This window comes from Zingiber officinale, chromosome 4A (assembly GCF_018446385.1).
Source record: "Zingiber officinale cultivar Zhangliang chromosome 4A, Zo_v1.1, whole genome shotgun sequence".
In the NCBI taxonomy this organism is placed as follows: Eukaryota; Viridiplantae; Streptophyta; class Magnoliopsida; order Zingiberales; family Zingiberaceae; genus Zingiber; species Zingiber officinale.
In genome coordinates this window covers 147,822,972-147,895,060 of record NC_055992.1, presented here as the reverse complement: position 1 = coordinate 147,895,060, position 72,089 = coordinate 147,822,972, and the positions used below count along the sequence as shown (strand labels likewise).

Genomic DNA, 72,089 nt, shown 5'->3' with positions numbered 1-72,089 from the left:
CTCCTCTATTTAAACCCTTCTTCATGAATTGAAAGGGGATCTCTCCCCCTTTGGGAGAAGGCAAGATTTGGTGGTTTCCTCCCATTCTTGGGAGGATTTCTGGGCGATTCTAAGGGAGATCTCGACGATTTCGACTCCGGAGCGAGGATTGGATCCGAAGACGAGGCTTCTTCGTAGATAAGTTTTCTCTTTCCCCCTCTTCTTGATTTCTTGGATTGGGGATTTAAGAAATGCTTGTATTCTCTATTCTTCGGGTTTTCTTCCTCGATTCATGGAGTAGATCTTCTATTCTAGGATTAAGGGAGTATTTGTATGATGGATTGATGTAATCTCTTATGGATTTGCCATTTTCTTGTTTCAATGACATTGACTTGTTTGTATCAATTAGATCTTGAATGATTAATGGTGATTTGTGCTTAATTCTCATTCTTGATTGATTGTTTGGATTTCTTGTGGACTTTGTAAAGATAAACTCTCACTCGATCATCCGAGGGATCCACGTGACAGGTGCAAGCCCGTGTAAGGACGTTTGAGAGATAATCTTGAAGAGGAAATGGGAATATTCAAGAGAGTAGGATGGATCTTGTGATTAGTTTCTTGTATCTTGATAGATTAATGAGTTGTGGGCTTCTATGTTGATATCCGAGGAAGGCATAGTAATAGGTGCGCTTCTGTGTAAGGACAATGTAGGTTCATGTCTAATTAATCCTACTTAGATACATTTCTCAGTCCTTAGCCGGTTGTCTATTGCAAGAGAGAACCGGCAACTTTCTACATGTTTGGCAATTGAGGGATAAGAATTGGTGAACCATTTACATTCAAGAAATCTTACAAAGAAACCGAAACTCCTAGAATCTCCCTTTATCATAACCCAAAACACTAGACTCTTGTTTGTTGATCTTTAAGATTAGATTTGTTTACCTTTACTTTGCTTTTGAAACGATTGGATAGTTGTTTAGCTAATTCGCATTGAGATATTTCTAGTGCTTATTCCAGTCCTTGTGGATACGATAATCTTTTATATTACTTGCGACATTTCCGTACACTTGCGGAGCGTAACATGTGTCCTGGCGACCGACTGCGATGGCAGCCACTGGATGGTGCGGCGGACGCCGGCTGGGAGAGGAAGAGAGGGGAGGGGAGAGAAAAGAAAGGGTTGCCTCGCTAGTCGATGCCGGATACGCTGAGTAGGAGTGACGTCGAGGGTGGCGGAAACAATAGCTCAAAACCTCTGTGCTCGACGGCAGCAGAAAATCCAAGCATCTAGCCCCCTCTACTCGTGGTAGCCGCCGTGTGTCCAGAGAAGAAGGAAGAAGAGAGATGGCGGGAGGAGTCGACCGACTGCCGGCATCGGCGCCGGCGACGAGGGAGGAAGAGGGTCCTCTTTGTGGCGGACCCAAAAATGCAAGACAAGTCCCCCCCTCTCCTGCTACGTGAACAGTGTCATCCACTAAAAACTAAACCCTCCCTCTCTCAATAGACCAAAATGACCCTCCCTTCTTCCCTAATTACTCTCATGCCCCCAGTTTCATCCGTATCACTGCATTTGGGCATTAAATAGTTTATTTAAAAATAAATCTCTCTTTGTTACCTTGGCGTCGTGGTTTCCTCGTGAGGTTCTATTAGCTTGTCCTTGAGTTCCTTTGTGTTTTCATGTGGGCCGACATGGTTCAGCTCTTCTTTTATTATCCCACACTGAATTGTGTTGAGAGCTCTGAAGTCGATTTGCACCTTTTTCTTCATTTTCGAATTCTAATGTTCCGGGTCCATTGGGATTTCGGTGTTATCGACCGGAGCCTTGTAACATCTGGTAATGCTGAACCACTAGACGAAGTCAATCTTCAGATATACTTCCATCCGCTTCTTCTAGTACGGGAAGTTGTCATTGTTGAATAGCGGAGGATGGACGGTGTTGTACCCTTCAAGTTGTGTCATTTGACAGCTGAAAAAGAAAAACTAAAATGGGGTACCAAGACTTAGTATTGGATTAGTAGTGTTTGAGATATATTTAAAACGATTCAAACGGAATGCGAAAAAAAATAATTCCCACGGCTTAATTGGTGGTTGCAGCAATTTAGAGCATAACCTACTCTAATACCACTTGTTGGATCAATTACGCACGTGAGAGGGGGGTAAATCACATGGTTTTAAAAACTTACTTTAACGTTATTTTAAAACATGAGTACGCGCAGCGGAAATTAAAAAGGAAGCAACACAAGAAAACATAGGCGGTTTCACTTGGTTTGGAGCCTTCGGCGACTCCTACTCCAAGATCTGGGTCCCGCGGATCTATCATCGGGTAATCCACTAAAAACCTCTTCCGATACCTTCGAAAGAGGGAATCGAATACAAAGAAGTTTAGAACAAGTGCAACACCCTGCACTTGTCCTTTTGCAGTAATTAAATACACAAAAATAAAATTTTACTAACACTTAAAGATTGATGTTGAAGTGCTCGTGTCGATGTCAGTCTGCTGACCACGATTGAAACTCCTCTGAGCAGTTGTCGGGTGTAGTAGCTTCGCAACAAAGTCGTAGCAGGAGCCTGAAGCAGTCGGAATCTCAAAAGAATGCACAGTAGCTTGTATAGTCGTTGTGTCTCAATCCCTCCTCGAGATAGCCTTACAAAAGGCATGGAAGGCGCCTTCCATAGCCATGGAAGGTGCCTCCAATGAGGCAAGATCAATACTGATCAGTTTGATGCTTATCCATGACTTCGGCCAACATTTATCCTACGGAAGGCGCCTTCACTACTTTGAAGGCACCTTCGGGCATTGTTCATCTAAAGGTAATTTTCTTCATTTCGCCCTACAAAATAATGTTAGTCCAGAATACCCTGCAAAATAAGTATTAGGACAATTTAATAATAATAAAGAGTAGTATTAATTAGTTCATGTTCTCCCAAGACCAGGAACTAGTCAAGGTCTCAGCTTAGGGATCCTAAATGAACCTAAACTGGACCGACGCCTACTGTCACTTCAACCGGGGCGCGTCTTCAGTTGGTCACTCTCCACCAGTGACTTACCTTAACTTACCAGTTTGCCAAACATCCGATCAGCCCTTGATCTGTCTGGGCTCCAACTATCCGGTCGACCCGTCGACCTAGCTGGACTTCGTACCAACTATCTAGTCGGCCCGTCGATCTAGCTGGATTTCGTACCAACTATCCGATCGGTCCATCGATCTAGTTGAATTTCATACCAGCTATCCGGTCGATCCATCGACCTAGCTGGATTTCATACCAGCTATCCGGTCGGTCCGTCGACTTAGCTAGATTTCGTACCATCTATCTGGCCGGCCCGTCGACCTAGCTGGATTTCGTAACAATAATTCAGTCGACCCATTGACGTAGCGGGATTTTGTTAGCTGAATTGCTGGATTTCGTACCAACTATTCGGTCGGTTTGTCGATCTAGTTGAATTTCGTACCAGCTATCCGGTCGGTCCATCGACCTAGCTGGATTTCGTACCAGCTATCCGGTCGGTCCGTCGACTTAGCTAGATTTCGTACCAGCTATCTGGCCAACCCGTCGACCTAGCTGGATTTCGTACCAACTATTTAGTCGGCCCGTTGACGTAGCTAGATTTCGTTAGCTGGATTTCTTGCACACTTAATTAAGTGGTTAGATCACATCACAACCTAACTTAACTTATTTGTCATTAATCAAAACCTGGGTTAGACCGTTAGTGCAAACCTCACCAATAGAAAGTTTGGCCAAATGTTCATAGGTTGAGGTAAAAGAGGCCCCATTAAATTATATGAACTCACCTAAATATTTTGACATTGAAAGTTAATGTTTGATGTTATTTTATTAAAGTTTGAAGGTCTAGGGAACTAAATGTCAGTAAGGTTTAACTTTTAAATATTCAAGGCACATTCTTAAAAATTTTTATATATTGAAAAACATGTGAATGTATGTTTATTTCTTGCTTAAAATCCTTGAATTTGCTGAGTATTTAGCCTCCCTAGATCCCTAGATCCCTATGGTGTAGGTGATGAGAAGATAGAGGGACTTGATTGATGAGCTCGCTTGTACTTGCTAGTGCACAACCGACGACACTCTTCTAGAAGACTAGGTTCACTATGCATTAGGACATTGGTTTGCTTTATTCTGAGTTTATTTTTTTTGGTTGAGGAAGATAGTTTAGGTTCTTTTTATTGTCCAAAGTCCAGGGACTGACTTGTTTTATATTTGGGTTGTTTCCTTTATATTGGAGTGCCTTTTTCCTTGTTCTACTACTATGATGTATGTTTAGATTGGTTGGAGTCAAAGCTAAACTCGATTTAGATGCATGTTTTTACTAGATTCTTATGAATGGTATAAGTTCTAGGTGTTTCATGAAATGTATAAGGCTCGTCTTGTTGCTAAGGGATTTACTCAGAAAGAAGACATTAATTACATGGAGACTTTCTCAAATATATCAATAAAAGACTCCCTTAGGGTAATCATGATACTTGTAGCTTATTATGATTTGGAGATACATCAAATGGACGTAAAGACTGCATTCTTCAATGGAGACATAGAATAGTCTATATATATGGTGTAACTAGGGAACTTTGAATCTAAGGACTCAAAACACTTAATATGTAGATTAAAGAAGTCCATTTATGGTTTAAAACATGTGTCCCGCCAATGATATCAAAAATTTGATCAAGTAGTTACCTCATTTGGATTTAAAGAGAACTTCGTTGATCAGTGCATATATGTCAAGTTTAGTGAGAGTTAGTTTGTTATACTTGTTCTGTACGTGGATGATATATTGCCTGTGAGTAATAATAACGGTCTGCTATATGAAACCAAATCATTTCTATCTGGTAATTTTGAAATGAAGGATCTTGGTAAAATATCTTTTGTTTTAGGCATACCGATTTGTCGTAATTGTTCCAGAGACATTTTTAGACTTTTACAGCATGCCTACATTGAAAAGATGCTTATAAGGTATAGTATGCAAAATTTTACACCTAGTGACACACCTATGTCAAGAGGTGATAAATTCAGCCTGCAATAGTATCCACGACTTGAACTTGAAAGAAAGGAGATAGAATAATTCCTATATGCGTCAGTAGTGGAAAGTTTCACGTATGCATAAGTTTGTACTCAACCAGATTTAACATTTATAGTAGGGATATTAGGCAGATATGTTAGTAACCTAAGACCGTCGCACTAGAAAGCGGTTAAGATAGTGATGAGATATTTGCAAAGAATTAAAGGACATATGATCATGCATCAGAGGTCAGATCACTTGGAGGTGATTGATTACTCAGACTCCGATTTTTCTAGATGCTTGGATAGCAGGAGGTCCACTTTGTGTTATATTTTCATACTTGTTGGAGGGGCTATATCTTGGAAGAGTGTCAAACAGACACTAGTTGACACTTCTACTATGGAGGTAGAGTTGGTAAAATGCTACGAAGCATCCAATCATGGGATTTAGCTTTATCATAATATTACAAATCGTTGATGGTATTGACAGACCATTGAGAATCTACTGTGATAATAAAGTCGCAAAATTTTATTCTAAGAACATCGACATCAAATTTCTAGTGGTTAAAGAAAGAGTTCAAAGTCGTTAGGTCATGATAGAGCACATCAGTACATATTTCATGTTGGTCGATATATTCACGAAAGGCTTGGTGCCTAACGTGTTTCATGCGCATGTTGTAGATATGGGAGTCCTTATGGAAGAAGAACTCATCTAGTGAGAGTTAAAAGATAAATATTTGTTGGACAAGTAGCGTGTTTCATGCGCATGTTTTAGTGCTCTATATTTGATAATAATTAAGACAAATATTTTATTTTGATATTGTACATACTTAAAATTTAAAATATTCATAGTATTTTATTTGTTTGTTGGACCCTCTGAAATATAATATCATGATTTACTACTGATGTTTAGTATTTGGTGTTTGTAAATGTGATATAGATTCCTTTTGAAATCATAAGTTTGGATCATAATTTACTCTTATAATTTAACATAAAGTATTTGCAAATATAATCTGACCTCATTTTAAGGTCATCTTAGAACTAGTTGGAAATTGATATGTATTGATCATATTTCATGTAATTTCTATACTATGCATTGATCTATGTCGTTATTGACATTGGTATTGTGATTACTATTAGGGTTTGTTACGATCATATACAGTAGCTATGACCTCTTTAGTCTTATACCAATGAAGTTAATGGACCAAATTGTTTACAGGGGTATTTTATACACATAAAGTTTGATATCAACTAAAGTTTAACTTGTATTTTACATACAACTCACATGTAGCCCAAGTAAGAGATTGTTGTATTTATTATTCCTATTAGGTGAGCTTATATGTGAGTTGAAAATGTGAGTACAATCTAAACCCTTTAAAGTGATCTAACTTATGTTTATTAGATTTCGAATTATTTGATGCGAGTTCAATGTGTAAAATCCTTTAGCCCAATATACTATTTATGGGCTAATAACAGATTAAATTCCTAAATAAAGGGGAGGTTCCCAAGGGTTTAGGGGAATTTTGACAGAGCTCTTGGTTGTCCATTGACTTGGAACTTTTCGGTGTCGTCAACCCTAAACCCCTTAGAAGACTTTCCTTCTACTTTTTGATGCATCTTCTTCTACAGGGATCAAACCGATGATTATAGAACAAAGATGACTTGCAATCAGGTTCTGTATTATTTTGTTATATCATGCTTTTGATAAAACTAGATCTTTTTGTTCTTATTTTTCTATAAAATTCTTATTTCAGTTGTCTAAAATTCATACGACTTAGATTTTAGGAAGGTGTACCTTGGTGATATAGATAGTATCATCTAACCTTTTAAGCCATACTTAACCAGAATCTTAGAACCGGGGCATTACAATCACCCCCACTTAAACACACAACGTCCTCGTTGTGTAACCACGAATCACACCACAAACAAATCCCAGAATCTCCCTAAGGGGTCACCCATCCTAGTACTGCTCTCGCCCAAGCACGCTTAATTTCGGAGTTTTGATGGGATCCAGTGCATTAGTGCTGGTATGATCGCACCCCAACGCCCTCGCCAACCGTCCCAGAGCCAACACGAAGGAGGTAAATCACGGGCAGCTACTAGCCTTTAAAATAGTGATTAACACATAAGGGATACATTTACCTCAGCTTTGCCGAGATTCGAACCCTAGACTTCATGGTTGCAACACCTCATACGCTAGCCACTAGGTCCATCCGAGGAGACGGGCCCCACCCGAACAAAACCGAGCATGCCACTTGAATTGCCCATCGGGTTGACGACTAGCTCCACATACCACCGGAGGTCCTTTCAGCGTGCTTTGTCCTCACTCGCATGCACCCTGGAAAACTTCCCAAGAGGTCACCCATCCTCAGATTTCTCTAAGTTAAGCACGCTTAACTTTGGAGTTATTAAATTTGAGCTTCCAAAAAGGAAGGCGCACCTTGGTGATATGAATAGTATCATCTAAACTTTTAAGTCATACTTAACCAGGAGTAACTTCTAGCATTAGTTTCATGAACCTCAAAATTTTTCCGTATATTTACCTTCAATATTTAACCTTCGTTGTCTTTTATTTTATTTGTAAGACTTGTAAATTACAAGAATACAGATCATCAAACGTATTTACTTTATACCTTAACCTTTGATCATTTGGCCAAATATTTACCTAGTAATAGGTTGGTAAGGTTCATTGGACTCTTCTTAAGTCGGATCCCCTAACCTCTCTACTTCGGTAAGGTTCATGGAACCTTTTTAAGCTGAATCCCCTAACCCCTCTGTCTCAGTAACGTTCATCGGACCCTTCTTAAGTCAGATCCCCTGATCCCTCTATTTTAGTAAGATTCACCGGACCCTTCTTAAACTGGATTCCTCTATCGATCACATAATTTCATACTGATTACATTATTAAATTAAACATGTTTAGAAAGCTATAAAAAAAACTAATTTATTGTATTGACCTTTTAACAATTTCAACCACTCGGAAACATATTAAGATTCATCGAGCCAGGACCTCAGCATATTGAGAAAAAAAAAGTTAATACTATTTTGAATAAAATGGCCAAGCCGAAACCTAGCAGTATATCTAGCTAAACCAACTAGTAACGACATAACTTTTAGATAACATATAATGCACCGAAATAACAAAAGATGTATGAAGCCGGTAATTTCAGTGTCGTTTCAAAGATTGATATTACATGACTATACTACTAGACCAATTATCAAAGTGCATGTGTATTCATAACCTTTTTGAACCACCAAATTTTTGCATACCTGCAATTAATATAAAACAATGCAATAACCTGCTGAGCTACAAAATTCTGCATGCAACAACTAATATAAAACAATGCGATCAAATTAATAATTCTTCCTATATGATCAAACAAGGCAAGTCAAGATGTACCACGTTCAAAAGAATTAAAGAGTAAAGCAATTGTACGTCAATTTAACTCCCTCATCCTTAATCTATCTCGTTATACTATGTACTATGCATGCTTCCGCATTTATAATCCATGTAGCGCGAGAGAAAAATAGAAACATAGCGAAAAGTGAATATAATCCATGTAGTGCAATAAAATCGGAATAGAAAATCTTACGACGTAAATCAAAATATTATGCTACGATCTATATGGTGCAGTAAATATCAAAAACCATCAAAAGAGAACTTGCCTTGATGTTTTTGTGTATGGGAGATGACTAGCGAGACGTAGGGAAAGACGATCTTAATCGTTTCGACGGGGTTCTTCCTCTATCTACTCCGAAGTTGCTAGGATTTGGATGGGGGTGGTCGGCGACTACCAAGGTGAGGGGAGGGGAAGTAAAACATGTATTTAAAAGGATAAGTCAGGTCGGATTGCTAGCCAATCAGGTCGAGTTTGTTAACTTATTTATACATTAATTACTTACACGTATTAATGCTTTAATTATCCCTTTTTTTCATGCACTACATTCTGGCTGAATAGAAGGCAATCGTCGGATAGATTGAGCCGTCAAAATCCATCTAAACTGTACTAGTTAGTACCGAGTGCCTTTTATCCGATCGGACTTGTTTGGGAGTGAGGTCCAATCGGATATCATCAAAGGTTAGGGCCACTGCAGGAACATCATCAAAGTCCATTAAGTCCTAAAAGCCCTAAAAGGACCACCATTACAGGATAACAACCCGTCAACCCATCGACCCGATAGGCCTTTTAACGCCATGCATAATGGTCGCCATCAGAGAATCACTGGGGTATTCTTTGTATAGCCACCAGTTGTACGCAAAAATTGCTTGGTAAAATTTGGACAGTATGACAGTATGGTAGGTCTTATTATAGAAATACGCCTTGTTATGTGAGCTAAGAGAAACAACACTATAAACATGGATCCTTTCCTCACGCAAGTAAGTTTTTCCAGTTGCTATTCATTATTCATCATCACTGTTCTTTGATTACCCTCACTCAACCCCCTCACTAACTGGATCGTTGAAGTAACTGCACCAGGGACCCCTCCCTGTGACATGGTAGGCTCCCTCACAGCTGGAGACTCATCTCATTCAAGGTCTTCTTGAGATTATCATACACTCCATCTCATCAGGTGTCTATCTTCACTGACTATAGATAGGAACAAATTTGGTGTCATCTATGGGAAGTACACCTGATTATGCAGTATGGACATTGAAGACGCTAGAAAGCTCACAATCGTCACCTTGTCGTAATTGGATTTTGACTACTAGTGGCGGCAAAAGTGCAAAGGTTGGCTCAACAACAAGCTGTTGGACACCCACTATCAAATACCCTAGCATTATCTATGACGGGGACACCCACTATCAAGTGTCCCATGACAACGCTTTGATCATTAGCCGTTATTGCTAGGAAGATTCTGGTGTACTGTGACGGGCAAGCATTCTACACAACTTCAATACGTGGCCTTTCGAGTTTTCGGCTGCTCTGACTTCATCCTCCCGCTGTACTGTGATGCTACTACGCCCTACTACTGTTGAGAAGTCGTCCGACACCGAACTCGATTCGATAATCTTCATGTGTTGGGTAACAAAAGATTTAATTAAGTGCTTAATTACTGCATAAAAGAAAGTGTAGATTGTTACACTTGTCCATAGTTTTCTATTGTACTTGATTCCCTCTTCTGGTGGTTTCAGAAGAGTTTTATAGTGGATTACTCATTGATATGATTCAAGGGATCATGGGTCTTAAATTAGGAGTCGGCAGAGACTTTGAACCAAGTAATCGATCGTGTACTTGTGTTTTCTGATTTTGTTTTTAATTCTGCTGTGTACTCATTTTCAAAACAATAAAAGATAAGTTTTTTAAAACCACATGATTTACTCCCATCTTATGTGCGTAATGATTCTACACATTCACCTGCTTTCACGGAGAGTAGACTTTAAGAATAAAAATCTAATTATCTCTCAACATTGAAAGAGGTGACTAAGTTTGATTTATTTATAAGTAATAACTTCACTTCTCATGAATATCTCTCGCATATTTTGTTACAAATGTTAAATGTATCATCAATTACAAACATGTTAGTTTTTCAAAAGATGCCTAAATATTACCTTAGCAGTGTTATACACTTCTTTCTCACAATTAGGAAGGGCACTGATAGACTTGGAAGGGACAAAATATGTCTTTCCATTGTATGGAAGGTTGGTATCACTTGATTCATTAGCATTTATCAAAAAAAAAAAAAAAAACAACCAACACTAATGCCATTTGCAATGTACTTGGTTGGACATAAGTGTCAAGATCTCAGCTCCAATCAACTCATCTTGGACTTGAATTCACCTAGTTTCTATTTATAGTTTCCTTATCTGATTCCTAACTAGGTTTTCTACCGCCTAATCTGCTAGTTCTTTACCTCTGCATGGGTCCAACCAGACCAATTCATTTGTCTAGTCCCACTAAGATTTAGTCATTGCCTAGTTCCTAATCAGGACTTCACCTCTTGTCAAGTAATCTGTACCTATACACTTGTCAACATTTATCAGTACAACACATACTTTAAACTTAGTCATACTTTAAAATATAAGTTTAATGTGGTGCCCCAACAATAACAAAAAGATAGTGATGCAGTGTAAATTTAAAGTAAATTAGATTTTTTTTGTTTTTATTTTTCTATACAAATTCTTATTTCAGTTGTCTAAAATTTATACGACTTAGATTTTAAAAGAACTAACATTCATGTCATTGTTGTTATTGTCATATGCATTTTTATTCAAGTATGTTATTTTACTATCTGCGACATTATTTTCACTGTTTTGTAGATTTATATGAATAACATTAAGACTAGTACTATTTTAGTGATTGAATGTTCGTTTTGTGTGTTATCTTGTGGTTGTGATGTAGCTATTGATATCCTAACAAGTTAGGAGCTTGTTCCTTATATAGGAACGAAGGCTATAGGATGTTGACGGATGTTGACAAATGGAAAAGGAGAAAAGTGTAGGATCTAATTTAACGCAGTAGTGGGGGACAACGTTTCGTAAATTTTAAAAGTGATAGACAAATTCTAAACTAACAAGCATCAAAGGACGTTTCATAAATTTTACAAGAGATAGACAAATTCTAAACTAACAAACATCTAAGTACCCAGCGGAATAAAAATACTAACGTAACCAAACACCATCAATTAAACACAATATACAATGTAATGAAGTTAGCACATAAGATTGCAATATCCAAAACTAAATTTAGCATACAATATTCGACTGCTAATAGCAAGTAAAGACTTAGCACATCAAGCATGCAAATCTAACAAAATGTTGAACATGCATGCAACGTCTAATAGAATGTTAAGCAAAGCATGCAAGAACTTGAAGCAATCGTGAGCACATATCGACTCACACAATTAAAATAAAAAACTGATTCCTATTTAAAATTAAATCTCCTTTTCAAGAAATTTCTTGTGGTGGAGAAACCTAAAAGAAAATCTAAAATTGAAGTGCAAAAGCTAAAAAAGATATGACAACAAATAATAAAGCTTATAGGGTTTCCGATCGAAGTTGAAGCGCACGGTTGCAGCAAGTTGTCATAGAAGAACACGAAGAGCACAATGACGATAGACAGAAAAGTCAGAGAATTTTTTTGATGCCCTAAACAAGTTCCTCAAGCCTCCTTTTTAGAGATCATGTCGATGCAGAAATAACACTACTTTGGTTGACTAAAAACCTCTCCGATCGACTGATAATGCTGATGTGGACACAACGTTTATCCAATAGATAAACTTTATCTGTGAGTATAGGTTCAATCACTACAAGAAAATTAATTTATTGTGACATTATCTTGACGATATTTATTTATAAGTATCATAATAAACACCTTATAGTGACATTTATCAAAAACCAAAAAAAAAATTAAATAACATATTAAACCCTTTCTTATGACAGTTTTAATAAATGTCATTATTGATATTGGAACAATTAGTTTAATTTATAAGTATATGTTGGGTTAACGTAACTTAATTAAAACACTTAACTCCATCATTTTCCCTGTGCCGATCTTTTTCCTCACGCCGCTAGGTTTCTTTTCGCACAACACCTCTGTTACGCACACGACCAAGTCAAGTTGATCGAGCTCATTCTCCTTCGATCGATCTCCTCTTTTCCTTACGTCGCATGCCGCAAGTCTCCTTCGATCGATCTCCTCTTTTCTCTAAGTCGCACGCCACAAGTCGCCAATCGTACAGACCTCTTTCTCCTACGTTGAACTTCTTCCTCACACAGCGCGAACACGGCAAGGTTTTGCTTTTCACTCATTTGATTCATTGTCCTTAGATTTCCTCTTTTCCCTACGCCACACCTCTCGGTCACGACGCACAAGATTTCTATTTTTTGCAGACAGCCGCATTTCTTTCTCACGCCGCAAGCCGCCGCTCACACAAACCTTTGCTGCATTTTCCAGGAACGCACCGAATCCACACTTCATCTTCTTAGGTTTGTGTATGTGCTAATCCTCTCTTGTTTCTAGGTTTTGCAGATTTTGTTTTGTTTTATTTTGCTTAATGTTACATTTATGTGTAAGTAGAGTAATCTGTTCTGCTGAACATGTTCAAAATTTTCCTCCTATTTTTCATTTGTTTTAGGAGAATTATAAATCCAGCACCGTAATGTTATTATCTTCTGAATTTGGTTCCAACTAACCTGCATTTGTGCATGTAAACAATCGGAAGTCCCTGATTTGTCTCTAATGCTAAACTAACCTGCTAAACACGTTATTTTGTTTTTGTCTAATGCACTGATTTGTGATGGTTTTGACCTTTTGCCTACTATCTCTATGTATGGTATCTTCCTGTGTTTATGACAATAATTTCTTTTGTTGTGTTTTGGATATCTTTGTTACCTAATCGGAAGTCAAATTTATATTTTTTGTTTAAATCTGTTTGTTATATTTAGATCATTATTCTGTTATCTTGTTCTTGGCTTATGAGCGTTATGGATATCAAGGACAAATTATATGGATCCTTTGATGACATCATTAATTGATTTATTACTAATCCTTTCTTGTTTCTCCCTCTCTTTCTAATAATTAGGATAAAAATTTTTTGATAGAGATTTAGGTTTTCTATATCTTAATTTTTTTTTGTTTTGTTTTGCTTATACCATTAACCAACAAAATATCACTTTAATAATGTGCTCGAGTTTTATCAGTGATCAAGTTGGCTTAATTACAATGTTTAATTTTGATTTGTTTGGCTGTGGTAATTATATTAGGAAATGTAATATATTTTTAAAATTTATGGTTCTTCAATTTTACTTCACCATGAATTCTTCCTATTGTGCATCATAGGATATACTATTCCCTAACAATATACCTTGCTTTATAAAATAGTTCCAGAGCACATTTTAAAATAAAGATTATACTATCTAGACATGCATTTCACTTCCATTACCTCTATCATGATAAAATTTTTCAATTTATATATAATGTTAAACTTATTTGAATAAATTTTTTTTTAGAATCCTTATAGATAAGAGTTGGATGGTTTTACCGAGACAAACTGAGGAGTATAGAAATGGAGTTGAGTGTTTCTTACAATTTGCATTTTCTAATGCTAACATAAATGGAATGATTTTATGCCCTTGTGTACGGTGTAAGTGTAACGCCCGCCCTTAAGCTCTGATACCCTTAAGCCACAGGACAAACGTTACTCTTTCCTTGTACATCTTAAATTTTCAGCATTCTTACCTGTTACATGCTACTTAGTCCATAGATCTATTCTAACATGTTATGACTGGTAGGACATGACTTGCAGCCACGTACGACCGAAGGGAGTCTGAAGCTTCTAGTGGGTCTGGGTCGTGTGGCTCGGATAGGCATTACACTCTCAACTGTCACAGGGCACGACTGTGTGAGGGTCGCACGACCGTGACCCTTGGTAGAGCATGGATGGGGCATGGTCGTGTGAACCCAAACGACCGTGTCACTTCGGCCGAGAGAAGGAGAGACACGACCGTGTGGAATCACACAGCCGTGTAGCATTGGCCGAGAGGAGGAAGGGCACGACCGTGTGCTTCCACACGGTCGTGTCACCTTTGGCCGAGAGGAGGAAGGGCACAGTCGTGTGCTTCCACACGGTCGTGCCACGGGCCGTGCAGAGGATCCCCTTTATTCGCCGGAAAAACTTTTTCTCCTCTTTTTCACTTTCACTTGCCATTCAAAATTCTACCAAGCCGTAAAATTCATTCCCAACCAGTTAGTGTCAGTATCATAGGTAAAGCGGAGAGAAGAAACAAAACTAAAGTTCTACATGTTCCCCAAATTAACAATTCTCGAATCTCTTTCCATTGTTCCGCCACACACACCCCCAAGCACTACTCCTGCTGCCTCCTCCTACTCGAGCTTTCCTTTACCTTTATCTACAGTATAAGGAAATGCAATCTATAAGCGGATGCTTAGTAAGTACTAACTACTCACAAAACGATACATTAAAAGAAGACATGCTTTTTAAACTGCTTGAAGAAAAATGCAACATTGTAAACATGCTTTTGCCAGTAGTTCACACTAAAACTGTACTTCGGAAATATGTACATGACATGTATTTTCAAACAAGTTTATCATGCAAACCATCAACACAAAACCCATTCTAGTAATGGAATAAAAACAGTCATCTTGGCATATTATTGAGTTTATCACTACTGCACTACATAACTCAAATTCTCAACTTAGGAAACTGCCACAAAGAAAACCATGAAGTTTAAAACTTTATTTTACATAATAGTGAAAATAATAATCACTTTCTTGGGCCCGACATTGTACACTTTTGCGCGCATCCTTAATACGATGCAAGGTAGCAAATCCTGAACCCATTAAGGTACTACTTGGCGGTCTAGGAGCCTAGGGACGATCTAGGAGCCCACCCAAGGACCTTGTGTCTAGTACATGTCTTTCTAAAGTAAAATACTTCCTTTTAGCTATTAATTTCTTGTACTTGTACTTGCTTAGCATTTAACCAAACTCCTTATGTGTGCTTAACTACCCCGTACTTATAGGGAAGCACTATAGGCACTTGGTTATACTTCTTAGTCCCAAAACTTAATGGGAAGTAAACCAAGATGATTTAAGCATGCTCTTAATCCCAAAACTTTACAGGGCATCTTACATATCATAGCATCTATCTCCTTTAACATGCAACACGTTTAAAACATATCGTAAGATGTATTAATGAAGCTACTCATACTGCAAGTGAGAGATACTTACATCTTTTTGCTAGATCTTATGATTATAAGGTGCAAGGAAGACCCCAAAATCCTCCCTCATATTCCTTAATCCCCGGGTTGCCCTCCTTTTGCGTCCTACCTCCTTGGGAGAACCTTCCCCTTAGATTCCGTCCTTTGAAAGCTTTATGACTTGGAGCCCTAGGTTTCCTTGGCCGAAACTTGAAGGAAGGGAGAAGAGGATTCAGCTAGAGAGGAAAAAGGAGGCGGAACATTAGGTTTTAATCTCATCAAACCCCTTTTATACTAAGTGGTGGTTGGAGCATCTCTTTGTACATACTCCACATATAAGGAATTGTTTCATATTGCTCATGTGATGCTTTACCACCACCTAATGGCTACCTAAACAAATCTCAAGCAAGAGGTCTACGATTCAAATCCTAGCCCGGACCCTTTATGCATATATTTTTATTTCTTTTCTCTTCTATTTCTTTTTGGGCGTTGTAAAAATAAAGGGAATTTACGGGTGTTAAATTCCCCATACCTTATAAAAAGTTCATCCTCGAACTCAGAACAGTTGTAGATACTTCTGTCTCATATCATCCTCGTGTTCCCATGTTACTTCTTCATGCTATTGACTTTGCCACAGCACTTTTACTAACGGTATCTCTTTGTTCCTCAACTTCTTAACTCCTCGATCTATTATCTGAATAGGTCGACTTTCCTAACTGAGGTCCTCTTGAACTTGTACCGTCTGTGACTCTATCACTTGATTCACATCGGGAACATGCTTCTTCAGCATTGATACATGGAATACATTATGAATGGTTGACATTTCCTGAGGTAGTTCTAGCTCATACGCTACCTTGCCAACCCTTCTGGTGATCCGGTATAACCCCACATAACATGGACTCAACTTTTCCTTCTTTCCAAACCTCATTACTCCTTTCATAGAAGCTACTTTGAGGAACACTAAATCCCCCACATCAAATTCTAGTGGTCTACGACGCACATCCGCATAGCTCTTTTGCCGGCTCTGAGCAGTTTCTATCCTCTAGCGAATGTTCTGAATAGCTTTGGTGGTGTCCTCGATAATATCTGTCTGGAGTCTCATTTCTTTCTTTTCATCGCCTTAGTACTAGCATATAGGAGATCTATATCTCCTCCCATATAGGGCCTCCACTACAAGAAAAAAGCTAAACAACAACGCTTTTTTGGCGTTGTCGTATGTACTTAAAAAGTGATGTTGTAGATGGTGTTGTAGAAAGTCATATCAAAGACAACGCTTTAAAAGCGTTGTGGTTGGTCACAAAGACAACGCTTTTTAAGCGTTGTCTTTTCGTTCTTAAAAAGCGTTGTTATAGATGCTGTTGTAAAAATGCACATATCAAAGACAACGCTTTAAAAGCGTTGTGGTTGGTCACAAAGACAACGCTTTTTAAGCGTTGTCTATTCGTTCTTAAAAAGCGTTGTTAAAGATGCTGTTGTAAAAATGCACATATCAAAGACAACGCTTTAAAAGCGTTGTGGTTGGTCTCAAAGACATTGTTTTTTAAGCGTTGTCTTTTATTACTTAAAAACGTTGTCTTTTTAAATTTATAAAAAATAGTGTTTTCTTAAAATAGCAAAATTATAAAAATACTCAAAATTTACATATAATTGAATATCCACAACCACAATCATTTTTATAATAAGACTATTTAACAAATAAATAAAACTTTATATTATACAAACAAAATGTATACATATTGATCCACAAATTAAATTTGTATCATACAAGTTATCCTTAACTTCATGACAATAATTTTTCAAACACACAAGTTTTACAAAACCTCATCATTGACTAACCACTGTTGTTGGTGTCCATCGCATGGAATTGCTTCTTTAAGTCCAGCAATCTCTTCTTCTGAAAGGCTTTCAGCTATCACTCTTAGAGCCATCTTCTTCAACTTGTCATCAGCACACCTGGGTTGTAGGCAATCAAGAAATTTTGTATGAAAACTTTCATACATGTAAATCTCGTACTAAATAATATGTCAATGTTATATATACATGTAATTCATACCGTAAGTGTGTTTATATCGTAACTGACAAGTTTTCTTTAGGGCCAACTTCTACTCAAGCTCTTTAAACACTGCATCAAAATAAAAAAATTGGCATTAGTTCTGTGCTAAATGAAAATCATATTTAGAGGAAAAAGCGGGAGTGTTGTAGATGGATATATTAACCAAGCATATTAATGTTTGACCTGTCTTTACAAGTTCTAAGCATATATATTAACCAAGCATATAACCTAAGAGGAATAAGTTACAAAATGCTACTTGATGTTTGACCTGTCTTTATTGGATTTTGCGGCCCCGGTCTTCTTGTAGCCAGGCACAATGTAATACTTGATGTTGACTCTACCTTTGCAGTTGTTTCGGCTTGAGGAGTGGCAAAGAATGGTGGAGTAGAGGATGGATTTCAGGTATTCATCCGTGCCATCGAGGAAATGACTCCAGTAGGTGACTAGCATGTTGACCAGGGCATGCTTGGAGAAGATGACTTGTTTCAGAAGCTTTTTAGATCAAAGATACGAAGTGCATTGTTATAAAACTAGATGCACAAACACTTGCTTATACGGTTCTTGAAATAAAATACATTCGTAACCGTCACTAGCCCAAGCTCAATAAGGAAAATTCACGGTAAATGTGCATAGTATACCTCAGATACTGCAGATGATAGGGAAGGCCAGAAGACAGTTTGACGCAAATATTGAGATTGCCCAAGCCAATCCATGGTACTAATCCTGACAGCTCCTCCAAATCGCACTGACTTGATTGTGTCCACCCATCCTTGTTCATCAGCTTGGAACCTTTGAAATGAAAGCTGCATTGGGTACATGGAAAAAACAACAAAAAGGGAGGATAAATGATAGCCACCAACCTAATTGTTCACAAATATCTGTATAAGTTATTAAGGGTGTTCATAGAAGTTGATCCTTTAGCCGTGTCTGCATTAGATGGTCAAATCTAGGCGCCAACTCAAAAATGTTGGCGTCCAAGTGTTAGTGTTCAACTACTTGATTTTCTTCATCTTTGAATTGTTAAATACATAGGGTATTTATAGGAATACTCAAGATGTATCTAAATAAATACATGAACCAATATTAAATGACATACATTCATCATCCGAAGAGTCATTCATGAATCCTCCAATATTCATGCTCCAGATGACCATACATTAGATTATAAGTCCAATTAATTTGATTGCAAGGTTGTAAACAGTCCTTGAGGGCTATTGATAGTGATTCCAGTACATACTGGAAAATAATGGAACAAACCTATGAAACAGCTATCAAGGGATTCACTTCAACTTTCCTAAACCAAAGAAGAAACAGATGGATTACAAAAGAAAACAATTTGCACCATCAAACTGAAACTTATAATAAGCCTTAATAAATTAATGAAAAAAGAATTGTTTAGAAGTTCACTGAGAAACATATGAAAATACAACAAATGCAACTGCAAAAAAAAATAAAAAACTAGTATCCAATTAACTTTTTTATACTTTCAGATCAAAAGGTCAAATTTATATACTTTGGTTCATGTTCAAGCAAGAGGATAACAATCTCATCGACAGTTAGTATTTCCTTTTAATATAGAACACTAAAAAGAAGGAATATCAATGATGAAACAAACCTGAAAATGCGAGCTACTGAGGCAGCGAGCAATATGCTTGAACAAGGTAATCATGCAGCGTTGGAACTCTGTCGTGAGCATCAAAGACCAAATATTACCAAATATTAAGATCACTGACAAACCAAATAATACCTTATTTTTAACAGCTATCTAGAGGATCTGGCTTTTTGACTTGAAGCTGGTTCAAAGAAGACAAATCAAATATACAAATACTAAGATGAAAGCATAATGAAGTAGTTAACTTTTTCTACTTTACCTGATTATAAGATCTACAGCTTCTTGCTCAGTATTTTGCTGCACGAGTAATTATTAGAAAAACAAACCCAATAGTGGAACAAAAGCTAGATAAAGAAACTAGATAATTTACACTGACAGAACTTTACAGAATAACATATAATATAGTGCTTTGTACTTGTATATTAATCCAGAAAACATCCTTTCACCTAAGTGACAATTTTTCCAAAACATCATCATTCACAAAACATCATCATTCACTAAAAATTTTCACAAGTTTTTAAACTTCAGTGACAACTTTTCTTTGGGGTCAACTGCTCAAGGTCGATCTGGTAACTATGCACTGCATCAAAAAAATTGGCATTAACTATAATTCCACCAAAAAAAACCACCATTCCATGAACTTAAATCTAAATAGAATTATGGCAACTATCATTCCATACCTATTCATAAATATGATCTTGTATGCACTCCGCCAACTCGGACCGAACCTCATCAATTTGTTCACGAGAGTACCCTATTTTTGTGAACTGTGAGCATACACAATTTATGTTAATGGAAAAAATAATCAACACTGATCACTTTGCAATTTTAAATAGTTTATGTCAAATAATTTGAGATAAGCTAAATAATGTTACTATTGATTGCAGCGAATCTCTCTCAATAGTCTCAACTTCTTCAATAATTTCTCTCATAAATCGCATCACAAAAAAACCACATTGTTTCGCATCCGGTTGTTGAGGAGCCTATATATAGTAATTAGAGTCAAATTGTTAATGAAAATTATACACATTACAATATATGTTAACCAAAAGTACACATACCTTAACTACTTCCCACTTAACATTTTTCCTACCTTTCCTTCTCTTGGTTGAATTAAACAATTTTAAGGCCCTTCATACGTTAAGAATATTTGTTAAATAAGATTTTTATTATAATAAATATTTACTAAAAGAAATCTGAACTCACATTTCCATTACGTATTTTGAATCATCATCGCGAATGCGGCAACTTAGGGAATCCAGCAGGTAAATAGCATCCTTGTAAGGTTCAATAACACTAAGATTCCAATGGAAACTAGGCAAATACATAGGATTAGATCATAAAATTGAATAAATTATCGAAAGGAAGCAATTGAAAGTGATGTTTTACTTCTTGCTTACCCGACATTACATGGCACTAACACTAGTTGATCTGTTGATGCACTTGTCAGCTTATCTGCTAAAAGAGTTGCCCTTTGATTCAGGGTTTCAAGCTTAACTGATTTGTCTTGTGCCGTTTTTGCCAGATATGGGAGTTTGTGAGGATTCATAAATCTGAATTTCTTTGTCTTGGTATCTTTCACCATCTTTTTATACAAACACCTATCATTGCAAAGAAAAAAAATATTTAGATACTAAATAATAAAATTTAGATACAAAACACTCATAATAAGTTGGAAAAAATAATGATCACTCATAACACTAAGTTATGGCTGATGATAGTAACATCCATACATGAGAACTTACTATGAATAGTCTTGCATATTAAACATACCAGAAATGTATACATGCAAATTCTTTTATTTCTTGAGGACAAGCACATTTAAGATACTTAAAAATATACAAGAAAAAAGATATGAGCAAAGTACTTCCTGTCTAGAAGAACAAATGGCAGAAGGCAAACATTAAGGGCCGGTTGAAAATGAATGAGCTATATTTATGTAAAGTGTACCACATCAATTGATATTAGTAAACCTCTCAATAGAAATGATGAACTATTAACTTAATGAGAATAACATGGTATGAGAAAATTACTAGAAGTTGAATTTTTCAAGAGTAAACTTGTTCACACAACAATATTAGTAAACTTCTTGCAGTTCAAATCAGGGATTTTCTGTCTTGCTAGATATTAGAATTTCCCAACAAACATAAAGCAATGCAGTAATTTCCCAGCATAAGTAAAGCAATGCAGTTGCAACCGAGAAAATAATATTTAGATACTAAATAATAAAATTTAGATACAAAACAATCATGTGGATTAAAAAATAATGATCACTCATAATAAGTTGGTGAAATTGTAACAATAAACCATAATAAGTTGCTAAAATTGGGAAGCAAACATGTGATGAAAAAGTTGCTGAAATTGCTTAAATAAACTTACTTACCATATGTAGGCAACGATCAAATTTCCTGAAATTGACTCCAAATGATACAAAGAATTGATGTCCTCAAGGTCAAGAAAAAGTTCACAATCTTCATCAAACACTTCATTATCTAAGCACATTGATATACATTTTCCTCCATCTAGAGCATGCTTACTATAACAATATAACATATGTAATGCTCTTGGGACACTTGTTGACAAAGTAGGTTTTGATTTTTTTCGTTCAAACTTCTTCCTTCTAGGCTTCTAATAATTTCAAATATAAACAAGTTAGATAGCTAGGTTGAATAATAATAAAGTGGCAATATAATTAGAAATATAATAATAAAGTGACAATATAATTAGAAATATAATATCTCATATACCTCATCTTGCTTCACAATCTGTTGTTCAGGCCAAGCCACAACAGTTCCTATGGCATCACCAATTACTTCACATTCACTTGGAATTGGATATGGCAAAGGAGCGGATTTGTCCACTGCTTGATCAATGGAGACTCGAATGCAATTCTTGGGAAATGGAATACCATGAAGCATTTTTTCCATGCCATTGAAACAAACAATTGTACCATATGCAGCAATATTTGAGCAAGATTCCAATGTCAATGCAACTGATTGACCCTAAAATATTAAAAAAAGCATGTTGATTATATTTAGTTTATAATGCTATAATAATAATGAATATCACTATAACTTGTATTTTACCTGTAAAACTTCGTCTTTACCCACAATCTGTACGTCATCTTCTTCAATATTCTTCTGATGAAACTTCACCGAGCAACTGCCTTTGTCATCAATTGAATTGTCCCATGCACCCCTTTTATGCATTAATGCTTCAAGTTTTTGGATGCGTACATCTTGTTCTAAAATTTGCATCTTCGCCTCCTTCAGCTCCCTTTTATGCTCAGCGATTATATCTAGGGTAACATCATATTTCTTCCTTGTTCTACCAACATTGAAATAGATTGTTGGGTTGATATGACCTCCGATACCCCGGACACGCCTAGAATATTCCTGAGTTTCAAGTGCCTTGGTAAGAATATCCTCTTTTGCTCCTTCGCATTGCAGCTTACCCTCCCTCTTTTGCTGTATATATTCATCTTGTAATGCAACATTAAAAAGAATTATCAGTACTTTACCAAGGATAATTACCAAGGATATGCAATATTGGTTTAAAAAATACTGATGTCCAGGTCGGTTCTTCCCGTGATAGCTCAAGTCAAGTGCTTAGTAAGTCATATTGAACAAATATGAAGTTGACTTTGAAATATTTTTTCCTTTTTTGGCATTCAATCATATATTTACTTCTGCACAGTTCTAAAAAAGGCACATATTTGATTGAGCAATTGACTACAAGTTTAATAAAATGACAAAATTTTAATAAATTTTCACTACACAAACCCATAAAGAGAGGACCACCACATAATTGAAGCTAATTGTCTGGAGTTGCAGGAAAGAATAATCAAAAGTAAAGTTGTTCCCAACCTCTCAAGTTCTGATTCATGAATCTTATGCTTTAATTCAAACTAAAACAGCACAAAGAGAATGCTCAAGGAGACAAGGAGCTTTATTTGTCACCAATCAAGTGGGAAAACATAATAGAAGCTTCAGAGCAGTGGTCTGGGGAACAACTTTACTGGCCCTTGGGTTACTGAAGCTTACAAATTGCTTACTGCCAAGAACGTTTCAAACTTGGTTGATTTATCTGCATCTGTTCTATAGAAACTCTAGCTATCACCGCTAAGTTCTCAATGCATTCACCATTAATTGATTGCAGCAAAAGGAAACCACTGCATGTAATAGACTTTTCGACTTGATCTCTTCTCCAAGTAAGAACATTTCAAACCTAGATACCTAGTAAATCCACATATGTTCTATATAAACCCGTCACCTCTAAGCTCTCAATGCATTCATTCACCATTTACTTCCTCAATACATGCTCTAGTACTGAGAATTCAAGCTATGCAAGGAATGGTTGTTAAACTCCTCATTGCACTGCTTGCCTTGGCTTCCTCACGCAAAGGGTATGCATGCATGCAACTTTACTCTCGAAAACTAGAAGATATATTGAAGTCATTATCAGAAGAACATGAAAATTTACTTACAATCTTGTGTACTGTGTCCACCAAATCTTCACCTTCAAACTCTCCTCCTTTGTTGGCGCGTCCTTTCTTCCACATAATAGCTCTATTGATGTCATTATCATCACATAATTCAGTCCCCTACAACAAAGAAAAATCAAATAACAAATGTGAAATAATTTAATGTGAATCAATTAGAGGGTTCTTAGAGGAAATATATTTTAAAAATACTTACAATTTCTTCAGCAAAGCGTGCATACCCTTTGCGTGAGAGTCGATGAGGATATCTATTTTTTTTCCTTCGCTCTTTTTGTTGATCACTGAGTTTCTAGTTATTTCAAACAGGCGACATATCAAATTTGAATAATACATAATGAATTATGATCGAATAGTTTCAAAAGAAAAAATTTAGAATCTTACAATGAAATCTTCAGAAATGCGACTAATGACAAACGCACGCCAATCTTCTCTTGTAATTTCAAAGCCAACAGGTGGCTCATTCAACTCCTCAGGTTTGTCACGCCTGCTTAAAATAAATTTTTGGGTGAGATGGGTCTTGTATTGCCTCCACTTACTGTTTGCAGACCTCAATTTTTGGGTGAGAGGAACACACGGAGCTTGAGCGCTTGAGCTGCTTCAAGAAGAACAAGAATCGAGCGAGATGTGGAAACAGAGACCATTGAGGCAAACACTCAAACACGTTACCTGCATTGTATAGGTTGGTTGATCCAAATTCAAATGGATGAGGAGGTGGTGTTGGATTTGAACCAGATCAGGGCGGTTCGCGTCCTGGGCCGTGGAGCCATGGCCTCGGTCTTCCTCGTCAGCGCCGCACCCGGCAGTCGCCTCCCCACGCTCTTCGCCCTCAAGGTGTTCGACAAGCAGTCCGCCGCCAAACCCCACGCTCTCCGCCGCGCCCGCTGGGAGCTATCCCTATTGTCCCGCCTCTCAGCCGCTCCCGGTGATCACCACCACCCGTTTCTCCCTTCCCTCCTTGGCTCCGTCGAGACGCCGGACCTCCTCGCTTGGGCGATCCCCTTCTGCCCCGGCGGCGACCTCCACGCCCTCCGCCGCTCCCTTTCTCCTTCCAACGAGGAGGCGTTCTCCGCGGACGCGATCCGCTTCTACCTCTCGGAAATCGTCACCGCTCTCGCCCACCTCCACTCCATGCGCGTCGCCTACCGCGACCTCAAGCCAGAGAACGTCCTCCTCCGTTCATCCGGCCATATTATGCTCGCCGATTTCGATCTCTCCCGCCACCTCCCTGCCAGATCGACCACCCACTCCTCCCTTCCTCCTCCACTTCCCTCCGACAACCACAGCCACGCCCCCCGGAGGAAACTCACACGCGTGTTCTCCTTCGGCGCCGCGGACGACCAGATCAAGAAAGGGAGGTCGGCGAGAGTCTCCCCGGCGAGTCGCCGTAGGACGAGTTCCTCGTCCATCTCGAAATCCAGAGAAGGATCCGGTGGTGACGACGAGCGGTCGTTCTCGTTCGTGGGGACGGAGGAGTACGTGGCGCCGGAAGTGGTGCGCGGCGAAGGGCACGGCTTCGCGGTGGACTGGTGGGCGCTTGGGATCCTGGCGTACGAAATGGCATACGGACAGACGCCCTTCCGGGGGCGGAACAGGAAGGAGACGTTGCGCAACATTCTTACGCTGCCGCCAATGTTCCCAGGCCGGCGGCGCACCGATCTCACTGACATTATCGAGCGGCTCGTGGTCAAGGACCCGGAGAGGAGATTAGGGTTTAGTGGGGGTGCGGAGGAGGTGAAGGCGCACCCTTTCTTCGATGGGGTGAAATGGGAGCTTTTGCCAGAGGTGGCACGGCCTCCGTTCCTGGCGCCGGTAATTTTACCTTTCTTTCTTCCGTTCCTCCTACTCTCGAATCTGCTCTGCGAGGAAGGAACTAAGATTGAAGGGTTCAGAGGAGTTGAGGAGCCGTGAGAAGATTAGGAAGGGTAAGCTGACTTTGATTGAGGAGATGGGGAAATGCGAGATTAGGGATCTCGACTTGGAGGAGTTGGGCCGGCGTGAGGAGTTTTGCGTGAGGAGTTTTGGTCGAGATTAGGGTTCAGAGGAGATCACGCGGCAAGGAGAGGAGAAGGCGCTCGTGGAGAGGAGAAGGCGCTCGTGGAGAGGAGTGGAGAGGAGAAGGCACTCGTGGAGAGGAGAAGGAGAGGAGAAGGCACTCGTGGAGAGGAGAAGGAGAGGAGAAGGCACTCGTGGAGAGGAGTGGTGAGGAGAAGGCGCGCGCGTTGAGGGTTTAGAGTTTAGCAAAGCGAGGGCTGCGAATTTATTTTAAGTGAGTTTAGGGGAAACATACACAACACTTTAAAAAACGTTTTTTAAAAAAATGTTGTCTTTGACCATAAACAACAACACTAAAGACAACACTTCATTAAAAACCGTTGTCTTTAGTAAAAAGTAAATACCATAGACAACGCTTTTCACTAAAAGCGTTGTAAAACAAAGAACGACAACGTTTTTATTAAAAAGCGTTGTCTATTGGGTGTTGTTGAATGCAAAAATTCTTGTAGTGCTCATAGGGTGTCATTCTGATAGTAGCTTGATAGCTGTTATTATATGTGAATTCTACTAAGCATAGGTATCGGCACTAGCTCCCTTTGAAATCTAAGGCACAAGCCCGTAGCATATCCTCCAGGACTCGATTTACTCATTTTGTTTGTCCATCTGTTTAAGGATGAAATGCTGTGCTAAATCACAACTTAGTGCCAAGAGCTCTTTGGACACACTCCCAGAAGTGAGAAGTGAAGTGACCATCTCTATCAGAAATTATGATTTTGGGGATGCCATGCAATATGATAACCTCTTTAACATACAGTTGCACTAGCTGTTCTATGGAGTAGGATGTCCTGATAGCTAGAAAATGAGCAGATTTGGTCAATCTGTCTACTATTTCCCAAATAGCATCGAATCCATTCGTAGTTCTGGGTAGTCCTACTATGAAGTCCATAGATATATGCTCCCACTTCCATTCTGAAATTTGGATAGGATGTAAAACTCCGCCTGGTCTATGATGTTCTGCTTTAATCTATTGGCATGTCAGGCAAGTATTGACATATCTTGCAATATCTCTTTTCATTCCTGACCACCAAAAGCGTCCCTTTAAATCTTGGTACATCTTGGTGGAACCACGATGCATAGCATAGGGCATTCCATGGGCTTCATCTAGAATTTTCTTTCGTAGTTCTTCTTGGCTAGGGACACAAAGGCGATCACCATAATATAGTATCCCACCGTTTGATACTCGGAACTCCCCATTTTCTCCTTCCTGTATTCCTTGCTTGATCTTCTGAATATTAGAATCTTCATCTTGCCCTTTCTATATCTCGTCAAGTAGGGTTGACACTAATGTCAAAGTAGAGAGTTGCCCAGTAACGATTTCAAGCCCAAAATTTTCTATTTCTTTCTGGAGAGGAGTGGTCGTGGCAGATAAGGGCAATAGAGCGGCACAAGATTTCCTACTTAGTGCATCTGCCACTTTGTTCGCCTTCCCTGGATGATAGAGGATTTCACAGTCATAGTCTTTAACCAGTTCAAGTCATCTCCGTTGTCTCATGTTCAGGTCTTTTTGAGTGAAGAAATACATCAGACTCTGGTGATTTGTGTAAATCTTGCACTGAGCTCCATATAAGTAATACCTCCAAATCTTGAGAGCGAAGACTACCGCTGCTAACTTAAGGTCATGAGTAGGATAGTTCTTCTCATAATCCTTGAGTTATCTTGAGGCATAGGCGATAACCTTGACATTCTGCATTAGTACAACACCGAGTCCCAATTTAGAAGCATCACTGTAAATATCGAAGCTTTCGTTATTCTCTGGGAGAGTCAGGATTGGGGCACTGGTTAGTCTCCTTTTCAATTCAGTGAAACTCTTCTCACAACCCTCTGTCCATTCAAACTTTCGATTCTTTTTGGTAAGTACTGTCAGTGGTGAGGCGATCCTTGAGAAGTTCTCCACAAATTTCCTGTAGTAACCTGCTAACCCGAGAAAACTCCTGATTTCACTAGCATTCTTGGGTCTATTCCAGTTACTCACATCTTCTATTTTTGTCGGGTCTACCATAACCCCATCCTTGGAAATAATGTGACATAGGAAGGACACTTGATTGAGCCAGAACTCACACTTGGAAAACTTGGCTTACAGTTGACTCTACTGAAGGATTTGCAATACTGTCCTCAGATGTTCAGCATGTTCTTCCTGAGTTCTGGAGTATATAAGGATATCATCTATGAAGATGATTACAAACTTATCCAAATATGCTTTAAATATTTTGTTCATCAGATCCATAAACGTAGTAGGTGTTAGCTAGAGCCCTAGAGCCAATCATTTGATGATTGTATTTTAGACTTATTGTATCATATTCTATATAAATAAAGGCATTTGGTTTTTTGGTCATTATATTTACTTGTATTGGTGCCAAATAAACTAAGTATAATAACGTCCTTGAGTAGAAGGTTCTTACCTATATCAATCGATTGGTTGAATCGATAGTGAGATGATATAGGGAACACTACTCTTAATCATTCCTAGTCGAGTATTAACATTCAGGGACAATGTTAATGCAATAAGACTAGCATGTAGGTCAACTCAATGACTTGATCTCACAAGTCATGGATATAGAGATATTAAGTTGACACATGAGTATGCATTAGAGAATGTATACTGAATGACCCGCCATGAGAAAGTATCATGGATCGTTATATGAGTGTCATATACTTTCTCATGTGGCTATTAGTATGACTACTAGTCCTTAGACCTGAAGTCACCATGGTTCCCTACATAAGGAGTTATGTGCTTTGGTTTCGTCAAACGTCACCCGTAACTGGGTGGACTATAAAGGCGATTACTGGGTATGTAACGAATTATGCAGAGGAATGTGAGTGATGTAAATGGGATCTATCCCTCCTAAATGACGGGAGAGACATCGGTATTCTTGATAGAGTGAGACCACGAAGTGCATGGCCATGCCAAAATGAGTCAATATGAGATATTGAGCTCATTTGATTTAGTGAGTCTACTTGGAGTTCAAGATTTAGATTGGTCAGAGGATGACACGGTCTATGCCTCACATTGATCAATCTAGATGTCTAGGATAGAAGGACACTTGTCATATATTGTGAGGAGTCACAATTAGTAGTCACAAGGTGATGTTGGATCTCAACATTCTTGTAACTTGGGTAGCAATGATGTATTGCTAGATGCCGCTCATTGCTTATGTTTCTAAAGGAGTTTAGAAACATTGCCAACGTTACAAGAACCTATTGGGTCACACACAAAGATCAAGTGAATGGAGATTAGGTTCATATGATGAACCAATTGGATTAGGTTCATATGATGCACCAAAGATTGGATTCGGATTAATTCAAATTAGACTTATTGAGTTAGACTCAATTAGATTCAATTGTGGAATGAGTCAAATTTAAATTTGATTCATTGAGTTAATTTATATTAATGAATTGAGATTCATTAAATTAAAATTGACTTGAATCAAAGGTTGGATTTAACTCAACAAGGAAGAGAATTGGTCAATTTTGACTTGACCAAATGGAAGTTGAAACATCAAGTTTGACTTGATGTATTGCCACATCATGAAGGTTGACTCATCCTAAATGGCATGACTAACCTTGCCACATCATCTCCACATCATCAAGGGAGATCAAGAGGTTACAATCCTCCATTTAATGTGGCTGGCAACATTAAATGGGGAGTTACCCATGTGTGGCCGGCCACATAAAATGAAAAAGGAGTTTCATTTTGTGGCATTGATTTTGTGGTGTTGAATGCTTCTTCCTCCTTAGCTCTCTTCCTCCTCCTTTGCTGCTGTTGCCGTGGATTCCAAGCAAGGTGAAGGTGAGTGAGTTGAGTTCCAAGAGAATAGGGTGGTGTGAAGGTCACAAAGGAGGGTACCTAGAGGAGTGTATGAGATTCCTTTTTACTTTCTCTCCTTTCTCCCTTTTTAAATCCTACCCGAGAGCCCTAGAAAGTGCTAGCACACTTGTGGTGCTCTCTTCTCCATCCTTGTGTGTTAGAGAATACATCTTGTTCGTGTGGATACTTCTAGAGGATTGTCTACATTGACAATCTCGAGATCCGGCGTACCTTGGACAAGCGGGACTCGCGAAGGGCACGCATCGAAGGTATAAAATATTTTTATGTAGATCTAGAAGTAGATCTAGTTTGAAACCCATATTCGTAAGTTTTCAAAAAATTTTCTTTGCACGGATCCGTTGGTTAGGGAGTTTCGGGGTTTTCGCGACGCGAAAAAGCGGTTTTCGCGGCCCGAAAAACCCAACAGTGGTATCAGAGCCACGTGCGAAGACGAATACGAGTTTATTTCATGTTTTATGAAAACTTTTAAGTTCTGTAATATCCTGTAAATTTAGGATTTTTATAGTTTTTATGGGTATTTTTCTCGTAGAAGCAAAGCACAAGTGTTTCAACACTTGTAGGCTTCGACTACCGAGAAGAATTTTCCAAAACGGCCGAGTTTCACCCCAAAACATTTTGGAACAGCGGGCTAAGGCGCTATTAGATCGCAATGGAACCCTCGCGATGGTTAGATCGCGGGTAGGGGTGCTGCCCCTTGTTGGTTGCTACTCGGAAAACCTAATGGTTCCACTGTACAAAAATTTTGTACAAAGGTCTGAACCTTTTCCTAGCTACTATGTGTTCTTTTAAATTAAACTTGGATCGCCTGCGGAACTTAACAAGTTTGATCCAAAGTTTAATCTATTTGTTCTTTTAAGTTTAGACTCGGATCTCCTGCGGAACTTAACACTTTCGATCCAAATCACCTAAGTTATTAATTTCATTAAATATTAGTTTCTAAAATTGGCTTCCAGTACTGACGTGGCGAGGCACATGCCCTTCTTAGATATGAGAACAACCACCACCGACTAGACAAAGCCTTTTAAGGAAAGTTAATATTTAATTTCCTTAAATAACTTTAGGTCAATCGAAAAGAACAATCAAATCACAAGGAAAAGAAAAAACAAAAGAACACAACATCGAAAACAAATTCGAAATATTAGAATCGCATGCCTCTTGTATTTGATATTATTTCCAAAAATAAGTAGTATGATGCGGAAAGGAAAAATACTAATTATACCTTTTAGAATGACCTCTTGATCTTCTACCGTATTCCTCTTCTAACTTCGGACGTTGTGTGGGCAACGATCTTCCGAGATGAGAACCACCAAGCACCTTCTTCTTCCTTACAAGTTTCGGCCATCAAAACTTCTCCTAGGATGAAGAGGTTCGGCCACCACCACCATGCTCCAAGGGATGCTAGAAAAGAGGCTTCTTTTCTCTCCTTCTTCTCCTTCTTAGATCCGGCCACCAAAGCTATCTCCACCATGAGAAGGTTTCGGCCACACAAAGGAGAGGAGAGGAAAGAAAGGGCCGGCCACACCCAAGGAGAAAAGAGAGGAAAAATAGAATAGAGATGTTCCACATGAAGCCTCCTCTACCCCCTCTTTTATAATCCTTGGTCTTGGCAAATAAGGAAAATTTAATAAAAACTTCCTTAATTATTTTACCATTGAAAAGGAAAATTTATTTAATTAAAAATAATTTTCTTTTCATCATGATAATGGCCGGCCACCTTTAATCCCTTAATCAAGGAAATTTTAATTCACAAAAGAATTAAAACTTCCTAATTTGCTTCCGGAAATTTATAAAAATTTCTCAAATAATTTTTCCCTTCATGGTGGTTAATAAAAAGAAAATTTTATAAATTAAAATCTTTCTTTTAAACATGTGGATAAAAAGAAAGTTATCTCTAAAAATTAAAATCTCTTTCAATCTACAAATAAGGAAAGATATCAAATCTTTTCTTAATCTTTTGTAGAAACTTATAAAAGAGAATATTTAATTTTTAAACTTTATTTTAAATCATGAACATGTTTAAAAAGGAAAGTTTTCTTAAAATTTAAAATCCACCTTTTAATCAACAAATAAGGAAAGATTTCAAAATTTTAAACTCTCTTTTAAACATGTGAATAATTTACAAATAAGGAAAGTTTTTACTAAGAATTAAAACTATCCTTTTAATCTACAAATAAGGAAAGAGATTAATCTCTTCTCTTAATCTTTTGTAGAAAGCTATAAAAGGAAATTTTAATTTTTAAACTCTCTTTTAAATCATGATATCCACATAAGAAATAATTTTAACAAAAACCCCTTTTAATATTCTAGTGGCCGGCCACCTAAGCTTGGGACCCAAGCTTTGGCCGGCCACCAACTTGGCTCAACCATTTGGTCTTGGCCGGCCCTAGCTTGGGTTCCAAGCTAGCTTGGCCGACCCCATTGAATGGGTAAGAAGGTGGGTATGTGGTGGGTATAAATCTCTATATACAAGAGGCTACGATAGGGACCGAGAGGAGGAATTCGTTTTGGTCTCCCGATGAAATTAAGCATCCCGTGTTCGCCTCGAACACACAACTTAATTTCATCAATAATAATTCATTCCACTAAAGAATTATTATTGAACTACCGCACCAATCCCAAATTACATTTTGGGCTCCTTCTTATTATGAGTGTGTTAGTCTCCCTGTGTTTAAGATAACAAATGTCCACTAATTAAGTAAGTTACTGACAACTCACTTAATTAATATCTAGCTCCAAGAGTAGTACCACTCAACTTCATCGTCATGTCGGACTAAGTCCACCTGCAGGGTTTAACATGACAATCCTTATGAGCTCCTCTTGGGGACATTATCAACCTAGATCACTAGGACACAGTTTCCTTCTATAATCAACAACACACACTATAAGTGATATCATTTCCCAACTTATCGGGCTTATTGATTTATCGAACTAAATCTCACCCATTGATAAATTAAAGAAATAAATATCAAATATATGTGCTTGTTATTATATTAAGATTAAGAGCACACACTTCCATAATAACTGAGGTCTTTGTTCATTCATAAAGTCAGTATAAAAGGAACGACCTCAAATGGTCCTACTCAATACACTCTAAGTGTACTAGTGTAATTATATAGTTAAGATAAACTAATACTTAATTACACTACGACCTTCCAATGGTTTGTTCCTTTCCATTTTGGTCGTGAGCTACTGTTTATAATTTATAAGGTACTGATAACATGATCCTCTGTGTGTGACACCACACACCATGTTATCTATAATATAAATTAATTAAACAATTACATTTATCATAAATGTAGACATTTGACTAATGTGATTCTTATTTCTAGATAAATGTTTATATCAAAAGCTAGACTTTTAGTATACATCCTAACAATCTCCCACTTATACTAAAAGACTAAGCTGCTATATCTGCTGTCATACATCTGATTCCCAACCCTTCAACATGCCCATCAAAAGCTCTTGCCTTAAGGGTCTTAGTGAAAAGATCTATAGGTCATCATCTGATGCAATCTAGGCAGCAACAACTTTTCCTCATTTGTATTGGGTGGTACTTGCGCTCTATTGTGTTTACTTGTCTTATAGACTTATGGTTTCTTCGAGTTTGCTACTGCACCAATATTATTACAATAAATTGTAATAATCTTTGGACAAACCAGAAATCATATCTAAGTCTATCTTAAGGTTATTGAGTCATTCAGCTTTTATGGCTACCTCAGAGGCTTGCCATATACTAAGCTTCTATGGTAGAGTCCAGAAAAACACCTATGCTTATCACTCTTCTACAGTTATGACTTTACCTCCTAAAGTAAACACAAAACCCCGAGGTTGACTTACTTTTGTCCCTTTCCGATTGGAAGTCAAAATCCGTGCAACCCACAGGGACCAAAATAACTGCCTTGTAAGCTAGCATATAATCTCTAGTGCCTCTAAGGTACTTCAATATATGCTTTACTGCAGTCCAATGTCCTTGTCCAGGATTACTTTTGTTAGGACCGAAAAGTAGCTAGAGGGGGGGGGGGTGAATAGCTCTTCGCGTGCTCGTTGCTCAGCGTTGCTTGTTTCTTCAAGGATGCGCAGCGGAAATACAAAGAAACAAATACAAACACGCTAACACTTGGATTTTACTTGGTATCCACCTCCAAGGGAGATGACTAATCCAAGGATCCACACAACGCACGCACCCTCCACTAATGAAACTCTCCTTTATGGTAACTACCAAGGGCGGAGAAGCCCTACAAGACTCAATACAAGAAGAAGAAAGGGTAGTAAAGAAATACAAGCTTACAGGCTTACAATGAGTGCACAAACCCTAACCCTAGTTTCTTCTTCTTGCTTTGATCCGCCTCTTGACTTGGAAGAGCCTCCAAGAACCTTCAAGAACTGGCGATCTCGAGCTTGAGAAGAGTTGTGAAGGAGCTGGTGAAGATCTGAAATGAATCTATGAAGTGATGCCAAGACAACGCTCGCCTGCGGCTCAAATACGACGCAACAGTCGGATCCCAATCGATTGGATTGCTCCCAATCGATCGAGGAGGCTTTGGATCAATCCACGGATCGATCCAGAGCGCCTCTGTGCTCTGGAAAAATGCCTAGATCGATCCACGGATCGATCCAGCGCTTATCGCGCGAAGCAGCAGCGTCCCAATCGATCCACTGATCGATTGGGTCCTCTGGATCGATCCACTGATCGATCCAGAGGCTTTCTGTTCGCTGGGAAAGGTCTGGATCGATCCACTGATCGATCCATAGCCTGGATCGATCCACTGATCGATCCATAGCCTGGATCGATCCACTGATCGATCCAGAGCTTGGTTTTTGCCCAAAACCAAGTCCCAAACCTCCCAAACCAACATCCGGTCAAACTTAACCTGTTGGTACGTCATGCCTAGCATCTAGTCACTCCCTTGACCTGCTAGGACTCCCTCACCAAGTGTCCGGTCAATCCCTTTGACACACTTGGACTTTTCTTTCATGCCAAGTATCCGGTCACTCTCTTGACCTACTTGGACTTTCACCTAGCTTCACTCACTAGGGTTTTCAATCTGCCTAGCTTCACTCACTAGGTCTTTCACCTGGCTTCACTCACCAGGATTTCCATCTGCCTAGCTTCACTCACTAGGACTTTCACCTGGCTTCACTCACCAGGATTTCCATCCAGTCAGGTATACCTACTTGACTCTTCTTCATTCACACTGATCAGTCCCTGATCAGAATCTCCCCATATGAACAACTGCACCTGCATTGTCCATGTGTCTACATGTATTGTCAAACATCGAAACTATGACCAAGACTCAAGCTTGGTCAAACCAGTCAACCTTGACCTAAGGGATATTGCACCAACAATCTCCCCCTTTTTGATGTTTGACAATACCTTTAAGTTTGGACCATTCTGAGTTAAGCTAATCCCATAGCCTTAACTCCATTCATGCCAAGGTATGAATGTTGGTTCCCTTCATTCTCCCCCTATGACCTTCCCCATAGGTAATGAAGGTCTAACTTAAACCACACATTCTCCCCCTATTGGCACACATCAACCCATCTTTGAGCACACATCAACCCGTGCCTCAATTTTGGGCACTCTTCAACAAATGCCCCATTGTTGAAAACTCTCCCCCTGAAGAGTTGCTCATCGTTGTTCACAACTTTACTCGTTGTGACCAACACGATAATGAAGGTCCCATACCCTTCATTAACCTTAACCCTACATTCTCCCCCAATGTAGGTAAATGCCCATCCTTGAGCATTATCCACTTGAAGCCACTTGAACAATGAGGATATCCACTCTCCATTAAAGTTCAAACGCTCAACCTTGAGCATGTTCTTAACGGAAGGTTGACCACCTTCCAAGGTTCATGAAAAATAATTTTCATATCTTTAAAGAGTCCCTCCCCCTAAAGACATGGTGGTAACTTCTGTCATTGCACCAACAATGACTTGGAATCCCCAAAACTTTAGAAAATCCAATTTTAGAAGTTTTGAGGTTCAAATATTTAAAATTTGAAACAAACCTCAACCTAAACTTCAACTTAGCCTTCCTTAACCAAACCATCATTGTTTTCCACACGAAAGCACCCTTTTTATGTATACAAATGTATTTTCAGGGGTCTGGAATGGTTATATTGACTAAACAAGGTTCAAAATGCTGAAAATAAGCTTTCCCAGCGAAAATCAGCATCTTCAATCGATTGGAGTTGGGTTCCAATCGATTGAACCCTGCTGAATCGATCCACTGATCGATTCAGTCTTCTTGGATCGATCGACTGATCGATCCAGCGAGCTTCTACTCGTGAGAAATGCCTTTTCAATCGATCGGCTGATCGATTGAGGCACTCCAATCGATCCACTGATCGATTGGAGGCCTGAAATTGCTGAAATTCAATTTCAGCCAATTTCAGAAACCCCTAGAAAAATTCTACAAAATTCCAAAAATCGTAAAACTTTGTGTAGACATTATTTAGGGTATAATATATCATGGAAAAATAGTTTTCTATGAAAATACATCATATTTTTCAAAGATTGACACAAACTTGAGAACTTGCAAAACTTTAGTGTTTTCTTCAAGTTTGTGTCTAACTATTCAATGGTGATTACTATCAAAAGATAACCTTCACCAAGGTTTTCCAAAATTATTTTAAAAACATTTTCAAAACCAATATCCCACCATGTTCCTTGGGCTTAATGCACATGACTTGTACATTAGCTTTCCCAATAATGGGAAAACACATAACTATGTGTTTTGATGAACCTAAAACTCAAAAGAATGTACTAAATCAACATGTTGAGTTTTGTTCATCATCCTAACATCTCACTTGTATCTATTGTGGACAAAACACATACAAGTCATCTTATAGGTCTTTGTGAGATGTAAAATTTGATTTTGCCCTATTCTAGGGATCATGCATATCTATCTAGGCATTTTAGAGATATTAGACATCCACCCAGGATGTCACTTGTTAATAAGTGTTGTTAAATGCCATTTGTCCTTAATTACAAGGAATTAAACTTAATGCATGATTATGCTATGGCATACATCAAAATGAATTAACTTTCAAAGGAAATATTCCTATAATTACATGATGTATGTATGACATGACATGGTAATTTTGTATTTTCATAATAAGTCATGAATGCACAAATAAAACATGATGTCATGGCATAAATGGGCAACCAAACATGGCAAGATTTTGCATAATTAAAATATACCTAGATTATCTATCTAAATATCCTTAACCCTTAGCTAATCCTAAAGCATAAACCCTAGATTGCCCAATTGCTTCAAAGAAATGCCAAAACCTAAATTGACATTTCTGTTTCTCTTGATTTGTTTATGCCACTTAAAAATTAAGCATATCCTCAAATGTTGGCATATTCCATTTTTCCTCAAGAATAATCACATAAATCAAGGCCCGGATTGCCTTAAATTTCTAAGAGAATACCAAAATCCCAACTTGATATTTCTCTAGGTTTTCCCAATTTATGCCATTTTAAGATAAAATCAATTTTTCACCATTAGGCACATTTTACTCTTTCAAGGAGTAAATAATAATTCAATTTCATTTTCAAAGGTTAACAAAAACCTTGAAAATGCTCCTTGAGTGTCAATTTCTTCATGATTGGGTTAACTACCCTTTCACTTAGAGTTGACACTCTCTAACCCATTTATGGGGTAGAGAAAATGCTCTTAGGAACCCAATACCTATTGGTGCTCCTTGGATGCTCTAGATATTCACTAGGGATAACTTCCCTATATACCTTCCTAGTGACCTTGTTTGGCTTCTTAGAAGCCTTGGTCACCTTTTCTAGGTAAACTCTAGGGATAGCCTCCCTTGTGACCTTGTTGGTGACTTTCTTAGACTTCTTAGAAGTCTTAGTCACTTTGGTTGCAAAGATACTTCTAGGAATATCTTCCCTTATATCCTTGACTTGACCTCTAGACTTAGGGTTTGTTCCATAACTATATGGAACCCTATGATAGCTAGGCACATCTTTTTTAGCTTTGGGTTTGTATCCCAAACCTCTATGGTCATTGGATGGCTTTTGTACCCCTAAACCTAGGTTATGCTCATTTTGCCCTAATAGGATATTTTCCAATCTTTTTAGGGTCTTTTCTAATTTATCAAGTCTTGACCTCAAGACTTGATTTTCCCTTACTAAGTCCTTAGTATTTGATTTTTCATTTGATCCATGAGCATTTTTATTCTTGGGCTTGTATCTATTATCCTTAGTGTTTTTGCCCAAATGTCTATCTACCTTCCTAACCTTAGGTTGGGTAGTCTTGGCATGTAGAGCCACATGCTTTTCCTTAATGCCCTCATGCTTTCTATTCTTATGGTAAATTGCATTAAAATGATAAAAATTTGAACTATCATGCTTTTTACCATAACGTAAAGGGGTAGGCTCAATAAATGTTACCTTCTTCTTTACCTTGGAGGCTCCCCCTTGACTGGTGCCTCCTTGAGCCTTGACCATCTTCTTCCCCTTGGGACACTGACTTCGGTAATGCCCTTTTTGTTGACACAAGAAGCACACAATGTGCTCCTTGCTCTTCTTTGTCCCGGGGGTGGTCTCCTTTGGCTTCTCCTTGCCCTTTCGTGTCACTTGACCCTTCTTCTTGGCCAAGTTGGGACACTTGCTCTTGTAGTGCCCACTTTCCCTACACTCAAAACATATTATATGATTTTTATTTTTAATTGAAACATGTATACCTTCTTGTGTAGGGGTGGCGCTTTCTCCTCCATGTGATGTGGATGTAGAGGCTTCCTCTTGATCCGATAGTGATGCTCCTCCATTTGATTTTTCTTGACTTGTGGAGGTGGAAGCTTCTTCATCCTCTTCTCTTCTTGACCCAGATGTAGACGATTCTTCTTGCTCTTGATCCGGTGTCAATGAAGATTGCTCCCCCTCAATCCTAGAGGTGGAGGCTTCATCATCTTGTACATGGAACAAGGAGTATGCTCCCTCCTTGTTCTCTTCATTGCACTCCCTTGAAGATGAAGCTTCTTCTTGGACTTCTTCTTCGGAGGTTGAGCATCTCTCAACCTCGGAGTCCTCCTCTTGATCTCGCTCCAATGAGTCTCCCTCTTTGGATTCCTCTTGATTCAGTGGAGGGTTCTTCATGGATTGTTGCCAATTTGCTCCAAAGCTCCTTGGCATCGTTGAATTCTCCGATTTGAGCCAAAATGTGGCTAGGAAATAAGTTGACCAAAAGCTTGGTCACTTTATCATTTGCCTCGCTCCTTTGAATTTGCTCCAAGCTCCATTTGCTTTTCTTGAGAAGCTTGCCCTTGGAGTTTGTTGGAGCTTTGAAGCCTTCCATTAGAGCAAACCATTGCTCTATCTCCATCATAAGAAAATTTTCGATTCTTGATTTCCAAGAATCGAAGCTTGTGGATGTGTACGGTGGAGCCACCCTCGTGTCGAATCCGAGCCCATCTCGAAATTACATTGTAGAAGTTGAGCTTTTGAATTTCTTTGACTTTGACAATTTTGCTTCAACTTGTTCACCCTCTAGCTCTTCTTGTTATGCTTGACCCTTCCGGCGATGATTCCGGTGAAGAGCGGCCTCGCTCTGATACCACTTGTTAGGACCGAAAAGTAGCTAGAGGGGGGGGTGAATAGCTCTTCGCGTGCTCGTTGCTCGGCGTTGCTTGTTTCTTCAAGGATGCGCAGCGGAAATACAAAGAAACAAATACAAACACGCTAACACTTGGATTTTACTTGGTATCCACCTCCAAGGGAGATGACTAATCCAAGGATCCACACAACGCACGCACCCTCCACTAATGAAACTCTCCTTTATGGTAACTACCAAGGGCGGAGAAGCCCTACAAGACTCAATACAAGAAGAAGAAAGGGTAGTAAAGAAATACAAGCTTACAGGCTTACAATGAGTGCACAAACCCTAACCCTAGTTTCTTCTTCTTGCTTTGATCCGCCTCTTGACTTGGAAGAGCCTCCAAGAACCTTCAAGAACTGGCGATCTCGAGCTTGAGAAGAGTTGTGAAGGAGCTGGTGAAGATCTGAAATGAATCTATGAAGTGATGCCAAGACAACGCTCGCCTGCGGCTCAAATACGACGCAACAGTCGGATCCCAATCGATTGGATTGCTCCCAATCGATCGAGGAGGCTTTGGATCAATCCACGGATCGATCCAGAGCGCCTCTGTGCTCTGGAAAAATGCCTAGATCGATCCATGGATCGATCCAGCGCTTATCGCGCGAAGCAGCAGCGTCCCAATCGATCCACTGATCGATTGGGTCCTCTGGATCGATCCACTGATCGATCCAGAGGCTTTCTGTTCGCTGGGAAAGGTCTGATCGATCCATAGCCTGGATCGATCCACTGATCGATCCAGAGCTTGGTTTTTGCCCAAAACCAAGTCCCAAACCTCCCAAACCAACATCCGGTCAAACTTAACCTGTTGGTACGTCATGCCTAGCATCTAGTCACTCCCTTGACCTGCTAGGACTCCCTCACCAAGTGTCCGGTCAATCCCTTTGACCCACTTGGACTTTTCTTTCATGCCAAGTATCCGGTCACTCTCTTGACCTACTTGGACTTTCACCTAGCTTCACTCACTAGGGTTTTCAATCTGCCTAGCTTCACTCACTAGGTCTTTCACCTGGCTTCACTCACCAGGATTTCCATCTGCCTAGCTTCACTCACTAGGACTTTCACCTGGCTTCACTCACCAGGATTTCCATCCAGTCAGGTATACCTACTTGACTCTTCTTCATTCACACTGATCAGTCCCTGATCAGAATCTCCCCATATGAACAACTGCACCTGCATTGTCCATGTGTCTACATGTATTGTCAAACATCGAAACTATGACCAAGACTCAAGCTTGGTCAAACCAGTCAACCTTGACCTAAGGGATATTGCACCAACAATCTCCCCCTTTTTGATGTTTGACAATACCTTTAAGTTTGGACCATTCTGAGTTAAGCTAATCCCATAGCCTAACTCCATTCATGCCAAGGTATGATTGTTGGTTCCCTTCATTCTCCCCTTATGACTTCCCCCATAGGTAATGAAGGTCTAACTTAAACCACACATTCTCCCCCTATTGGCACACATCAACCCATCTTTGAGCACACATCAACCCGTGCCTCAATTTTGGGCACTCTTCAACAAATGCCCCATTGTTGAAAACTCTCCCCCTGAAGAGTTGCTCATCGTTGTTCACAACTTTACTCGTTGTGACCAACACGATAATGAAGGTCCCATACCCTTCATTAACCTTAACCCTACATTCTCCCCCAATGTAGGTAAATGCCCATCCTTGAGCATTATCCACTTGAAGCCACTTGAACAATGAGGATATCCACTCCCCATTAAAGTTCAAACGCTCAACCTTGAGCATGTTCTTAACGGAAGGTTGACCACCTTCCAAGGTTCATGAAAAATAATTTTCATATCTTTAAAGAGTCCCTCCCCCTAAAGACATGGTGGTAACTTCTGTCATTGCACCAACAATGACTTGGAATCCCCAAAACTTTAGAAAATCCAATTTTAGAAGTTTTGAGGTTCAAATATTTAAAATTTGAAACAAACCTCAACCTAAACTTCAACTTAGCCTTCCTTAACCAAACCATCATTGTTTTCCACACGAAAGCACCCTTTTTATGTATACAAATGTATTTTCAGGGGTCTGGAATGGTTATATTGACTAAACAAGGTTCAAAATGCTGAAAATAAGCTTTCCCAGCCAAAATCAGCATCTTCAATCGATTGGAGTTGGGTTCCCATCGATTGAACCCTGCTGAATCGATCCACTGATCGATTCAGTCTTCTTGGATCGATCGACTGATCGATCCAGCGAGCTTCTACCGTGAGAAATGCCTTTTCAATCGATCGGCTGATCGATTGAGGCACTCCAATCGATCCACCGATCGATTGGAGGCCTGAAATTGCTGAAATTCAATTTCAGCCAATTTCGAAACCCCTAGAAAATTCTACAAAATTCCAAAAATCGTAAAACTTTGTGTAGACATTATTTAGGGTATAATATATCATGGAAAAATAGTTTTCTATGAAAATACATCATATTTTTCAAAGATTGACACAAACTTGAGAACTTGCAAAACTTTAGTGTTTTCTTCAAGTTTGTGTCTAACTATTCAATGGTGATTACTATCAAAAGATAACCTTCACCAAGGTTTTCCAAAATTATTTTAAAAACATTTTCAAAACCAATATCCCACCATGTTCCTTGGGCTTAATGCACATGACTTGTACATTAGCTTTCCCAATGATGGGAAAACACATAACTATGTGTTTTGATGAACCTAAAACTCAAAAGAATGTACTAAATCAACATGTTGAGTTTTGTTCATCATCCTAACATCTCACTTGTATCTATTGTGGACAAAACACATACAAGTCATCTTATAGGTCTTTGTGAGATGTAAAATTTGATTTTGCCCTATTCTAGGGATCATGCATATCTATCTAGGCATTTTAGAGATATTAGACATCCACCCAGGATGTCACTTGTTAATAAGTGTTGTTAAATGCCATTTGTCCTTAATTACAAGGAATTAAACTTAATGCATGATTATGCTATGGCATACATCAAAATGAATTAACTTTCAAAGGAAATATTCCTATAATTACATGATGTATGTATGACATGACATGGTAATTTTGTATTTTCATAATAAGTCATGAATGCACAAATAAAACATGATGTCATGGCATAAATGGGCAACCAAACATGGCAAGATTTTGCATAATTAAAATATACCTAGATTATCTATCTAAATATCCTTAACCCTTAGCTAATCCTAAAGCATAAACCCTAGATTGCCCAATTGCTTCAAAGAAATGCCAAAACCTAAATTGACATTTCTGTTTCTCTTGATTTGTTTATGCCACTTAAAAATTAAGCATATCCTCAAATGTTGGCATATTCCATTTTTCCTCAAGAATAATCACATAAATCAAGGCCCGGATTGCCTTAAATTTCTAAGAGAATACCAAAATCCCAACTTGATATTTCTCTAGGTTTTCCCAATTTATGCCATTTTAAGATAAAATCAATTTTTCACCATTAGGCACATTTTACTCTTTCAAGGAGTAAATAATAATTCAATTTCATTTTCAAAGGTTAACAAAAACCTTGAAAATGCTCCTTGAGTGTCAATTTCTTCATGATTGGGTTAACTACCCTTTCACTTAGAGTTGACACTCTCTAACCCATTTATGGGGTAGAGAAAATGCTCTTAGGAACCCAATACCTATTGGTGCTCCTTGGATGCTCTAGATATTCACTAGGGATAACTTCCCTATATACCTTCCTAGTGACCTTGTTTGGCTTCTTAGAAGCCTTGGTCACCTTTTCTAGGTAAACTCTAGGGATAGCCTCCCTTGTGACCTTGTTGGTGACTTTCTTAGACTTCTTAGAAGTCTTAGTCACTTTGGTTGCAAAGATACTTCTAGGAATATCTTCCCTTATATCCTTGACTTGACCTCTAGACTTAGGGTTTGTTCCATAACTATATGGAACCCTATGATAACTAGGCACATCTTTTTTAGCTTTGGGTTTGTATCCCAAACCTCTATGGTCATTGGATGGCTTTTGTACCCCTAAACCTAGGTTATGCTCATTTTGCCCTAATAGGATATTTTCCAATCTTTTTAGGGTCTTTTCTAATTTATCAAGTCTTGACCTCAAGACTTGATTTTCCCTTACTAAGTCCTTAGTATTTGATTTTTCATTTGATCCATGAGCATTTTTATTCTTGGGCTTGTATCTATTATCCTTAGTGTTTTTGCCCAAATGTCTATCTACCTTCCTAACCTTAGGTTGGGTAGTCTTGGCATGTAGAGCCACATGCTTTTCCTTAATGCCCTCATGCTTTCTATTCTTATGGTAAATTGCATTAAAATGATAAAATTTAGTACTATCATGCTTTTTACCATAACGTAAAGGGGTAGGCTCAATAAATGTTACCTTCTTCTTTACCTTGGAGGCTCCCCCTTGACTAGTGCCTCCTTGAGCCTTGACCATCTTCTTCCCCTTGGGGCATTGACTTCGGTAATGCCCTTTTTGTTGACACAAGAAGCACACAATGTGCTCCTTGCTCTTCTTTGTCCCGGGGGTGGTCTCCTTGGGCTTCTCCTTGCCCTTTTGTGTCACTTGACCCTTCTTCTTGGCCAAGTTGGGACACTTGCTCTTGTAGTGCCCACTTTCCCTACACTCAAAACATATTATATGATTTTTATTTTTAATTGAAACATTTATACCTTCTTGTGTAGGGGTGGCGCTTTCTCCTCCATGTGATGTGGATGTAGAGGCTTCCTCTTGATCCGATAGTGATGCTCCTCCATTTGATTTTTCTTGACTTGTGGAGGTGGAAGCTTCTTCATCCTCTTCTCTTCTTGACCCGGATGTAGACGATTCTTCTTGCTCTTGATCCGGGTTCAATGAAGATTCCCCCTCAATCCTAGAGGTGGAGGCTTCATCATCTTGTACATGGAACAAGGAGTATGCTCCCTCCTTGTTCTCTTCATTGCACTCCCTTGAAGATGAAGCTTCTTCTTGGACTTCTTCTTCGGAGGTTGAGCATCTCTCAACCTCGGAGTCCTCCTCTTGATCTCGCTCCAATGAGTCTCCCTCTTTGGATTCCTCTTGATTCGGTACAGTGGAGGGTTCTTCATGGATTGTTGCCAATTTGCTCCAAAGCTCCTTGGCATCGTTGAATTCTCCGATTTGAGCCAAAATGTGGCTAGGAAATAAGTTGACCAAAAGCTTGGTCACTTTATCATTTGCCTCGCTCCTTTGAATTTGCTCCAAGCTCCATTTGCTTTTCTTGAGAAGCTTGCCCTTGGAGTTTGTTGGAGCTTTGAAGCCTTCCATTAGAGCAAACCATTGCTCTATCTCCATCATAAGAAAATTTTCGATTCTTGATTTCCAAGAATCGAAGCTTGTGGATGTGTACGGTGGAGCCACCCTCATGTCGAATCCGAGCCCATCTCGAAATTACATTGTAGAAGTTGAGCTTTTGAATTTCTTTGACTTTGACAATTTTGCTTCAACTTCTTCACCCTCTAGCTCTTCTTGTTATGCATGACCCTTCCGGCGATGATTCCGGTGAAGAGCGGCCTCGCTCTGATACCACTTGTTAGGACCGAAAAGTAGCTAGGGGGGTGAATAGCTCTTCGCGTGCTCGTTGCTCGGCGTTGCTTGTTTCTTCAAGGATGCGCAGCGGAAATACAAAGAAACAAATACAAACACGCTAACACTTGGATTTTACTTGGTATCCACCTCCAAGGGAGGTGACTAATCCAAGGATCCACACAACGCACGCACCCTCCACTAATGAAACTCTCCTTTATGGTAACTACCAAGGGCGGAGAAGCCCTACAAGACTCAATACAAGAAGAAGAAAGGGTAGTAAAGAAATACAAGCTTACAGGCTTACAATGAGTGCACAAACCCTAACCCTAGTTTCTTCTTCTTGCTTTGATCCGCCTCTTGACTTGGAAGAGCCTCCAAGAACCTTCAAGAACTGGCGATCTCGAGCTTGAGAAGAGTTGTGAAGGAGCTGGTGAAGATCTGAAATGAATCTATGAAGTGATGCCAAGACAACGCTCGCCTGCGGCTCAAATATGACGCAACAGTCGGATCCCAATCGATTGGATTGCTCCCAATCGATCGAGGAGGCTTTGGATCAATCCACGGATCGATCCAGAGCGCCTCTGTGCTCTGGAAAAATGCCTAGATCGATCCACGGATCGATCCAGCGCTTATCGCGCGAAGCAGTAGCGTCCCAATCGATCCACTGATCGATTGGGTCCTCTGGATCGATCCACTGATCGATCCAGAGGCTTTCTGTTCGCTGGGAAAGGTCTGGATCGATCCACTGATCGATCCATAGCCTGGATCGATCCACTGATCGATCCATAGCCTGGATCGATCCACTGATCGATCCAGAGCTTGGTTTTTGCCCAAAACCAAGTCCCAAACCTCCCAAACCAACATCCGGTCAAACTTAACCTGTTGGTACGTCATGCCTAGCATCTAGTCACTCCCTTGACCTGCTAGGACTCCCTCACCAAGTGTCCGGTCAATCCCTTTGACCCACTTGGACTTTTCTTTCATGCCAAGTATCCGGTCACTCTCTTGACCTACTTGGACTTTCACCTAGCTTCACTCACTAGGGTTTTCAATCTGCCTAGCTTCACTCACTAGGTCTTTCACCTGGCTTCACTCACCAGGATTTCCATCTGCCTAGCTTCACTCACTAGGACTTTCACCTGGCTTCACTCACCAGGATTTCCATCCAGTCAGGTATACCTACTTGACTCTTCTTCATTCACACTGATCAGTCCCTGATCAGAATCTCCCCATATGAACAACTGCACCTGCATTGTCCATGTGTCTACATGTATTGTCAAACATCGAAACTATGACCAAGACTCAAGCTTGGTCAAACCAGTCAACCTTGACCTAAGGGATATTGCACCAACAACTTTGATATCTACTAACTATGCCCTTGGCAAAACAGATTTCAGATCTCATACATAGCATACATTAGGCTTCCGACAGCCGAAGCATAAAGAACTGCCTTCATTTCCTCTATCTCCTTTGATGTCTTCGAAGACATCTCTTTAGATAAAGCTACTCCAAGCCCAAAAGGTAAGAAACCTTTCTTGGAGTTCTGCATGCTTAAAACGAGCAAGGATTTTTTTTTTTTGATATATGAAGCTTGGGATAAGTAAAATATTCTTTTCTTGTGATCCCTTATTACTTTGATCCCAAGAATATATATATTCTCCCTTAGTCCATCATATCGAATTGTTTGGACAACCATATCCTTACTTCTGACAACACTTTGATATTGTTTCCAACTACCAAAAATATTATCTACGTGTAGTACAAGAAATACCACCATGTTTCCATCACACTTTTTGTATACACAAGACTTATCCGGTTACTTAATAAATCCATAGGTCTGGATTACTTTGATAAACCGGATGTTTCAAGACCTTGAAGCTTTGCCTCAGTCCATAAATTGATTGAGCTTGCATACAAGATGCTCTTTGCCCTTTGCAATGAACCCTTCTGGTTGCTTTATATAGATGCTTTCTTTATATAGATGCTTTCTTCAAGACTTCCATTTAAGGAATGCTGTCTTGACATCCACTAGATAAAAGAATCCGGATAGACTTAAGCATGGCTACCAGTGAAAAAGTTTCCTTTTTCATCAAGCCTTGCTTTGAAAATTTCTACCTTTCTGTCTATCCATCTTTTCCTATTGTAGACTTATTTTCACCGAATGGCTTTTACACCATCTGGTGATTCTACAAGCTTCCAGATTTTATTATATTCTAATTCTGTATTCATTGCTCTTTGCCAAGATGCTGCATCTTTATCTTGGAGTGCTTCATCATATGTCCGAGAGCAGGCTCATGTTCATTTGGGATCAAGTCCAAAAGACTCTCCCAAAACATGAATCTTTTAGGTTGTTTGACAACCCTCCCACTACAATGATGCACTGTCTATAATTGTGTATCAATTGTGATACGTGTTGTAGTTTCTTGTGATATTTCTTCTTGTATAGTTGGTACTAGATTAGACATGTCCTTTATAATTTCTTTAAGAACAAATTTACTTATGGGCTTGTGGTTTATTACATAGTCCTTTTCTAAAAATCGATCATTGATGCTAACAATGACCTTTTGATTTTTAAGACTATAAACCTACTTTCATTTCTCTAGGATAACTTACAAACAAGTGAATTCCTATCCAACTTATCATTGTCTCTCTTCAGCATATGTGCTGGACTACCCGAATCCGAATATGCTTCAAAATAGGCTTATGCCTATTTAGCAATTCTATATGAGTAGAGAGTTCTGACTTTGGAAGGTACTATGTTCACTTCTATTTCCAGAGTATATCCTTAAAATGAATTTGGTAATTTTCCAAATAACTCATCATCAATCTACTTATTTCTATAAGAGTCCTATACCTTCCTTTTTCTACACCATTCTGTAGGGGTGTACCAGGTGCAGTTAGTTTGGATTGAATCCCTACTTCTGATAAGTGACTCCTAAATTCTCCCAAGAGGTACTTGCTGTAGGATCGAAAAGAATTTAGATATCTCCACAATTGCATGATATTGTCCACTTTGGGCCTAAGCCCTCATGGTTTTGCTCTTGAGCTCTACCCAAAATGCCTCATACCAATGGAGATATCTTTTCTCTTTATAACCCATGATCTTTTCCATGTGTTTTCAATATGGGACTATGTTTGCAACCTTGCAACCCCAACAATCCCTCCCTCAAACAAAGGACCATAGGCTTCCCATGTCCGATCCTCGACCCACTTGGTCTTCCTGCCCCTCGGTCCACCCGACCTACTAGGACTTCCTTGCCTAGCCGCAACTAGGACTTCCTGCCTGGTGTCTGGTCCTCTTGATCCGAACATAGGAGCCCCCACTTTCTTTGTTCGAGGTTAATATTGTACCCACATGGCTTAATCATACCATAGCTCTTGTGCACAGTCGGTGGTTAAACCTTCTGGCAGTCCGGGCTCTGATACCAATTGTAGGATTGAAAAGAATTTAGATATGGGACTATGTTTGCAACCTTGCAACCCCAACACTTGCTACTACGATCTCACCGTAGTGTCTTGATACTTTTACTTTGACGTTTCTCCGCATCAGCCTTGTACTCTTTGAACTAATCAAAGTACTTAGTCTTGCGGCACATTAAGTAAATGTATATGTATCTTGAATAGTTATCTAAAAAATAGATGAAATATTCGATACTACCTCTTGCCTGGATAGTCATAGGATCACACAAATCAGAATGAACCAATTCCAACATATCTTTGGCTCCATACCCCTTAGACTTAAAAGCTTCTTGGTTATTTTTCCTTCCAAGTAAGACTCGTAGGTTGAAAAGATTTCCACTACTAATGAACCCAAAAGTTCATCAGCTACCAATGAATCCTACTTAAGTTAATATAACCTAGCTTTAGATGCCAAAGATATAATTGGTTCATTTCCGAAGGTTGTTTTCTCTTAAAGTTAGAAGATGTGTTACTAATTTCCATTTGTTGCATCATGGGAGTTATTGGATTATAAATTGTCAACCAACATACCAGAATAGATAACTTCCCTATTTTTCTTGATAACAACTTTGTTATCAAAATAGACACAATATATATTCTATAATAGTTTAGAAACTGAAATCAGGTTCTTTCTAAACTTAGTATGTAAAGACAATTTCTAATAATCCATATTTTATTCCTATTAGAGAATAAACCTCTCCCACTGCAACAGCTACTACTTTTGCAGTAATGCCCATGTGGATGGTGTTTTTATTTTCATTTAGTTGTCGGGTTTCCTGGAACCCTGCAATGAATTGCAGACATGATTAATGGCATCTGTATCTACACTCCAGGTTCTGGTAGATAACACCACTAGACATGTTTCAACTAATGAATTAAATACACCTAAATTGTTCTTAGTTCTAAGAAGACAGTCTACCTTAATGTCCAAGTCCTATTTCCAATCATTACAATTGGGACTACTAAGTCTTTTCTATAGTATAACAACTAGGGGATTGACAAACATTTTAAATTCTAAGAATCTCAAAAATATTTGGTCAAGATCAATTCTTTTAAAATCCCTATGAATTTTGTATGCCACGATAGTGTGGACGTATACAAAATCAAAAAAAAATTTATCCATTAATTTTATTATCTCGTCAACTTTACTTTATGACGAATAAAATTAATAGTTGATCTGTCTTTGATCAAATATTTGGTCAAAACTTTTTGAATTTAAAATAACATTGATTCCTCAAACAATATTATTTAAATTCACCAATACCTCAAACACCGTGAATTTTGCATGCCACGATAGTGTAGACGTATACAAAATTTAAACATTTGTAAGAGGAGGGTTTTACCCATTAATTATCTTGTCAATAAATCTTTATGACAAAATAAAATTACCTCAAACACCGTGAATTTTGTATGCCACGATAGTATGGACGTATACAAAATCAAACATTTGTAAGAGGAGTTTTTAATTTTATTATCTTGTCAACTTATTTATTTGACAAATTAATAGTTGGTTTTCTTCGGTCACACAAACAATAGCAGTGACTCCGATGGGGAGGATACTATTAGACGTGCCTAAGTATATACCATTACTTGACACTAAGTCCATTAATAAGATTGTGCCCCTTCCGATGGGGAAGATCACACACTCTTAATTAACTTCCTACAGTCATCCAAAATGGAAGTTTAAGCTAGTGATCTGCAAACAAGCTCATCCGATATGGAGGAAGGCACTCAGAGCTAACGCGCAAGCTTGTTGCATCACTTATAAACCAGTAATGGAGACCGTGGAATTTATTTAAAAATAAATCTCTCTCCCACTTAGTTATTTAAAGTGAGGAATTTTAACTATGCTAGCCTACTTAGCATGCATATTAACAAGCACACTGTAACGTCCACCCTTCTTACTACTACTACACTCTAAGGATGACCGTTACTTGACTACTAACTCTACTTAACCGGTATGATAAAAAAAATCACATGGAAACCCTATCGAAAAATTTCGGCAGAGTCTCCCCTATACCGGTGACCATATCCGTAAATACATACAGAGTATACTCAGCCACAGGCGGCTGGAACATATATTTTCACAACCACGCAGTTTAATAAATCAAATCATGTAAGTAATGAAAAGCGGAAACATAACTTCCTACTACAAAATTTTCTTATCAACTTAATAAGAAATTAAGCTAAACAAATTCTTAAACTAAGTGAGTTCTTTAGCTAAGTCTCAAGGATCTCCATAGTCCACACATCACACACCGTCACAGCATCTCCTTATCGCCTTCTTCCTTATACTTTAACTTTTCCTTTATCTGCAGTAGGAGGCAAATAGTATCTATAAGCTAAAAGCTTAGTGAGCGCTATCCTACTCACAAAAACTCGATATGCATGTATATAAATAAAAACATGCTAAAACTGAATGCTAACATGTAAAGCTACTCATGCTCATAAATAGCAAAGAAATCAACTAACTGAAAAGCTAACATGTATAGCTACTCATGCTCATAAACCAATAAAGGAATCATACTAACTGAAATACTAAACATGTACAACTAATCATGCTCATAAATAGCGAAGAAATTAACTGAAAAGCTAACATGTAAAGCTAATCATAGAACTATCATGTGTATCAATAAGAAACTGAATTGATACCTAAGCTAAACTAATTAATGCTAAACTGAGTCTAACTTGTATTCACATAACTAATTTGTGAAGTTTTGAAAACTATTTACATAATAGATTAAAATAATAATCATGCTGTTGATGGGCCCGGCAACTGTACTTGCTGTGCGCGCATCCCTAACTAAACCCGGGATTGCAAGTTCCGAGTCTAGTAGGGTTTACTAGGTTATCTAAACCTAGGGACGACTGTGGGAGCCCAACCCAATGGATATCTAATGCCACTGCTGAAAATAAAATACTGATTTCATAGCTAATTTTCTTATCTTGCTTTTACTAGGTTATCTGAACCTAGAACTAGGTTATCTGAACCTAGAGGCGACTGTGGGAGCCCACCCATTGGACCGTAGTCCCATATAAGCTGAAGCAAGACTAAATAAGTTATTTTAAATGCTTCTACTGCATTAACTGAGCTATTAAAATGTCTACTGTAGCATTATATTGAGCTAAGCATTTTATCAAGCACTTGGTGTGCACTAGAACACACTCTACGTACTGAAAATCTGTATACAAAGCTTAACATAAATCTGCATGTAAAGCTTAACAAAAATCTGCATATTAAGTTTATCAAAATCTGCATACTAAGCTTATCTAAAATCTGCATGCAATACTTACGAAAATCTGCTTATTAAAAATCTGCATACTTTACTTATAAAAATCTGCATGCTATAAAAATGGAACTGCTCATGTTATTCCAATAGCAAATAGGGAACTAGAACAACTTAAGCATGCTGTGAAAGTAAAACAAATTCAACTACTAGGCATGCAATAGAATCTAGAAAATCTGCTCATGTTATTCTAATAACAAAGGAATCTTAGAAAATAAAGGAATCATTGCTGCATGGAATTAACAGAATATCATGCTTACTAAATCAACACAAAAGGATCTAAACCACTATGAATTGGTGGCTGTTCTTGCCCATGAATATGCACAAAAGATCTATCCAAACATACTAGCGTTCCAAATTGTGCATGCTCATAAATAAAACTGCTCATACTCATTGGATAGTATGGAAGAAAATAAATTCTGCAGCAAATAAAATCTGCACTTAATGGAACCTAACATTACGAATTGTTTCCAGCAAAACAAGACCTAAGGAACAGCAAATAAAATCTGCAAATAAAAGCTACTGGTGCTTAACTAATAGCAATGAGAACTGTGCATGCCCAATTAATAGCAAATAAATCTAGGAATTAAGTCTGCTCATGCATATTCAATAGCTAAGAAATAGAAATAAGAATCAATACATGGCAATTAACATCAACTAATTCCTACTGATATGAACTACGAATCAAAGGTGAACTCTGACAAATCATGGCAATTAATCATCAACTAAAGACCTACTGTAATGAACTACAAAACAAAGGTGAAAGTTGACAAGTTATGGTAATTAGCAAGGGACTCAAACTGAAGCTAAAGAACCTAAAGTACTTAATGTTAGGGCTGATCTTGCCCCATGATTAGCAAAAGAAAGATCTAAGACGAATCTCTGGGGGTGTTCTAAAACCAAAACTTGCTGAAACTAAACTTCTAGGGTTTCATGCGTGCTCCGGAAACAAAGAAGGAAACAAGAATCCGAAAGCAAAGCAAAGAAGAAAGACAAAATCGCGGAACTACTCCTACTGCAGGTGAGTAGCAACTCACCCTTGCTTTTAGGACTTACAACCGGAAGGGAGAAATCTAGGGTTCGGATGAAGCTTCAAATCTGGCGATCCTTCTGTGCCCGCGTGCTCCCCTCGACGAGCCGGCCTCAAGGAGGTGAAGGAAACCTCTCGGAAACCCTGGCCGGCGCCGGAGACGATCCCTAGTTCTGTCGCCTCTTTCGCCCGAGAGCACAGCTGCGCGCCGTCGCGAGCGTGAGAGGAGAGAAGAGAGGTTCGGGAGTTTTAGGTCACTGCTAATCAAGCCCTAAGTTCTCCCTTTATAACTCCAATATTTCTATTAACTACTCCTGCTTAAATACAACTTGATTCGGGTTTTATTAACAAACCCGCGGCTGGTCTGTTGGTTAAGCGAACCTCTGCTTCACCCGAGGTTCACGGTTCAAATCTCGGCTTGGACATTTTTTGTCGAAACTTCTTTCGTTCAGTAAAAATACCAAACGAACTCCAAAAATTACGTACAAATACTCTAAAAATTCCTAAAAATCTCTAGAATTTTTCTAAAGCATTTATAGATTTTTATAAGGACTTTTAGAACTCGAAATAGGGAAAATTGGGTCGTTACACACACACAACACAGCATAAAAAGCAATAAATAGAAAAATTAATTTTCAACTATTATGGCTTTTATCTATTGCTGTCCTCCGTGTGTCGCCAAACCTAGCTACCATCTTTGGCCACCGCCACCAGGTCTAGTTGTCGCATCCATCTTGCTCCTTGTTCCGCTGCGCCTTTGGTCCTCAAAAGGTTCCACGCCTTGCAAGATTCGATCCGCGACATAAATAGAATTTTACATTTTTCGATCCTATATTCCTCGAAGGAATGTACATGTAAACTAGATCGAACATAAAATAAAATTTACATCCATCAATCCTATATTCCATAAAAGGAATGTACATGTAACTAGATCAAAAAATAAAATCCTAATTAAAACTAAATACAGCTCCTGCTGTATTTTATAATACAATCATGCACACAGAATAAAATGCCCTTGACATGTCTAAGGGTCCAATCACACACATAATAACTATAAGCCATAATAGTTGGATCCTGCATCCACAAAATTAACACATCCTACTATTAACCTGCCTAAATTATGTATGACATGTGCATAATTAAACTAATACCAAATACACAGAGGCAAAACCCTAGCTTTGATACCAATTGTTGGTTACTCGGAAAACCTAATGGTTCCACTGTACAAAAATTTTGTACAAAGGTCTGAACCTTTTCCTAGCTACCATGTGTTCTTTTAAATTAAACTTGGATCGCCTGCGGAACTTAACACGTTTGATCCAAAGTTTAATCTATTTGTTCTTTTAGGTTTAGACTCGGATCTCCTGCGGAACTTAACACTTTCGATCCAAATCACCTAAGTTATTAATTTCATTAAATATTAGTTTCCAAAATTGGCTTCTAGTACTGATGTGGCGAGACACATGGCCTTCTTGGATATGGGAACAACCACTACCGACTAGACAAAGCCTTTTAAGGAAAGTTAATATTTAATTTCCTTAAATAACTTTAGGTCAATCGAAAAGAACAATCAAATCACAAGGAAAAGAAAAAACAAAAGAACACAACATCGAAAACAAATTTGAAATACTAGAATCGCATGCCTCTTGTATTTGATATTATTTCCAAAAATAAATAGTATGATGCGGAAAGGAAAAATACTAGTTATACCTTTTAGAAAGACCTCTTGATCTTCTACCGTATTCCTCTTTAACCTCGGACGTTGTGTGGGCAACGATCTTTTGAGATGAGAACCACCAAGCACCTTCTTCTTCCTTACAAGTTTCGGCCATCAAAATTTCTCCTAGGATGAAGAGGTTCGGCCACCACCACCATGCTCCAAGGGATGCTAGAAAAGAGGCTTCTTTTCTCTCCTTCTTCTCCTTCTTAGATCCGGCCACCAAAGCTATCTCCACCATGAGAAGGTTTCGGCCACACAAAGGAGAGGAGAGGAAAGAAAGGGCCGGCCACACCCAAGGAGAAAAGAGAGGAAAAATAGAATAGAGATGTTTCACATGAAGCCTCCTCTACCCTCTCTTTTATAATCCTTGGTCTTGGCAAATAAGGAAAATTTAATAAAAACTTCCTTAATTATTTTGCCATTGAAAAGGAAAATTTATTTAATTAAAAATAATTTTCTTTTCATCATGATAATGGTCGGCCACCTTTAATCCCTTAATCAAGAAAATTTTAATTCACACAAGAATTAAAACTTCCTAATTTGCTTCCGGAAATTTATAAAAAATTTTCAAATAATTTTTCCCTTCATGGTGGTTAATAAAAATGAAATTTTATAAATTAAAATCTTTCTTTTAAACATGTGGATAAAAAGAAAGTTATCTCTAAAAATAAAATCTCTTTCAATCTACAAATAAGGAAAGATATCAAATCTTTTCTTAATCTTTTTTAGAAACTTATAAAAGAGAATATTTAATTTTTAAACTTTATTTTAAATCATGAACATGTTTAAAAAGGAAAGCTTTTTTAAAATTTAAAATCTACCTTTTAATCAACAAATAAGGAAAGATTTCAAATTTTTAAACTCTCTTTTAAACATGTGAATGATTTAAAAATAAGGAAAGTTTTTACTAAGAATTAAAACTATCCTTTTAATCTACAAATAAGGAAAGAGATTAATCTCTTCTCTTAATCTTTTGTAGAAAGCTATAAAAGGAAATTTTAATTTTTAAACTCTCTTTTAAATCTGATATCCACATAAGAAATAATTTTAAGAAAAAACCCTTTTAATATTCTAGTGGCCGGCCACCTAAGCTTGGGACCCAAGCTTTGGCCGGCCACCAACTTGGCTCAACCATTTGGTCTTGGCCGGCCCTAGCTTGGGTTCCAAGCTAGCTTGGCCGACCCCCATTGAATGGGTAAGAAGGTGGGTATGTGGTGGGTATAAATCTCTATATACAAGAGGCTACGATAGGGACCGAGAGGAGGAATTCGTTTTGGTCTCCCGATGAAATTAAGCATCCCGTGTTCGCCTCGAACACACAACTTAATTTCATCAATAATAATTCATTCCACTAAAGAATTATTATTGAACTACCGCACCAATCCCAAATTACATTTTGGGCTCCTTCTTATTATGAGTGTGTTAGTCTCCCTGTGTTTAAGATAACAAATGTCCACTAATTAAGTAAGTTACTGACAACTCACTTAATTAATATCTAGCTCCAAGAGTAGTACCACTCAACTTCATCGTCATGTTGGACTAAGTCCACCTGCAGGGTTTAACATGACAATCCTTATGAGCTCCTCTTGGGGACATTATCAACCTAGATCACTAGGACACAGTTTCCTTCTATAATCAACAACACACACTATAAGTGATATCATTTCCCAACTTATCGGGCTTATTGATTTATCGAACTAAATCTCACCCATTGATAAATTAAAGAAATAAATATCAAATATATGTGCTTGTTATTATATTAAGATTAAGAGCACACACTTCCATAATAACTGAGGTCTTTGTTCCTTCATAAAGTCAGTATAAAAGGAACGACCTCAAATGGTCCTACTCAATACACTCTAAGTGTACTAGTGTAATTATATAGTTAAGATAAACTAATACCTAATTACACTACGACCTTACAATGGTTTGTTCCTTTCCATTTTGGTCGTGAGCTACTGTTTATAATTTATAAGGTACTGATAACATGATCCTCTGTGTGTGATACCACACACCATGTTATCTACAATATAAATTAATTGAACAATTACATTTATCATAAATGTAGACATTTGACCAATGTGATTCTTATTTCTAGATAAATGTTTATACGAAAAGCTAGACTTTTAGTATACATCCTAACACCCCTGGCCCCGCAAGGGGATTCATTCCGCGATTGCGCCCGAAAACCGCTAAACGGAACCGTCGGGAAATTGTATTCGTAAAAATTGTAAAAATTATAAAAAAATTACAGAAAATTATAGAAATATATAATTTTGAATTATATATTATCTTTGTGATAGCCATGGCCCAAAGACCCAATTTGATTGGATAATTTGTGTTGTAATTCATAATACGACCTGCGTGCCGTGATGTGATGTGCGTGTTGTATTTTATTTTTTTTCCCGCGACCTGTGCATTATGCCTTTCTTTTATTCTTGTTGTAAATTAGATTTAGACTCGAATGTAACTCAAGTTTCAAAATGTAATGTAAATTTTGAAGCGGTGGAAGGTCCACTCGAGACGGAGTTACGAGGAGGGCACGAGCAACACGAGGTGGTCAAAGGAAGGAGCTTGAGAAGCTGTTGACCTTAGGTTGACCATCCGATCTTCTCATTGGCTTGAGAAGATCGTAGTAGGGCCATGACATAATCACAAAATTATTTAATTAATTGCTTTTGTGTGTATGTGATGCATGCTAGTTAATTAAGTAATTAATTAGTGTCTAACGATTAGATTAGATCTAAGTCGTGCACATGATGCACCCTTCGATTAGATTAGATCTATCGAGTATATGATACGCATCATCGTTTAGATTAGATCTAAATCGAGTCAACTCGTAATGCCTACCATGCCGTGATACCTACCACTACCTCGATCGCATGTTGTTGTTGAATCTGCCAAAGCAGAGCAACACATACTATCTTGGTAGGGTACGGAGGGACAATTTTGGTCCCGCCTATCAACGCATGGGTGAGTACAACTCAATTAGATTGAGTAACTAGTTAACTCAATTGGATCGAGTTTAACTATAGGCATTATCCAATGGTTGGTAGATAGGTCAAAATCACGTTTATATTAACTCTTGGGCTTATTAGCCAAAGCTAACTCGAGTTTTAATATAAATGAGGATTTTGATGCTATAAACAAGAGTTGCATAGAGATGTAATTGGTAATCGTTACTTACCGATCATACTAAGTCTTGGGCGTATTAGCCAAAGCTAACTCAAGGCGTAGTATGATGTGGATCTTGTCCCACATGAATTATAGAATTCAGTGGGAGCATCATTTAGTTAAAGGCCTAATTAAATGATTTAAAAGAATATGATATTTATTTCTGCATTTATTTCTGTTGTAGATAACCATGACGTCAAATACGAACACTTTCTCTCTGCGATCTGTTCTTGAGAAGGACAAGCTCAACGGAGCAAACTTCCTGGACTGGTACAGGAACCTGAGAATAGTTCTCACCCAAGAACGTAAACTATATGTTCTGGAGCAGCCCATTCCGGAGGCTCCTCCTGCCACTGCCACGCGAGCAGACCGAGATGCTTACAAGAAGCATCAAGATGACGCATTAGATGTGTCCTGTCTTATGCTCGCAACCATGAACTCTGAGCTTCAGAAGCAACATGAGTTGATGGGTGCTTATGATATGGTTGAACATCTTTGTTACCTATATCAAGAATAAGCAAGGCACTGGAAGAGGAACTCCAAAGAATACCTGGAAGATCTTAAGAAGAAGAGAAATAAGATTTCTACTTCAGGAATACATGTTATAGAAGTCAACCTCTCTATTTCTTCATCGTGGGTATTAGATACCGGATGTGCTTCTCACATTTGTACTAATGTACAAGCGCTGAGAAATAGCAGGGCATTGACGAAGGGTGAGATAGACCTACGAGTAGGCAATGGAGTACGGGTTGCTGCTATTGCTGTAGGAACTTACCATCTATCTCTGCCCTCTGGGCTTGTACTAGAATTAGATGATTATTGTTATGTGACTGCCTTAACTAAGAACATTATATCTGTTTCTTGTTTGGACAAGAAAGGTTTTTCGTTTATAATAAAGGACAAATGTTGTTCCGTCTATTTAAACGAAATGTTCTATTGTAGTGCACCTTTGATGAACGGACTCAATATTCTAGACCTTGAGAGCCCTATCTATAATATAAATACCAAGAGGTTCAAGTCAAATGACATGAACCAAACCTACCTCTGGCACTGTCGCTTAGGTCATATAAATGACAAGCGCTTATCTCAGCTCCATAAGGATGGTTTGTTGTACTCATTTGATTTTAAATCATATGAGATATGCGAGTCATGCCTACGAGGCAAGATGACCAAGACTCCCTTTAGTGGGCACAGCGAGAGAGCGACTGATTTGTTAGGACTCATACATAGTGATGTATGTGGCCCTTTCAATGTCGCTGCTAGAGGCAATTATAGGTACTTCATCACATTTACTGATGACTTCACTAGATATGATTATGTGTACTTGATGACACATAAGTCAGAATCCTTTGAAAAGTTCAAAGAATTCAAGAATAAAGTACAGAACCAGCTTGGCAAGAGTATTAAGATACTTCGATCATATCGAGGTGGAGAATACCTTAGCCATGAGTTTCGTGACTATCTAGCAGAGTGTGGGATCCTATCCCAACTCACTCATCCTGGAACACCACAGTGGAATGGTGTATCCGAAAGGAGGAATCGTACCCTATTAGATATGATGCGATCTATGATGAGTCACACTGATCTTCCTATATACCTTTGGGGCTATGCTCTAGACACGGCAGCTTTTATACTCAACCGAGTTCCATCAAAGGCCGTGATAAAAACACCATATAGGATATGGACTGGGAGATATGCCCAGGTGTCTTTCATGAGGATTTGGGGTTGTGAGACTTACGTTAGACGTCAAGTCTCAGACAAATTAGGACCCAAATCTGAAAAGTGCTACTTTATTAGATATCCCAAGGAAACTAAGGGATATTACTTCTACATTCCCAGTCAGCACAAGGTAGTTGTGGCAAAGACTGGGGTCTTTCTAGAAAGAGACTTTGTTTCTAGAAAGACTAGTGGGAGCACGTTCGATCTTGAAGAAGTTCAAGATGCGAACGATAGCACTGAAGCCTCGATGGAAGTTGAACTGGAACCACAAAGTGTTGTGGATGATGTTGTTCCACAAAGAGTTGAGGAACAACAATCAGTTCAAGTAGACATACCTCTTCGCAGGTCTGATAGGATACGTCGTCAGCCTGAGAGATACTCATTTCTCTTGTCTGACCATGATGACGTTGTGCTCATAGATGATGAGCCTACCACCTATCAGGAAGCTGTGATGATACCAGATTCTGAGAAATGGCTAGAGGCCATGAGATCCGAGATGGAATCCATGTACACCAACCAAGTATGGACTTTGGTTGATCCACCTGAAGGGGTAAAACCCATTGGGTGTAAGTGGATCTTTAAGAGAAAGACTAACATGGATAGACTTATCTATAAGGGTCGCTTGGTAGCTAAAGGTTTCAAGCAGATTCATGGTATTGACTATGATGAAACCTTTTCTCCAGTAGCAATGTTTAAGTCTATTCGGATCATGCTTTCTATTGCAGCTTACCACGATTATGAGATCTGGCAGATGGACGTCAAAACCACGTTCTTGAATGGAAAACTACTCGAGGATGTGTACATGACACAACTCGAGGGTTTTGTAGATCCAAAGCATACTAGCAGAGTATGCAAGCTGCATAGGTCCATTTATGGACTAAAGCAAGCTTCTCGGAGCTGGAATCTTCGATTTGATGATGCAATCAAACAGTTTGGTTTCATCAAGAATGAAGATGAGCCTTGTGTCTACAAGAATGTTGTAGGGGATATAGTTGTCTTCCTCATATTGTATGTGGATGACATACTACTCATTGGGAAGGACATCCCTATGATTCAGTCTGTCAAGACCTGGCTAGGGAGTTGCTTCTCAATGAAGGACTTAGGTGAGGCATCCCGCATTCTAGGGATACAGATCTATAGAGATAGATCTAAGAGATTGCTTGGCCTAAGTCAGAGTACATACATTGACAAGGTACTCCTTCAATTTGCCATGCAGAACTCCAAGAAGGGATTTCTGCCAATGTCACATGGCGTGAGTCTTTCGAAGACTTAAGGTCCCTCTTCTAGAGAGGAGAGATACCGCATGGATCAGATCCCTTATGCCTCAGCCGTAGGATCTATCATGTACGCCATGCTATGTACTCGACCTAATGTCTCGTATGCTTTGAGCATGACGAGCAGATACCAGTCAGATCCAGGTGAAAGTCACTGGATAGCGGTCAAGAATATTCTTAAGTACTTAAGAAGGACTAAAGAATATTTCTTGATATATGGAGGCAATGATGAGCTAGCTTTAAAGGGTTACAGTGATGCTAGCTTCCAGACCGACAAGGAAGACTATAGATCGCAGTCGGGATTCGTATTTTGCATTAATGGTGGTGCTGTGAGCTGGAAGAGTTCGAAGCAGGACACAGTAGCTGATTCTACGACAGAGGCCGAGTATATTGCTGCATCAGAGGCAGCAAAGGAGGCAGTTTGGATTTGCAAGTTCATCACTGAACTTGGGGTGGTTCCTAGCATTGCTGACCCTATTGAGCTCTATTGTGACAACAATGGAGCTATAGCATAGGCGAAGGAACCTCGCTCACACCAGCGGACCAAACATATACTACGGCGCTTCCATCTCATTCGAGAGATCATCGAGAGAGGAGATGTGAAGATTTGCAGAGTACCTACAGAGGCTAACATCGCAGATCCCTTGACCAAGGCTTTGGCACAGAGGAAGCATGATGGTCACACTAGGTCATTGGGGCTTAGAGCCTACACTGATTGGCACTAGTGCTAGTGGGAGATTGTTAGCTAGAGCCCTAGAGCCAATCATTTGATTATTGTATTTTGGACTTATTGTATCATATTCTATATAAATAAAGGCATTTGGTTTTTTGGTTATTATACTTACTTGTATTGGTGCCAAATAAACTAAGTATAATAACGTCCTTGAGTAGAAGGTTCTTACCTATATCAATCGATTGGTTGAATCGATAGTGAGATGATATAGGGAACACTACTCTTAATCATTCCTAGTCGAGTATTAACATTCAGGGACAATGTTAATGCAATAAGACTAGCATGTAGGTCAACTCGATGACTTGATCTCACAAGTCATGGATATATAGATATCAAGTTGACACATGGATATGCATTAGAGAATGTATACTGAATGACCCGCCATGAGAAAGTATCATGGGTCGTTATATGAGTGCCATATACTTTCTCATGTGGCTATTAGTATGACTACTAGTCCTTAGACCTGAAGTCACCATGGTTCCCTACATAAGGAGTTATGTATTTTGGTTTCGTCAAACGTCACCCGTAACTGGGTGGACTATAAAGGCGATTACTGGGTATGTAACAAATTATGCAGAGGGATGTGAGTGATGTAGATGAGATCTATCCCTCCTATATGATGGGAGAGACATCGGTATTCTTGATAGAGTGAGACCATGAAGTGCATGGCCATGCCCAAATGAGTCAATATGAGATATTGAGCTCATTTGATTTAGTGAGTCTACTTGGAGTTCAAGATTTAGATGGGTCAGAGTATGACACGGTCTATGCCTCACATTGATCAATCTAGATGTCTAGGATAGAAGTACACTGGTCATATATTGTGAGGAGTCATAATTAGTAGTCACAAGGTGATGTTGGATCTTAACATTCTTCTAACTTGGGTAGCAATGATGTATTGCTAGATGCCGCTCATTGCTTATGTTTCTAAAGGAGTTTAGAAACATTGCCAACGTTACAAGAACCTATTGGGTTACACACAAAGAACAAGTGGAAGGAGATTAGGTTCATATGATGAACCAATTAGATTAGGTTCATATGATGCACCAAAGATTGGATTCGGATTAATTCAAATTAGACTTATTGAGTTAGACTCAATTAGATTCAATTATTGAATGAGTCTAATTTAAATTTGATTCATTGAGTTAATTTATATTAATGAATTGAGATTCATTAAATTAAAATTGACTTGAATCAAAGGTTGGATTTAACTCAACAAGGAAGAGAATTGGTCAATTTTGACTTGACTAAATGGAAGTTGAAACATCAAGTTTGACTTGATGTATTGCCACATCATGAAGGTTGACTCATCGTACATGGCATGACTAACCTTGCCACATCATCTCCACATCATCAAGGGAGATCAAGAGGGTACAATCCTCCATTTAATGTGGTCGGCCACAATAAATGGGGAGTTACCCATGTGTGTCCGGCCACATAAAATGAAAAAGGAGTTTCATTTTGTGGCATTGATTTTGTGGTGTTGAATGCTTCTTCCTCCTTAGCTCTCTTCCTCCTCCTTTGCTGCTGTTGCCGTGGATTCCAAGCAAGGTGAAGGTGAGTGAGTTGAGTTCCAAGAGAATAGGGTGGTGTGAAGGTCACAAAGGAGGGTACCTAGAGGAGTGTATGAGATTCCTTTTTTACTTTCTCTCCTTTCTCCCTTTTTAAATCCTACCCGAGAGCCCTAGAAAGTGCTATCACACTTGTGGTTCTCTCTTCTACATCCTTGTGTGTTAGAGAACACATCTTGTTCGTGTGGATACTTCTAGAGGATTGTCTACGTTGACAATCTCGAGATCCGGCATACCTTGGACAAGCGGGACTCGCGAAGGGCACGCATCGAAGGTATAAAATCTTTTTATGTAGATCTAGGAGTAGATCTAGTTTGAAACTCGTATTCATAAGTTTTCAAAAAAATTTCTTTTCACGGATCCGTTGGCTAGGGAGTTTCGGGGTTTCCGCGACGCGAAAAAGCAGTTTTCGCGGCCCGAAAAACCCAACAGTAGGAGCGTTCGTCACTCCAAAAGGCATAACTTCAAACTCGTAATGCCCATACCTTGTTCGAAATGTCGTCTTCGGCACATCATCTGCTTTCACTTTCACTTGATGATATCCGGACTACAAATCTATCTTGGAAAGACTATGGCTCCCTTTAACTGATCAAACAGATCACTAATTCTAGGTAGGGGATATCTATTCTTAATTGTTACTTTGTTCAGCGCTCGATAGTCCACGCACATTCACATGGACCCATCCTTCTTCTTTACAAATAACACCGAAGCTCCCCATGGTGAGTGACTAGGGCGAATAAAACCCTTGTCAAGCAGCTCTTGTAGCTGTCCTTGAAGTTCTTTCAATTCTGCCGGAGCCATGCGGTAGGGTGCCTTTGAGATTGGATGGGCACCCGGGATAAGTTCAATCTCAAATTCAATTTCCCTATCTGGAGCCAAGCCTGGCAACTCATTTGGAAACACTTCCGGGTAGTCACATACAACTCAACTTCCTCTAGCTTTTGGCCTCTTTCTTGCTGGGCATTAACCACGTGAGCTAGAAACCCGACACATCCATCGACTAACATTTTCTGGGCTTTTATGATCGATAAAAATTTTTGGGTTCTCTTCTTGGGTTCTCCAATGAACTCAAACTTAGGCTCTGCCTCAGGTTGGAATATGACTCTTTGTTTATGGCACTCGATGGAAGCACCATATTTACTCAGAAAGTCCATCCCAAAAATAACATCATAGTCATACATGTTCAGCATTATCAGATCACTGTACAGTTCTCTGTTTGAAATTTCGACTGGCACAGCACGTAGCCAGTGCGTATATGTCATTATCTCTCCCGAGGGTAGTGTCGTCAAGAACTGTCCGCTTAGGACATCCGGGGGTATACCTATACTTTCAACAAATACTATGGAGACGAACGAATGGGTTGCCCTAGTATCAAATAACACAGTTGCATATAGATTAAAAATGCGTATCTGACTTGTGACAACCGTGGAGGCGTTTGCTACCCCCTCTCTGGTAAGGGAGAAGACTCGAGCATTAGTAGCACTTGGTGGAGCCTCCAATCTGCCCTGGCTAATTTGAGGACCCTCTAACGTGGCCTGCATTTGGTGTAATTGCGCCTGGTTACCTCCATACTGAACAGGTTGTACTGGATGTAGGTTGCTCTTGGTCGGGCAATACTTGCCTATATGCCCCTCTTGACCACACGTATAACAACTACCAGTGCCCTTGCGATAGATTCCAGGATGTATCTTTCCGCACGTGGAACACGTGGCATACTTAGGCTGCTTGCTCATGGATCCTCCCTTCTTATTACTCCACTGTTTTCTCTTGGAGCTCCCCTTCCAGGTTGACCCTTGGCCCTGAGTTTTCTGAGTGCCAGAACTCCCTTGACCTTTGTTCTCAATCTGTACTGGCTTCTGCTGCTTGATGTTGTTCATGTAATGCTCTTCTATAGTCTGTGATCTATTTATTGCGCTAGCTACAATCAAACCTATCTCTGGCCTCAACATCTTAAGCATTAGTCTCACCCTTTCTCGCTCTGTGCTGACCAGCTCGGGGCATAAGTGAGCTAGTCTATTAATTTCATCACGGCTTCATCCACCGATAAATTTCTTTGTTGAAATTCTGTGAACTCGTCATAATATTTATTCGTGACCCGCATATGGAAGAACTCTTCGAAGAACTCAGTCTTGAAGTCAGACCAGGTCATTTGATCCTCTTTTTGTTTCACCTTGACCCGTTCCCACCACATTCTTGCATCACCAGTAAAGCAGAAGGAAGCGCACTTAATCTTTTCTACCTCCGGCCAGTCCAGTAGCTCCATTATGCTCTCCAGGGTTTTGAAGCATGCTTGAGCATCCCATGGTTCATTGTTATCAGAGAAGTTCTCTGGTTTCAATTTCTGCCATTGGATGAGGTATGCTTCTTGCCTCACTACCTTTGCTGGTGCTACAGGTATAATTGATGGAACTTCGACGGTAGTAGGTGTCACCATATTGGCTTCAGGTGGGACTACAGGAGGACCTTACTAATTAGCAGTCAGGGTGGCAATAACCTGCTGCTGCTCCTCTAATTGTCTTTGCAGTTGAGCTACTACTTCTAAAAGGTTGGGTTGGGGTGTAGACTCATTTCCCACTGGTTGAGGTTCTTCCACTATCGGCTGTCTGGCTGGTCGTCCTCTAGCCATTCTACATATCCATAGACCAACCAGTGAGATGTTTCGTCAGCCTATCATTATTCTTATTTCCTATTATTAGTACTTCCATGTATAAGCATGCTCTCATTTTTCCTTTCTATTATTAGCACTTGATAGCATTTTCATGTATAAGTGTGCTAAATCTTAGCAAGCATTCTTAATAATCATAACAGAACTAGATGCATAAAAGTTATGAAAATGGTAATTTTTTACTTGGAAGCTGCATGATTAATGCTTGAGGTGTGTGATGGAAGGATGAAACTGGCTCTGATACCAAATTTGTAACGCCCGCCCTTAAGCTCTGATACCCTTAAGCCACAAGACAAACGTTACTCATTCCTTGTACATCTTAAATTTTCAGCATTCTTACCTGTTACATGCTGCTTAGTCCATATATCTATTCTAACCTGTTATGACTGGTAGGACATGACTTGCAGCCACGTACGGTCGAAAGGAGTCTGAAGCTTCTAGTGTGTCTAGGTCGTGTGGCCCGGATAGGCATTGCACTCCTAACTGCCACAAGGCATGGCCGTGTGAGGGTCGCACGGTCGTGACCCTTAGTAGAGGATGGATGGGGCACGACCGTGTGAACCCACACGGTCGTGTCACTTTGGCCAAGAGAAGGAGAGACACGGCCGTGTGGAATCACGCAGCCGTGTAGCATTGGCCGAGAGGAGGAAGGGCACGACCGTGTGCTTCCACACAACAGTGTCACCTTTGGCCGAGAGGAGGAAGGGCACGACCGTGTGCTTCCACACGGCCGTGCGGAGGATCCCCTTTCTCCGCCAGAAAAGCTTGTTCTCCTATTTTTCACTTTCACTTGCCATTCCAAATTCTACAAAGTCATCAAATTCATTCCCAACCAGTTAGTGCCAGTATCTTAGGTAAAGTGGAGAGAAGAAACAAAACTAAATTTCTACATGTTTCCCAAATTAACAATTCTCGGATCTCTTTCCATTGTTCCGCCACACACACACCCCCAGCACTGCTCCTCCTGCCTCCTCCTACTTGAGCTTTCCTTTACCTTTATCTGCAGTATAAGGAAATGCAATCTATAAGCGGATGCTTAGTAAGTACCAACTACTCACAAAACGATACATTAAAAGAAGACACGCTTTTTAAACTGCTTGAAGAAAAATGCAACATTGTAAACATACTCTTGCCAGTAGTTCACACTAAAACTGTACTTCGGAAATATATGCATGACATGTATTTTCAAACCAGTTTATCATGCAAACCATCAACACAAAAACCATGCTAGTAATGGAATAAAAACAGTCATCTTGGCATATTATTGAGTTTATCACTACTGCACTACATAACTCAAATTCTCAACTTAGGAAACTTTCACTAAGAAAACTATGAAGTTTAAAACTTTATTTTACATAATTGTGAAAATAATAATTACTTGCTTGGGCCCGACATTGTACACTTTTGCGTGCATCCTTAATACGATCCGAGGGAGCTAATCTCGAACTCATTAAGGTACTACTATGCGGTCTAGGAGCCTAGGGGTGATCTAGGAGCCCACCCAAGGACCTTGTGTCCAGTACATGCCTTTCTAAAGTAAAATACTTCCTTTTAGCTATTAATTTCTTGTACTTGCACTTGCTTGACATTTAACCAAACACCTTATGTGTGCTTAACTATCCCGTACTTATAGGGAAGCACTCTAGGCACTTGGTTATACTTCTTAGTCCCAAAACTTAATGGGAAGCAAACCAAGATGATCTAAGCATGCTCTTAATCCCAAAACTTTACAGGGCATCTTACATATCATAGCATCTATCTCCTTTAACATGCAACACGTTTAAAACATATCGTAACATGTATTAACGAAGCTACTCATACTGCAGGTGAGAGATACTTACATCTTTTCGCTAGATCTTACGATTATAAGGTGAAAGGAAGACCCCAAAATTCTCCCTCGTATGCCTTAATCTCTGGGTTACCCTCCTTTTGCGTCCTACCTCCTTGGGAGAACCTTCCCCTTAGATTCCCTCCTTTGAAAGCTTTACGACTTGGAGCCCTAGGTTTCCTTGGCTGAAACTTGAAGGAAGGGAGAAGAGGATTCGGCTAGAGAGGAAAAAGGAGATGGAACATTAGGTTTTAATCTCATCAAACCCCTTTTATACTAAGTGGTGGTTGGAGCATCTCTTCATACATACTCCATATATAAGGAATTGTTTCATATTGCTCATGTGATGCTTTACCACCACCTAATGGCTACCTAAACAAATCTCAAACAAGAGGTCTCGGGTTTAAATCCTAGCATGAGCCCTTTATGCATATATGTTTATTTTTTTTCTCTTCTTCTATTTCTTTTTGGGCATTGTAAAAATAAAGGGAATTTACGAATGTTACATTAAGATTGGTATATTTATTTCAAGAGAGGTTGCTTATGATCATTTGACGATTGATGGATTTATCAAAGGTTATACTCACTAGGTAGCTCATAGAGAAATAACATATAGTGCATCTACAAACTCTGGTTTTGTCCAATCTCAAAAGGATGCAGATGATATGCAAGGATTAGTTTACGAGGCATTTGGTATTCCAGAGCATAATGATAGTATTAATAGTACATCAGCATTTGAAAATGATAAGGAGATTCCAACTAGAGAGGTAGAGAAATTCTATAAATTAATTGATGATTCACAAAAGGAATTATATCCAGGTTGTAAGAAATTCTCAAAACTTGCATTTATTATTCATTTGCTTCACCAAAAGAATTATACATATATTTTTATTTCTTTTCTCTTCTTCTATTTCTTTTTAGGTGTTGTAAAAATAAGGGGAATTTACGGGTGTTACAGTAAGATTGGTATATTTGTTTTAAGATATGTTGATTATGATCATTTAACGGTTGATGGATTTATCAAAGATTATACTCATTGGGTAGCTCATGGAGAAATAGCATATAGTGCATCTACAAACTCTGATTTTGTCCAATCTCGAAAGGATGCAGATGATATGCAAGGATTAGTTTACGAGACATTTGGGATTCCAGAGCATAATGATAGTATTATCAGTACATCAGCATTTGAAAATGACAAGGAGATTCCAACTAGAGAGGCAGAAAAATTCTATAAATTAATTGATGATTCACAAAAAGAATTATATCCAGGTTGTAAGAAATTCTCAAAACCTGCATTTATTATTCGTTTGCTTCACTTGAAGTGTCGAGGGAAAATGACCAACAAGATTTTTGATATGCTTTTAAATTTATTGAGAGAAGCATTTCCAAATGCAATGGATGATTTGCCTAAGTCGTACTATGAAGCAGAAAAATTGATGAATCAATTAGGACTTGGTTACGAATAGTTTGATGTTTGTCCTAATGATTGCACTTTGTTATGGAGGTTGGATAAAAATAGAATTCAATGCAAAATATGTAGTGATCTTAGATGGGAAACACCTGAAAATGATCCTACTGGTGAGAAGAGAAAAATCGCATGTAAGGTTTTATTGTATTTTCCAATAAAGCCTAGATTACAACATTTGTTCATGTCATCCAAAACAGCATCTCATATGAGATGGCATTCTGAATCCCATACAAAGGATGGTTACATACGACATCCGGCTGACTCTCCATCTTGGCAAACATTTGACCATAAGCACCCAGAATTTGCAAAGGACCCTAGGAACATAAGGCTTGGTTTATCATCAAATGGATTTAATCCATTCAAAAATATGAGTGTGACACATAGTACATGGTCAGTTATTTTAATGTCATATAATCTTCCACCATAGATGTGTATGAAGCAACCATACTTTATGTTGTCACTATTGATACCTGGCCTATCCGCCCCAGGGAATAACATCGACATCTACTTGCAACCTCTTATTGCAGATTTGAAGGATTTATGGGAAATAGGAGTTCAAACATATGATGCATCAACTAAACATAATTTTCAATTGCATGCCGCATTACTATGGACAATAAGTGATTTCCCCGGATATGCAAACTTATCCAGATGGAGTACTAAAGGAAAACTTGCATGCCCAGTGTGTCATCAATTTACACATTCACAATGGTTAAAACATGGTGGAAAATATTGTTATATGGGTCATCGAAGGTTTTTAAATAGTGATCATGTATTTTGAAAAATGCTCAATTTTTTGATGACACAGAAGAGCATGGAAGACCACCACCTATACTATTAGGAGACATGGTGATAAATGAGTTGAAAATTTTAAAATTTACTTTTGGAAAAATAGTTAATGATATTTCAACTCTGCCATTCAATTGGAAAAAAATGAGTATATTTTTTTATTTACCATATTGGAAAGATAATGTAATACGTCACAATCTTGACCTTATGCATATTGAAAAGAATGTATGTGAATCTATTTGTGGGGCATTGCTGAATATAGAAGGAAAATCGAAAGATAATCTCAAATCACGACTTGATTTGCAAGAAATAGGGATAAGATCATCATTTCATCCTATTGAGAAAGGATCAAATAAAGTTTATTTACCTCCCGCATCTTTTTCAATGGGGAAAAAAGAGAGGGATATATTTTGCAAGGTCTTAAAAAAAATTAAAGTTCCAGATGTAACTCCCCGACCCGAGCGATCCCCACCCAACCAAACCGGGAACGCCACCAGAATTTTCCATCGGGTTGACGACTAGCTCCACAGACCACCGGAGGTCCTTTCAACGTGCTTTGTCCTCACTCGCACGCACCCTGGAAAACTTCCCAAGAGGTCACCCATCCTCAGATTTCTCCAAGCCAAGCATGCTTAACTTTGGAGTTCTTAAGTTTGGGCTTCCGAAAAGGAAGGTGCACCTTGGTGATATGGATAGTACCATCTAACCTTTTAAGCCATACTTAACAAGAATCTCAGAACCGGGGTATTACAATTATCCCCACTTAAAGACACAATGTCCTCATTGTGTAACCATGAATTACACCACAAACAAATCCCAAAATCTCCCTTGCTAGGTGGTGCCCTGGGTGCTCCTGCCACAGGTGCACTCATGGTCACAAGGTCGCTCTAATACCATCTGTAACGCCCCGACCCGGGTGGGCCCACCCGATCGAACTCGGAACGCCACCAAAATTGTCCATCGGGTTGACGACTATCTCCACAGGCCACCGGAGGTCCTTTCAGTGTGTTTTGCCCTCACTTTCACACACCCTGGAAAACTTCCCAGGAGGTCACCCATCCTCAGATTTCTCCAAGCCAAGCATGTTTAACTTTGGAGTTCTTAAGTTTGGACTTCCGAAAAGGAAGGTGCACCTTGGTGATATGGATAGTACCATCTAACCTTTTAAGACCCCGGATCAGTTGACAACCAGGTTATTACACCAAATGACTATGCATCCAATATATCACGATGTGTTCAAATGAAACCGACAAAATTAAGTGGTCTAAAAAGTCATGACAATCACATCTTGATGCAGCAATTATTGCCAGTAGCACTACGCAAAACTTTATCTAAATCTATTCGGATTCCTTTGATTAGATTAAGCAGATATTTTCAAGAGTTATGTTGTAAAGTAATTTCTCCTACAAATTTGGTTTGTTTAAAGAGAGATATTGCAGTGATCCTATGTGAATTGGAAAAGATTTTTCCTCCATCATTTTTTGACATAATGGTTCATCTAACTATTCATTTGGCAACTGAAGTACAACTTGATGGGCTAGTTCACTATCGTTGGATGTATCTAATTGAAAGGTATTATACAAATCTTATTGATATTTTTTAAAAAATAGTTTGTTACATAAATTGTAACACCCCAAATTTTATGATTTGGAGTCCTAAAAGACCTTATTAAAATCTAGAAATACTTTAGAAAAATTCTAGAGATTTTTAGGAATTTATAGAGTATTTTTATGCTATTTTTGGAGTTCGTTTGATATTTTTACCAAGAGAAAGAAGTTTTAAAAAGAAAGTGTTGAAGCCGGGTTTTGAACCCAAGACCTCGGACCCGAACCAGGTTCTAATCGGATGCAGCCAACCATCTGGTCTAAGCAAGTTTTGTTAAATATATATGGTGCGAAATATTCTTAAGCCGTAGTTAGATAATAGAAATAAAAGGAAGAAAAAGAGGTAGCAGCCGGGAATTGAACCCGGGGCTCTTGACTTGGTCAAAACCGCAGCCAACCAACTCTTCCGCGAGTATTTCGCGAAAAGGTAGGGTGCGAGATCTATATATATATGTTATGATTGAAACCCTAGATATAAGAAAAGAATTAAGTTTTCCTTTTTTCCCGAATCCTTTCCCTCTCTCGCGCGACAAGGGAAGCCCGGGCGGAAACAAGCCGCAGCTAGGGCATCCCTCCGGCGGCCGGCGAGGGGCGAACTCCGGGAGTTCTTCGTCGATCCGAGGTCGCCCGTCAAGAAGGAAGCCGTGAGCGAGGAAGAGGCCCCGATTTCAAGTTCACCCGAGCCCTAGAAGCACTAGAAGGTTCCTCCTTCGGCTGTGAATCAAGGAAACGAAGGTGAGTTGCTTCTCACCTGCAGTAGGATAGCTCCGAATTTCTTTAGTTTCTCACTTTTCTTCCGAAGCACACGTGAACCCTAGTTTCACATCTTGATGCCGTGAACCCTAGTTTTTCTTCACTAAGCAGAATTACTTCACTTTGTTGTCGAGAATTTCAAAGAAGGGAAACAGATTGTGTTGTTCCGAGCTTCGATTTGTTTTCATGGCTTTCGGATT

The 72,089-nt window shown here is 38.9% G+C and overlaps 1 protein-coding gene and 1 pseudogene across 1 annotated transcript; one reads left to right on the top strand and one right to left on the bottom strand.

The window, feature by feature from the left end:
* Positions 1-6,903: 6,903 nt before the first annotated feature.
* Positions 6,904-7,024, bottom strand: LOC121973871 (annotated as a pseudogene).
* A 17,268-nt stretch (positions 7,025-24,292) lies between these two features.
* Positions 24,293-68,741, top strand: LOC121972912 (serine/threonine-protein kinase UCN-like). The gene is made up of 3 exons (XM_042524528.1): positions 24,293-25,618; positions 67,866-68,094; positions 68,197-68,741. The coding sequence occupies exons 1-3, from the start codon at positions 24,509-24,511 to the stop codon at positions 68,739-68,741; spliced, it is 1,884 nt and encodes a 627-aa protein (XP_042380462.1). The 5' UTR covers positions 24,293-24,508.
* The last annotated feature ends 3,348 nt before the right edge of the window (positions 68,742-72,089 follow it).

Coding starts and splice junctions, on each gene's coding strand:
- LOC121972912 (XM_042524528.1), top strand. CDS start 24,509: ATGGATGAGGAGGTGGTGTTGGATTTGAACCAGATCAGGGCGGTTCGC. Junction 25,619..67,865: donor GGCCTCCGTTCCTGGCGCCG/GTAATTTTACCT, acceptor TATACTCACTAG/GTAGCTCATAGAGAAATAAC. Junction 68,095..68,196: donor ACAAAAGGAATTATATCCAG/GTTGTAAGAAAT, acceptor ATTTCTTTTTAG/GTGTTGTAAAAATAAGGGGA.